Genomic DNA, 72,089 nt, shown 5'->3' with positions numbered 1-72,089 from the left:
AAAGAGGGAAGGAGAAAGAGTGCTTTAAATAGAATTTCCCCACTCTAATTAATACCGAGGCCTTTTGTGATAAAACCCCACACCCGAGGATTGTGCAGTGGTTAAGTGGGGACAGATCGGTGTTGTTGGAGGCCCTCGGCCCGTCGACTGAAAATTTCCACAAAGGAAGCCCTAAGAATAGGAGTTCGTGGGTTTCTTTGTGGGATAGTGCCATGGTGGTTTTTAGGAGGAAAACTACCTATGTCATGGTGGCTGCGTGCATGGGAGACACATCACCTAGGCAGTTGGGGTTGTCAACTGTGATAGTCTATAAAAAGGCCTTAGAGTAGGCATTGTAGACGAGAGATGACGACGCGAGATAAAGTAAGACAGAAGAGTGCATGTGCTGATCTACTAAGTGTCTTAGGAAAAGTGTATCCTTGTCTTGTGCAGAGAAAGGTTGGGGTGTTACCCTGCAAAGTGAACTGTGTCTAATATTGTGTGTGAGAGTGTGAGTGGCTGTGATTATGCTTGGTAGCCAGCTGCTCAAGCTACCTAACTTTCAGTTACCCTTCAAGTGCACACTGATGCCTCGGATAAAGCCATCGAAGGGTGCTAGGTTCAGAGGGACACCCGCTGCTTTTGAAAGTCGTGAAGCTCAAGGAGTGTGAGCAACGGTATCGACCCATGAGAAGGAAATGACGGCAGTGGTACATTGCTTGAGATTTAGAGACATTACTTGTTAGGACGAGTTCACAGTGGTGACAGAGTAATGTGGCGAACACATATTTCAAGACCTGAAAAAGTTAACTCCAAACAAGCACGCTGGCAATATTTTTGTCGAGTTTGATTTTGCTTGGGTATAGACCAAGAAAGGTAATCAAGTGGCAGATGCGTTGAGTCGCAAAGAAGTCCAGAATTCGTGGCTGCACTTACATTAGTGCAATCGAATTTCTTAGACCAGATTAGAGATCAGTCTAAGAAGGACTTAGCCTACATCAAACTCCAACAGCAGGTCAATGAGGGACTTGTGCAAAGATATTGGTTGCATGATTTACTCTATGCTAAGGGAGGTAGAGTGTATGTTCCTAGTGGGGGTGGCCTACGAATGGAATTGTTGCGGGAAATGCATGATCCGCAATGGGCTGGACATCCTGGTATAGATAGGATGACGACGCTGGTTTCAAGGTCCTACTACTAGCCAAAGCTGGAGGACGACATAGAAGCCTACGTGAAGACTTGCTTGGTATGTCAACAAGACAAATTTGAGCAGAAGAAATAGGCAGGACTACTACAACCACTTCCTATACCGGTGGTTGATGGATTTCATCACCAACCTACCGAAGGCAGAAGGTATGTGGTCTATCCTTGTTGTGGTTGATAGGTTTTCCAAGTATGTGGTGTTTATAGCCATACCGCATGTTTCTCCTGTGGATGTGACAACAGGGTTGTTTTTCAAGCATGTGGTGAAGTACTTTGGATTGCTGGAGGATATCATTAGTGATCAAGATGCTAGGTTTACATGCAGGTTTTGGACAAGTTTGTTTAACATGATGGGGTCTGAGTTGAAGTTTTCCACAGCTAATCATCCTCAAACGGATGGCCAAACAAAGAGGATGAATCAATTGTTGGAAGAGTATCTTAGACATTATGTGACAGCAAGTTAAAAGAATTGGGTAGAGCTGTTGGATGCTGCTCAATTTTGCTACAACCTACATCGGTCCTTGGCAACAGGTTTGAGTTCTTTTGAGTTGGCAATGGGTCAACAGCCTCATACACCTCAGGAAGTTGTGGTGCAACGTACTCGAGGGAAATGCCCCTGGTGTATAGATTCGCTGCTCCAAACAAGAGTTGTTGGAAGAAGCTCGAGACAGTTTGTCAAAAGCTAGGAGAAGGATGAAGAAGTATGCTGACAAAGAGAGGAGGGCATTGGAATTCAAAGTTGGGGATAAGGTATTGCTTAAGATTACTCCTCAAATTTGGGAAAAGATAAATAGCAATTTTGTGTGGGCAGTTACATGGGCAGTTGTGGGGAGAAATTCCACAGATGTGCAAGTGAGGAATGTCTCAAGGTTACGCATGGTGGTGGCGAAGTGGAATGCATCATGTGAAGAAGGCAATGTCAATGGAAGGAGTGGGCAGTTACCCTTGCACCTTTGTAGGCTTTCAACATGGCATGATGGCATGATGGCATGACAAGCAAGAATGAAGCCTTAAGAATAGGAGTTCGTGGGTTTCTTTGTGGGATAGTGGCATGGTGGTTTTTAGGAGGAAAACTACCCATGTCATGGTGGCTGCGTGCATGGCAGACACCACCTAGGCAGTTGGAGTTGCCAACTGTGATAGTCTATAAATAGGCCTTAGAGTAGGCATTGTAGACGAGAGACGACAACACGAGATAAAGTAAGACAGAAGAATGCATGTGCTGATCTACTAAGTGTCTTAGGCAAAGTGTATCCTTGTCCTGTGCAAAAAAAGGTTGGGGGTGTTGCCCTGTAAAGTGCATTGTGTCTAATATTGTGTGTGAGAGTGTAAGTGATCGAGATCTGCTTGGTGTACGGTGCCATTACAATGGTTGAAATTTGTGCGAAAATTTGCCCCTGTAACATTTACCATAGTATGTACCTCCCCCATTACTATTACTCTGGATATTTACTTTTGGCACACGATAACTCTTCGAAGATGTGTCGGGAACGGGGCATCCTTGACGGGTATATCGAAGACCTTGACGAGCTGTAAGCACGCGTATTACTTATTTCAGCCACACATATGTTGAGGATTCTACCATGCGTGTCTGGGGAGCAACCGTCCCCAGGTTTGATCTGCTCATTCCCTAACCACATGAGCATTAAGGATTTTTCCATGTGGTCTAGTAAAACAATCCCCGCATTGGATTGTTTTGCCCTGGTACATAGCTATGGATGTTCGTGCATTTATTTGTATAAAAAGGATTTATGAGATCAAACAGGTTTTTAAATCAAGCATGTGTTAAAAGGTTTTACATGTATGGCTTTCGGGCTATTATTTTCAAAAAGGCGGGATTAGTTTGTTTGTTTTACTTATGTTTAAAACTTACTTTTCGTCCACTCTCATCTTTTATGGTTTTGCGGCCCTCCTCCCCCCAAGCCATGACTTGAGAAGATTATGTTCAAAACCTCCTTTTCGTCCACTCGCATCTTTCTGTGCTTTTATTGCAGGTGCAAATTTTGGGAATGTTCGTTTTATAAGGGAGACTTTGTCGAAATTTTAGTAGAAGTCTTGTGTGTGTGTGTATATATATATACATATACATAGCCCCACTTCCCACTCAACATGCAAGCCTTTACACATAATAAAGATAACAACAATAATAGTAATAGTAGTAATAATAATAATAATAATAATAACTATGTATATCAATAATTCTCAAGTCACATCGTAAAAGCCGAAACCAATCTGATAGCACATTTTCAAAACTCCATTAACCAAAAACTAAATCCAAACCATTCAGTTTTCCACCATCAAATTAGAATTCCAGGCTTGCACAGAAAATATCGTTAGTCAACATCAAATCATGCATCAATTCTAAACATTCCCATATCCTAAAGCAATGCACATTTAAAACAATTGTCCAATCACAATCATAACTCAATAATCGCCCTCAACCGCAAATTTAAATTCAAAACCCTAGTTCTCGGAAACTTAAAGTGTGTACAGCTTTAGAAAAGTCCTAAGGCCATTCTTTTACTTTCCCCAAAGGAATAAATGGTCTATAAAGACCCGTGGCCAACAGTTTGGTCAAACTTCCCATTTCTTGTCAACCAAACCCGCGAGGCCTATGACCTCTGATTTTTGATCCAAGGGTTCTAAAGGTCCAACAATGTCTACTAACCAAGTTCCGAGGGTTTAGTCTCGATCGAGTGGTCGAATTGCTCTCAATCACACGATCGACAGTAGCCGGCTTCCTAACCCCAAATTCATTTACTCAGAGTATTCGAGACTCCGATTCTCGATCCACAAGTTTCCACATGATCCTAGAGATACGAGGAACAACATATTTGAAAATGGGACCGATCGGACGATCCAAACCTATCTAACCCAGATATCGCCTAATAGGCGTAAATATCCATTCGATAGTTAAATGGTAACCAAATCCAAATCCGAGCAGACCGTCATACTCAGGACGACAAGGGGAACATTTTAGAATGTAGTGGGCCACCACATAGTGGCCCACACGTCGGCACCTGCTACCGGCATCGGGCAAGCGTCTTGAGGGATTTTCCAGAGACGGAAAATGTCCAAACCACTGGCTAATACGTATGCTTACATATTCAAACTAATTAGGGGATCCATTTTTGTTCTTGGACCACGGCGAAAAACTAGTTGAAACTAGCCGAATTGAAGCTAAAACCGTGGGCTAAAATGGGTATTTTCAACGATCTGTAAAACCTCAAAATTGATCCAAGATACCAGCATAGACTGCTATACCACGTAGAGGGGATGAAGATTCATACATGGATCGACGAATACAGCCGTTTGGTTTTTCATCATACATGGATAGATAGTAGTAGTAACTGAAGTAGGACCCCGACAAAGGCGCAAATCTTTTATTAGAACTAACATGATAAGTTGCACAGTGACGTTTGGCCAAAATGCAGGTGCCACACTTAAAATTCGAAGGTTTGCAACCCAAAAATAAAGAAGGAAACAAGTGCTCTAAATAGCCAAGTGAAGCATGACCCAAATGAAGATACCATAACCACATTGGATCCTCAAATGCACAGTTCGAACCCCCTGAAAGATAGAGATTTTCTTGTACGCACATCATCCATATAGTATAATCCCTTCTCTAAGTACCATGCCCAATAATCTCTCCACTGCTAAGATCTTGAAGAAGACAGAAAGTATGGTAGATCAATACTAAACAATTTAATTGTTTTGTTATTTGTAAAATATGTAACAAATTATGAGAGAACAAAGGAACCAATAAAGTATGTTCCAATGTCAGAGAGGGAGTTAAATCAACACTTCCAGCACTAATAACTGTTGAAGGCACACCATTAACATTAGCAACAGTAGAACTAGTAGGAGAACGATGATGGTGAAGAAGAGACGCATCAAACGTCATATGATCTGTAGCTCCATAATCAAGAATTCAACCATGATCCTTTTTCGAATCAATAACAAAGAGAGCCATAAAGGTGAATTAAGGTAAGATAGAGCATGGCAAGGGTTGAATAAAGTGTAGCAAATTGCAGCAAGGGTAGAAAAATAAGGATGCAGGTCACAACAGTAGGATGTGGTGGCAGCAAGTGACAGGACCCAAATTCCACTTTGGAATCCAAGCCAAACCCTGTTCGTGATCGACACTGGCAAGGGTGCCGAGCACAATTGACTTGGTTGCCCTTTTTGGTTAAAAACTTAATTTCTTAAATCTCGACTCCTACCAAAATTCGCAGAGTCTCCCTGTAAATCGAACGTTCCCAAAATTTACACCTGTCAACAAGCACTTAAATATATACACCAACTGCCAGATATAAAAAAAAGTATGTTCCAACAATTAAATACGTTCCAGGGCAATATCAAAGCAACTATACAGGTTTATTTACAAAGGAGGTAACCGCTTGTGAACCAAGGAACCCTACATTGAAATGGGGAAGAGCAGGAAGCGGGAAATGCCCTGTGGTAGCTTTTGGATGCACGTCTACAGCCTGGGGGCGTAAAACACTAAAAAGGTGAGTGGACCCCAAAAACAAAGTTTTGAAAAATAGATAAGAAACATACTAACCCCACAGTAAAAACAATTACTCAAAACTAAATCCTTCCCTTAATTATATCCGTACAGAAATCCATGCATTCATATATTTATGTGTATATATATATATATATATATACCAATCATGCTCGATGTCAACAATAATCTCTGTAAAACATTGAAATCAATTTAAGACTACCACCTAGGTGTACCCCTTCTATTTCTGTCAATTTCTGTTATCCGTCAATTCCCCTCGCAGGTCTTGGTGACATAAGATCGACTCGAGCCGCAACCTCGCAGGATTCAGGGGACCGTGGTCAGCCTAATCCGCAATCCTCGCTCCGCACAAGTCAGGTACCATAGAACTCGTGGGGCAACTGCAAGCATGTTGACTAAACGAAGGCAACCTGGATGTCCGTGGACATCATCATATCCAAGGCAACATCTGAAACTAAATTGCAGATCAAATACTGAAACTAAATTGCATAAATTCATTTATGAAAACAAAGAGTCCACTCACAGTTGGTCCGAGCTCGCTGGACCTTTGGAAGGTCCCTCCTGCGGGTCAACTAGTGCCCGACTGCCTGATTCAAATACCATAGTAAAATATACTAATAAAACTGCTCGGTATAAATATTTAAATAAAACCCTGACCCCCGGCTTCTAGGAGTTCGTGTATCAATTTAAAGTTATTCATATGCCCACATTATGTTCCTTAAATCCTAGGACATTCGTCCCGTGAATCTGGTTTCGATCGGACGGTTAGATTCGTCACTATCACACGATCGACGATTCTAAATCCTTAACCCTAGGGTTCGCGATTTCGGAGTATCCGGGACTCCGATTCATGATCCGTCGAATCCTACACAATCGTGGCATGGTCTAGATTAACATATTTGAAAGTGATCACGACCCAACGGGTTGAAACTATTGAACCCGAATAACGCACACTATGTAAAAGTCCGCTTAACACTCAAACGACGTCCGAAAAGATATCCGCGAATTTCTACACGCTCGTGAGAATACGAGGATCATTCTGAAGCTGAGAGTGGTCCCCACCAGACTTCCCACGGGCCGCCACAAGCGCTGGCGGTTTGGGTGGCTTGAGAAATTTCCGGTGGCCGGCAAAACTCTAAACCGCTGGCCCAAACTCCTAACTTAGGTAAAACACCCAATTTGGAACCACTTTTATTCTTGGACCTACCCCAAAAAGTGGCCAGAAGTGGCCGGAATCCTACCCTCAAAACCAGCTGAAACTTAAGTTGAGAATCGAATGATCTACGCTTGAAATTTCTAAAATCCTACCCAACCAGCAGCGAAGTCACGAAAAATAGGTAGGAATCCATATCTTGATCGTCCGATTTGGTAGCCGGACGACGGAGATCGAAGGTTTTGAAAATCGATTGAAACCGCGGGTTTTCTCCGTTTCGATGAGCTCCGAGGTCGGCGACGTCTGAGGTGGTCGGGACGTGATGGGGAAGGATGACAGTTCAAACAGATCCGGTCTCGTGGCCGGTGGTTCACAAGTGGCGGTGGTTATGGAGGAGAGAAGGTGGTCGGTTGAAACAGGGGGGGCTATGTCGCAAGGAAGAAGAGTGAGGCAGGAGAGAGAAAGTCGGTTGTTAAAAAAAATCCTGGTCTCCAAAATTACCATTTTGCCCCTTGAAGTAATTTGACCGTATTTTCTTCGTTATAACTCCAATTCGAGCCCACTACGTGTCTACGGACTCATTTTGTCGCACCCTACGCAACGGTGCAAACGAAATTGCCAAATTCGTCTCCGGTCAAAAAGTCAACTTCTCATTTACTAAAATAGTCTAACGGCAAAAGTGTCATTTTCCCTTAATAAACTAATAGTTAAATATTAATTAAGGTTTGGGTTATTACAACAAGGCAGTAGCTGCAGCACGGTACAACGGCGGTAAAGAGAAGGCCGCAGCTAACGACAAAGGGTAAGGGATATAGAGCAAGGACAGCAGCGGGAGGATCCTAGGATCAATACTCTGATACAAACTTGAATAGAATTAGGGTTCTGAATAATTCAATGTATTCTATTCTTCTCACAATGAGGTATTTATAGTGATACAAATACAAGCCTATCTAGGAAAGGAAAAAGGAAATAAATACAATCCTGGTCAATCCTGTATTCCTATAATTACACATGAATACAAAATCAATTACAATAAAGAATAGTTGAACTAATTCATGCCAACATGATTGACCAGCACATAGTTTGACGGAGGAAGGGAGGCAAGAAACTTATTTAGGATGATAAGGAAGTTTGTGGGCACTATCTAGTTTGTTTTTGTCCATTCAAACTCAATTTTTTGCCCACATATGTTTTTAATAGGTCGAATAGCCGAGCTTATTAGGAGATGCTACGTAGCCAAAGTCGGGGTACTAGCGTACCGGCCTGACCAGATTGACCGCCCCAGGTGCTGTTAATAGGTCTTAGAGCCGAGCCTACCAAAGGATGCCACATGATAAAGGTCGAGGTGCTCATGCACCTACCCAACCAAGCTCACCGCCCTAGGTCCACCAAGATTTCACGAGAATAGAAAGGCAAAAGTACCAGTATATCGACTCGACCTTGGCCCTTGTCAGACAGTCACGCACTTAATACTAGCATGATGGCAAAGAAAGGGCATTAATTTAATGCGCTTCACATCCAATTCAAGTGTCTTCTTGTCGCTGGATCCCTGATAATTAGCACAATGATGATGGCCATAACCACTCTCTGATCCCAACATGCGGAATGGCTGAAGATCTTCTTTCTTCCTTGATTTAAGGAGATCTGATCTTTCCTGGCTAGATTGAAGGAGATATGATCTCTCATTCTGCCTCTATACCTACTCTTCACCTACATTGAGACAAAGGTAATAACTATTCTCACCCAGAAACTCTACATTCATTCTCCATTTCAAACCAGCTATTAACTTAACCATCGGAGAGGGTTTGACTGGTATTGCACTAGCCACCCCTCTTCTAACGGTCTAGTTGCTCTAAGTGTGCAGGGAGAGCGATTCAACCAAATAACACGGGGTGCCTCCGGCCCAGGCCCGAATCAAGGCCCCTGACCAACGAAGTAGTTCCCCCTATCAACATTTTCATCAACATATGTAATGTGCAAAAGTTCTCTTCTTATGGGTTTGAAAGTAGGTTCGCTACTATAGATTTTTTGATAGTTCATCACTCTAGTCAATTACTGGACCTAGTTTCAGTGGTGATCTGATAAGGTGATTTTCTGTGTGCTAGGCTATGATTTCGCAATGGTATTGCTTGTTGGATGTGGCAATATTGCTTATTTGGATGTGGCGACATGGGTTAAACAAACCAAATTGGGCAATAGAGGTCATTGAGATGGTGGAGATTCAAAGGGTCATAGCCATATATGAAAGACCCGACCCTAACTTTACTTTGGAATCTGAGCCGAACCTTGTGCGTATCCGACACCTGGCAGGTGTCAGGCACTCTTGACCAAAATGCCCTTCTAAGTTTCCGAAATTCTTTTTCTTCAAGTTTGACTTCTGCCAAAAATTAGGCTGAGCCTCCCCTGTAATTCACTCGTTTCCCAAAAAATTTACATGTATAAAACATGATTTTATAATCCCAAACGTTCATCATGCACAATAATAGAATTCATGCAACCAAACATCACATCATTTTGGCCTCAGGCCTCTTTAACCCAAATAAATTATTTTGCCATCTGAAACTGATCTCGACTTTTAGAACATCAAGAGTACATTAAAAAATTTCAAAATAGCTTAGTAGAACGACCTTTCAAACACTTGAACTTGCGGCTGTACCTAGTAACTCTAGGTTGCCTACGTACCCTTACTAAGGGATCAAGCCATACGTAGTTCCTTCACTTATTATATTTGCACATAAGTAGGCTACTCAAAGAATTTCCTCAAATCCATGAATCAATTTATATTTTACTTGCGTAAATCATATGTAAAAACAAACAAACTCATAAAGCATTTTTAATTCTTCCTTCAAAACTCACATAAAGCTCATGTACGCAAATGAAGAACAAAACGATTCATTCCTTGCCTCATAAAATCCTCAATTTTAGTTCAAACCTCTTAAAACCCAAATATTCTCCACCTAGGCATACCCCCATTTATATTCCGTCAATTCATTTAACATACCGTCAATTGCAAGAATATTCCGTCAATTCTATGATTTTCTATTTAATTCCCACAGTATACTGTCAATTCCTTGTGTCACATAATGTGACACATCCTTACAGGCCTCGATAACGCAAAATCAACCCGAGCCACATACCTCGCAAGCCTAGGAAAAACAAAGTCAATCCAAGCCGCATTCCTCGCAAGACTCAGGGGACCCTTAGTCAACCTGAGCCGCATTCCTTGCAGAACTCGGGGACATGAGTCAGCCTGAGAATACATATCCTCGCACCACACGATTCAGACGTCCTCGAAACTCATGGGGCATTATCATAAATGACAAAACTATTTCAAGGCATCTAGGAGTACTCACGTGGTGGGTTTGAAAACAATAGTCTCAAACTCATCATATATATATATATATATATATATTAAATTTAAACATATAATAAACAGTTTATTAATTTCTCGTCCACACCAAAATCCAATTAATAAGCCTTTCCTAACTTTACACAACCCAACATAGTACAATACCCTTAGAAAATAAAAGCGATTACCTAATAACTTATAAACATTTGAATAATCCAATATCACCCAATCATTCACTCTAATAATACTCATAATAATAATAATAAATAAATAACGAGATAAACTTCGAATATCAAAATAACACTATAACATAAACTCATCGTCCAAACATAATCAAAATAGTTCACAAACAGTCAAGCCTCGTTTACACGGTCATTCTAGCACTTCTCGAAGGGTGAACTACCCTGGAAGATTCACAGTCAATCAAGAGTCAAACTTTCTATATTGGGTCAACCAGGCCCATGGGACCTACAGCCTCTGTTTACGATCTGAAAGTTCCTATGGGTTCCACAAGGTTTAAGAAACACGTCCTGCAAGTTTGGTCTGGATTGAACAGTCGAATCACTCACGATCACATGAACGGTTAACATTTATCTAAACTTTGAATTATTGAATCAGAGTATACGAGACTCCAATTCTCAATCCATGAGTTTATACACGATCCTAGAGGTGTCTAAATTAACATATTTGAAAATGAAGTCGATCCAACAGTCTGAACACATCGAACCCGGATAACACCTAATATGCGATATTTGTTCGACGATCAAATAGTAACCAAATTGAAATCCGAGCATACCGTCGTGCTCGGGACGACATAAGGAACATTCTAGGAGAAAAACCCAATCTTGACACTGTTTGTGCAAATAATCTTGCAGAAGAATATTTGCTTCTAGATCCTTCAACCTTTGATTTTCCTTCTCTCTCTTCCTCGTTTCCTGTAAAAAAAGATTTGAGTAAATAGACCACACCCGGGTGGTGTTGGCCAAAGGCCCTCCGATGCCTAAGTTAGTTCGAGTGTTTGTAGAAAAACAATAGCTAAGCAAAGAGTACGGAGTTGTATGTAGGGTGTGAACTCGGCCGGAGCCGTGTGGAGAAAATATGGAGAGTGGAGAGGGAGAAAGAGCTTCGGATATTTTTTTCGGGTATTAGGAGTAGGTTTAGATGTACCTTGAATGATGAATGAGGTTGTCTATTTATAGGAACCTCGGGGCTAGGGTTTTGTAGAGAATATGACGAGTTTATTCTCTATCCAAATTCATAGGGATCTAGTCGGACTTTATTATATCTCTTTATTGAAGATAAATAATATCTGATTTAATGATATTATCTTCTCTTTATTATGATAATATCTAAATTAACGATATTATCTTCTCATTATTAGGATAATATCTGAATTAATGATATTATCTTATTAAAAAAAGATAATATCCTATTAATTAAGATATTTATCCCTATTAATTAATTGGCCAGATAAACTGGTTCAATTAATTAATTTAAGAGATAATCTTCTTTTCCACGTGGCGTGCCGTGATTGGAGACAGAAATATTTGCTTCCACAAATGCCCCCCAGCTTCTGCATGGCGCTTGTGTGGCATGTAGGAGATGAAATTATTTTTTTCAGGCTCTCCAACTGTGTCTAGGCTTTAATCTGTGAGTTGGACTCCTTTTGCAAATTGGATTCCCAATTTGTGTAGGCTTTTGACTGTTGTTGGAGTTGGATTCCAAGTAGGAATGAGCTTGCGATTGCTCTTCGACCCAGGTTATCCAACTTGTATAAATATAAGGTTTCTCTTCACTCTTTCTTACATCGCAAACTTAACTTATCTACTTTCTAACTTGAGAAAGATCTTGGAGAATTTTGTATTGTTGGTCGAAGAGAGGAGTTGTCGTGCATCCCAAAGTAAGTCGAGCACAAAAAAATTTTCTTCGTATTCCCTTTTTCGAGGCGAGGACCAGCTGGTGGGACCAGCTCGTGGACTGGCGGCCAAAGACGATTGAGCGGCGATGGCTGGTGGTGATGAGCGACGATCGGGAGGAAGTTGGTGGATTGCCCTCTGCGAGGATGTCGAGAGATGGAAGCGGGATGGTTCAACCTCGATGATCGCCTCCTGCACAAGAGTTGTGCTCACTGAACCCCCCTCAAAGAGAAAGGTTGATGTCAAGTCTTCGAGAACTCAAGCTACTTCTTTACGGGCCAGAGCCGTGTGGAGAAAATATGGAGAGGAAGGAGAGAGAGCTTCGGATATTTTTCTCGAGTATTAGGAGTTTGTTTAGATGTACCTTGAATGATGAATGAGGTCGTCTATTTATAGGTGCCTCGGGACTAGAGTTTCGTAGAGAATATGACGAGTTTATTCTCTATCCAAATTCGTAGGGATTGAGTCGGACTTGATTATATCTCTTTATTAAAGATAATAGCTGATTTAATGATATTATCTTCTCTTTATTATGATAATATCTAAATTAACGATATTATCTTTTATTTATTAGGATAATATCTGAATTAATGATATTATCTTATTAAAAAAAGATAATATCTTATTCATTAAGATATTTATCCCTATTAATTAATTGGCCAGATAAACTTGTTCAATTAACTAATTTAATAGATAATCTTCTTTTCCACGTGGTGTGCCGTAATTGGAGACAGAAATATTTGTTCCCACAAACACCCCGCCGACGCGCCGCCACCACCGGCGGGTGTGTTGAGTAATTTTCCGGCGATCGGAAAACTCCAAACCACCAGTCAATATTCATCCCTACAGATTAAGCACATCAAGCGGAGTAACTTTATACCTTGGCTCGACGATCAATACCATCTTTAAAGCCCTCAGACGAAGGTTTTTGTCTCTTGAAAAACCTAGAAATTCTAGGTTTGGATTCGACGGTTTTGGGATGAAATCAAGTAGGGTCTTTGAGGGAAAACACAAAGGGAAGGTAGGAGAGTATTTTGGGTGTAATTACCTGAGTTGTGGCGGCTGGAATTGGCTGGAAAAGACCATGAACAGCCGCTGTTTTTGCAGAGTCGGTTTGGGCTCCTTTTTGGCTCTGTTTTCGATTGATTTTCTAGTTTAATCGCTTGGAATCATGGTTAGATATGAGTATTTATGATAAGAGGAGAGAGATACAAAGAGTTTGCAAGTTGTGGCACCAGATTTGGTTTGCAAGTTGTGGTACCAGATTTGGTGACTGGACGGAGTAGAAATCCGAGTTTGCAAACGATTGTTCGTGAAATTCGCGAGAGGAAGAAGAAATCTGGGTTTAATACATCTGAACTTCGAAACATTTACAATTATGCTATTGGACTTCTTTTGATCGTAACTTCTTCGTTACAACTTCGATTTGAGTCCACTACATGTCTATGGACTCATCTCGACGTGCTCTACGCAACGGTACAACTGAAATTCCCAGATTCCTTCCCAAACAAAAAGTCAACTTTTAAACCATTAAAATATTCCCAAAGTAAAATTATCTTTTACTTGAATAAATTAATAATTAAATATTAATTTAGGATTGGGTTATTACAATATATGTTTATTGAATATTTGTAAAATGTAATAAAGATGAAATCAAAGCCAATATGTTTATTGAAATGTTTACTGTAGAGGAAATTGCAATCAAGGTCAATATCTTTATTGAATTGTTTTTGGAATTCTAATGAAATTGCAATCAAGTCCGGACATCAATATCTTTATGGCTGCATATTTTATTAATTATTCATTGGAAAATGAAAAGCAAGAAACATACCAATAGAAAATGTAATTATTTTTAATAAATTTAATACACAAATATAAATTACATACTTAATAAAATATATGAAAAGTAAGAAATATACCAACAAATCAAATACTTAATAATATATATATTGAAGTTAATTGGCTATATGATGTGCCCCATTGTACTTTAGATGCTTGGTTTAGGGTTATCGTCAGGGCTTGACCAAATTTGTAACTGCACCGTGACTAAAGCTTTTCCTCACCAAAAAAGTGACTAAACATGCCAATAGTCACCAATAAAAAAAGTAACAACTGTTGATATTATAGTGTTGAAAAGATAAATAAATAAAAATAGAATTCATATTGCAATATTCATTAATTTTCTAAAATATGATTATTGAAATGTTAAGGATTTATATGCGTGGCATGCGGAAATTGGCAAAGAAAAAGAGTTCATATCCTTAATTTTCTAAAAAAAATGATATGGGATCAATTGAAAGTTAAGTACAAGTTACGGGAGCAAATCACCAGTTTAGCCTCAAAACAAACAATTCTAAACGCATGAGTACAAACAATTAAAGCAACAACAGCGCTTAAATTTTGCGCAAACCATCCCCTTTTAACTTTTCCTTCATAAATTCTACTAATTCCTTGCACTCTTCAATAGCTCTTGCGTCCACGCCGTTCCTCACTAACAGCGGAAAGATTCATCCAAGTCACGGTCACCACCACAAACCCGATGGTCAACGACATTGACACAATCCAATGCAGCTGCCACCTTCCACCACTTAACGCTCTCTTCACACCAAACTCCACCACCAAACACACCCCATGAAGAACAAAATACCACGTCACTTCCTACGTGGGAGGCACACATGTCATGTAGAAAAATATGAGCTCGTGCATCAAACCGGATACTAAAAAAGCTGCCAAGACGGCTGGCAGCAAGGCCCACTTGGGCCTCAAGAAGGTCTACATAGCTGACTGCATGGGCTTATGTACCATGTGACGCAATGTATTTGTTACCATGAGGTTCCACCTCCGGCCCCAAAACCTATTTCAAATCATCATAATAACCATTCTAAACATGTTGGTGGCTTCAAATTTACCTGAAAAAAATATCAAAAAGAAAAATAGGCAAAAAAAATTTATTTTGACCAAAATAAGAACATAATAACCTCTTTTGCTATTTTCTGGGTTTTAAAGTCATCTAATGACCAAAACAACATTTGTAACACATCTGCAACACATTTGCAATCATCATGGGGCTAGAAAAAATCAAGAAATATTCTTTGAAACACAAAATCCTTTCTTTAGAACACAAAATTTATTTTTTCTTTTCTTTTCTTTTTTTTTCTTTATGACTCAAAACTCAAACAAAAACAACAAAACTCCACACCCCCAAACCTAAACTAAGCATTGTCCTCAATGTTTAAAGTAAATGCATGTAACAATTAGTAAAGGCATAGAAGGATGGAAAATAAAGAGAAAAATAAAATTAAAATAAATAAAAAGGAACGAAGGTACCTAGTTGGGTTGCCTCCCAACAAGCACTTGGTTTATAGTCCTCGGCCCAACTTCCGACCTCATCACCTTGGATCATGCAAAGGAATGGAAGTCCGTTGTTGATCAGAATTTACTTCCAAGTATGGCTTACATTTCTTGGCCAAGTCGTCCCATGTAGTAATCGAATTAGGTGGTTGATAATTTAACAATCACTTTGCCTTTTCCTTTAATGAGAAAGGAAAAAGCCTTAAGCGAACAGCATCATTAGTAGCTCCATTACACTTAAATGTGTCACATATCTCCAAGAAATTAGAGATATGGCTATCAGGGTCGTCTTGAGGTAAACCACAAAAGATGGAGGATTGCTGAATCATTGAAATTATGGCTGGTCTGATTTCAAAATTATTGGCATCAATGGTTGGACGACGAATGCTCGATGGTGATGCCACCACAAATGGGACATCATAGTCCCTTACGTGGTTCTTCGTCCTACACGGCATTTGCGTCGCTGTTGAGGTAGAGGTGAAGAAGGCGACGACTAATAGGTGGCGGTTGCACCCGTGGTTTCGAGGCCATTGACAATAGTGTTTTTGGCTGTGACAGGCAATTGGTTGTTCTTTCCTCATTTCTTTGAGAAATGGTGTGTGATAGGATTTTTAGTACCTGCGCAAACAGGGTTAAAATCACTGAAAATACTTGCAAGAATACAAGGTAATTGTAGTATAAATGCTCATGCAAGGTCGTTGTCCCCAAAGATTGTTTGACTAATCTGTAATTAAACTAACTCTTAATTAATAACTAAAATAGATTTTATCAAAGATTTGAAGTTTATGAATTTGAAAAGATTAAACTAACAGTAAAAGAAATCTGAAAGTTGGGAAATAATAACAGCAAAGAAGAAAAACGATTTCTTTTTAAAGACTAACAATTTAGAGAAAACTAGGGTTTAGCCAACACCATCGCAATTCTATGCAATTCTATTAATTACTTATGAATTTCCACATATATGCTTTGAAGGTTAGGTTTTCCTAATGCATATTTTCCTTGTGATGTTCAAGCGAAAACGTATATCTAACATGCAATCCTTCTGTGATGTTCAGATCAAATATAAACATGCAAGACTCATTAAGCTTTGTGAAAACCCTTTGAAAAACCATGCAACCCTTAAGAGCGTGATGTTCGCCTTAAGTGAACTTACAATTACTAATCACAAGAAGCCCTCCTCAATTTCAGGGTGATGTTCCAACAGAAATTGCATCAAATTACTTGTCTACATATCCTAATGGTGATCAGTCATTAAAATAGATAGATAGTTTTAAACACAGTGATTAATAATTCAAAGCAAACATGCATCCATTCATAAGCAAATTAATAAAACTACATATTCATGCTAAGGCTTACGGCCTCGCCCTAGCAAAATGGAATTAGTTACACATAATCATAATTGAAATCCAAGAAAACATCATTCGAATGATTAAGAATGAAAACACCTGAAAGTCGCGAAAATCCAAAACCCTAGCAATTGCTCCAAAAGCCAAAAAGAAGTCAAAAGGAAGTCCTCTAAATTGCTGTGAAAAGGAGCTTAAATACTTCCTAAAACCTAGCTACCCAATCCCCACAAGGAAACTAAGTTAAAATAAAATAAGACTAGGAAATAAAGTCCAAATTGGATTAGGAGAATCTGCCCAAATCTGCCCAGCCACGTTTTGGTCTCAAATCTCCTCCAAATCTGGCCCAAGATAGCTCGTTTTAAAGATAAAAATATTCCGAACACTTCTCCAGAAGGCCACGAACCCATCCGAGGTCATCTTGGGCTCCAAAACGCAATATAAGCCCAAAACGTCACTATTCCAGACTGCACATCGCTCCTTCATTCATTCACCAGGAAATCATCGCTTAGTGTAAAAGTCTGATATTTTGATACGATCAAGCTAAGTGACTCACGTACGTCCTCCAACTGGAATTACTCCAAAATTCGTCCATTTGATTATGTTTTGCTCCAGAGAGAGTCAAAAGTCCTATATTGGAAATATAATTCAAAGTATCAAAATTCTTCCAAAATATTAACCAAAATATACTAAGAATAGGGTTAAATATATAATATAAAATCGACTCATCAGTGTGGATTTGAAGGCTATAGATGAGTATGGGATTATGATACATTTTGTCAAGGCTCATCTGCCCTTGCACATTATTGGTGCAAAAGATAGTTGATTGATACACACTTCACGTGTAGGTGCTCATTTTTATGCCAAAAGGATCCATTGCTCAATTTTATTTTTGTTTCCTTTTATTTGTGACATAACTATACAATAACTAAAAAATTAGTTAACAATAAAAAAAAAATATATATATATATATAGATCAAATTACATCATATAAAAATTTAAAATTCTTAATACAAAGCCTTGTGTGTGTAGAGCTCTCCATGGCAGGAAAGATACTTTTAGAATCCCCAATATTCTTGCTGAGTACTAAATTTTGTGAAGACCATCCCATTTTAACTTTTCCTTCATAAATACTACCAATTCCTTGCACTCTTCAATAGCTCTTGCGTCCACGCCGTTCCTCACTAACAGAGGAAAGAACAGCCAAGTCGCAGTAACCACCACAAACCCGATGGTCAACGGCATTGACACAATCCAATGCAGCTGCCACCTTCCACCACTTAACGCTCTCTTCACACCAAACTCCACCACCAAACACATCCCATGTAGAACAAAATACCATGTCACATGTCATGTAAAAAAATATGAGCTCGTGCATCAAACTGGACACTGAAAAAGCAACAAAAACAGCCAGCAGCGGGCCCACTTGGGTCCCAAGAGTTCACCATGGCCAACTGCACGGGCTTATGTACCGTGTGGCATAGTGTATTTGTTACCATGAGGTTCCACCTCCGGCCCCAGAAATCTTGTAGTGAAGTGGAAAGGTAAGGCTCATTAGATGGTGATTCGAGTTGCACCCCAAGAAGGGCTCGCAAGGTAGCATTGCTCAAGCCTACTATTATGTCCACAAAAAGATACAACATCCAGCAATACTGGCCTAGTAAAATGTTGGGGTGCACATATTTTGTGAAGTCAGTTAGAGCAACCAATATGCCAAAAAGCAAGACTTTGGTTGGCAAATTGAGAGGAAATTTAGGGTTTTGAGGTGTCTTGTGGTTTGGAGCAATTTGGTGGTGTGTTGTCCATCTTGCTTTGCCTTGATTGGGAGACAAGTGGTGAAGATGAAGAGGAGGAGAGACTTTAGTGGTGGGCCAGATGAAAGCGGGCCCAGACCAAAGGAGAACAGAAGGAGCTTGAAGCTACCAACCCAGGTGATGAACAAGGCAATAACTCCAGCAGGGAGGGCAGTGGAGAGAGAGAGAGGGAGGATGGTAAAGAGGCAGAAGATGGGGAGGAGAGAGAAAAACCTGAGTTTGCCTTTGGGAATCTTAGAAGCTATGAAATAGGTGTAGCAAAGAGAGGCCAAGATGGAGAGGCATACCTTGATTAATCTCTTGATTTCATCCTCCATCCCCATGATCGTTTGATGCTCTTTAACTTGTGTGATTTGCTCTCAGCCTCAACCTATCTATTGGCTTATCTTATCATGAGCCTACACATTCTGTGTCCCCAAATTGTTAATAAGCTCATGGTTTATCTTATTTTTCTTGTTCCTGTCTGGCGCTTTTCGGCAAAGTAGGTGAAATACCAACCAAGCCAAACCCTCACTATAGTGTAACACGACTTAAGGAGTGGGGCAAGTCTTGGTCTCAGTCAAGATTTAGTTTGGACCCTACAAGGCATGAGTAGTGTTTAGATCATTTGAATAATTTATTCAAAGCCATCTTTGTTGAACCATTTGTCATTGCATAGTACAATTTTTTTTAATATATATATACAAATTGCGTAGTATAAAATTGTGAGTGGACAATTTTATAACTCTTATTTCAAAACATTATTCCTTTCATTTGTGCGAGGAATATTATTTCAAAACCTTGGGATGTGTATTTTGAATAAGAAATTTGTTGATGCACATGCGAATGTATGGTCATCATCACTCCTCGAGGATGTAGGATTTATTTATAATGAAATTCATATGCATCACGTGTGCAGCATGAGGCTCCAAAATTGATGGATGCAAACTCTATTTAGTGCCCAGCAAGAATATTGGGGATTCTAAAAGTATCTTTCCCGCAATGGAGAGCTCTACATACGAGGCTTTGTATTAAGAATTTTAAATTTTTATATGACGTAATTTGATCTGTATAATTTTTTTTTATTGTTAACTAATTTTGCGTTAATGTAATCACAAATGAAAGGAAACAAATCAAATTGAGCAATGGATCCTTTTGGCATTAAAATGAGCACCTACACATGAAGTGTGTATCAATCAACTATCTTTTGCACCAACAATGCGCAAGGGCAGATGAGCCTTGACAAAATCTACCATAATCCCATACTCATGTATAGCCTTCAAATCCACACCATTTCTCAGCAGCTGAGGGAAGAACAGCCAATTGCCCGTCACGGCCAAAAACACTATCGTCAATGGCCCCGAAACCACCGGGTGCAACCGCCACCTATCACCTGCAGCCTTCTTCACCTCCACCTCAACTGCCACGCAAACGCCATGTAGAACGAAGAACCACGTCACTTCCCACGTGGGAGACACACGTGTGAGATAATAGTATATCGCCTCGTGCATTAAACCTGAGACCGCAAAAGTGGACATCACAGCCAAGAACCGGGCCCACCGAGGCCCAAGTATACGCATAGATATACGGCGTACGGGGTCGTAGGCGACGGGGCGTAGGATGTTGGTGACCATGAGGTTCCACCTGCGGCCCCAAAAGTCTTGAAGCGAAGTGGAAAGGTAGGGCTCGGTGAACTGCGGCTCGAGCTCAAATCCAAGTATGGCTCGAGCTGGGACGGCGCTCAAGGCCAGCACAAGTTCTATGCCAAGGTACATGTGGCAGCAGTACAGAGCCAAGATTATGTATGGGTGTAAATGTGGTCTATATTCATATGTCCTAATGACCAAAGCCAAAAGCAAGGCTTTTATGGCCAGCAAAATTGACTTATTGGGCACATTTGTGAGGGTTTGATCAATTGGGTTCACAGATTTCTTGGGTTTTGGGGTGGTTTGGTGAGATGGGTTTTTGTTATTTTGAGGGGTTAGAGGGTTTTGATCTGTGTTTTGGGGTGATTTTTGAGGTGGGTTTTGTTTGATTTTGATGGGAAGGCAAGCTATGGAGATGAATTGAACAAGTGTTGGTGGGGTTGGGGATAAAGGGCCAAGGTTAAAGGAGAAGAGGAGGAGCTTGAAGATGCCAAGCCAAACCAGAAAGAAAGTTGTGGGCCCACAGAGATGGAATGAGTGGAGATTCAAGGGGAGGATGATGAAGATGTAGAAGATGGGGAGGAGAGAGATGAGCCTGATGATGCCCTTTGGGATTTTGGCTGCTATGTAGTAACAATAACATAGAGAGGTGTTGGTTAGGATCCATACCTTGATGAAGTTGTTGATTTCGCCATCCATTTCTTGATTCCTTCCTCTTTTTTCGTATTCTCTCTCCCTTAGCTTCTCTCAAAATACACCTGACTTTTGGCAATGTTTTGCCTTCGTTTAAATGTTAAACCTTGATTTTTTTTATTTTTTTAATCGGAAAATGTTGAACATTGTTAGTTGGGCCTTAATTGCACTAGCATTGGCTCTTTGGGTGAAGAAAAGAATAGCACTCATTGTTTTATTATTTCCGATCAATTACATTATATTACGTGTAATAACTTTTGTATTATTTTGCTATTTCCAATCAATTACATTATGTCGTAATAACTTTTTCAGATCAATTACATTATATTACGTGTAATAACTTTTGTATTATTTTGCTATTTCCAATCAATTACATTATGTCATAATAACTTTTTCATTGGGTGGGTTGTTTTTCTTTTGTTGGTGGTAAGTTTAATAATTACAATTGACAGTTGAAACTCAGAGAAGTAAAAAGGATTGCAAAGAATGTGTACCTCACAAGGGATTAACTTTCTAGCAAAATTTATCGCATAGTGAAATTGAAAGATTTGATTTAACCAAACGATGTAATCCGCTGTATACTTACCATTTTTATTTATCATCTTAATTGTTTAAATCATTATTTATTATGAACAACTTATACAAAACCAAAGGATTTAAGATATCGTCTTGATTTATGAGCAATAAGCAAAAAACCACCTTCCTCTTCCACTTCAAAATGCCTCATCCAAACACAACCTTAGGGATTGTGATCATCTAGGCATTTTCAAATTACAGTAACACGTCATGACCACAGAAGCCCAAATATAAGATCTCAAATTAGAAAGGGATGGCAAATATGGGAGGGCAAAGCAATAGAAAGTTATAAAAAGTTTCACTTCAAGATGCAACTAAAATAGTACAGTGAAATGAAGTAAAAGGTTAAAATACATCTTCATAAGCATAAGCTAATCTATGTACAGAAGCCAAAACCTACAGATACATGGAACACACTTACTCGTTCAGCCAACCAGCTGAATTTTGGCTTGAATAGCTTTGGTGAGGACCAGGAGCAAACCCCATGGGGCCACCATGCTGACCGGGTCGGGGTGCCCTAGGATCAAAAGGGACGTTGCTACTGAACACGTGCGGGTCATATCCTAAACTAGGCTCAGGTCCTAAGGCACCCATCCTCAAGTGGTTCAATTCATCCAACCGAGGCGCATACCGCTGCATTGCTGATGTATTACTTCTGTAAGATGACCCAGCTGCTGAACCAAAATGAGTATGGCCATAAGTAGAGGGATACGATCCAATCTGGCCACTCACAGGATTCTGACCCACTAAAAAACTACTATAAGGATCCGAATCTGGCTGACCATAAAGGCGAACCTGCGAGCGTATGTCAGACTCCCTCCTAAATGGGTATTCTACCTGATTCAAATATGGTCCATAACCAAGGCGATCTGACCTTTCCCTCATGTGCCCCACAAACAGTTGCTCCACATTTGTAGCCCTATAACCAGAACCAGAATTGGCAGCAGTGCTCCATCTACGAGGCAGACTGGAGTACGCCTCATCACTGCTCCTGGCAAAGCTTCTGCCTGTATCATCAGCAACGTTGGCGTGGGTCCCACTATCAGTAGTTTCTATCTCCATATTAGAACCAGAATTGCTGGGCTCAGAATGCTGATTTCCTTTTTCAGCAGGCTCAGTGTGTGTCAGCATTTCCTTTCGTATCTCACTACCAGAAACCTTTACACCATCTAGTTTTTTTTCTGAAGAGTTCTCAAGCATACCACTTCGATGCTCTTCTCTGCCACCACACTGCAGTTTCCCTGATATCTCTTCAATGTGGTTCTTTCCATGACGAGGACTCACATGGCCATCTCTGTCAACACTGATCTTACAAGAGCCCTCTAATACCTGCATTGCAACTGACCCTCCTGCAACATCCTTGGGACTATCAGTCTTTATGGGATCATCATCCATCTGCACAAGTGTTTGACCATAATGCTCATCATTAACTACTGAATTATCAGGGATTAGGCAGTCGGAATGATCATCTTCCTTAAACCCTTGTGATGCAGAGTTGTGTCCATGCGCTTCAGCTATAGCCTTGTTCTCAGCAGACCAATCAGGACGACTCCAAAGATACAGGGGTGGTGGCCTCACATTCCATTGCTCCAATTGTTTGTCATTCCCATCAACAGATCCAGGGAGATAGAATGACTGAAAGGAGGACAAGCAACCATTAAACTCACATTCAAAAATTTGATTCACAAAATTAAGATTCAGCCACAAGGACAAACACAACTCACTTTACCTTTCCTGACAGAAACTGCTCATCTTTCCAAATCAGGTCATAAGGTGAATTCTTTTCATTTAACCTAATAACAGACCCAAATGTAAGAGAAACTATATACAGGTTTAAGTCCAACTCAAAGGCAAGCCCATGCTGATGCTTTTCTCTGTATGTGTGTGTGTGTGTGTGTGTGTGTGAGAGAGAGAGAGAGAGAGAGTGTGGAAAGCAGCTACCTTTGAGTTTCTGGTGGAACAATAAGAATAAGAATCTTTGGATTGAACTCAAGAGCCTTGTCAATAAACTTGTTTGCCAAAGACGCTTTAACTCCGAAAGGAGGGTTCAACCCCATGATCTGCTCAAGAAGCAAAGTTAGGGAGAGTGAAACAATTAACATAAGGCTTTACGAACTCAAACATCTTGAACAAATAACAGGCCCCAATTCCTACCAAGTGTGACCCTGACGGTAACTCCTTTGGTTGAACAGTCATCCAATCTCTCTTCTCAAAATTGAAATCGTTCTGCCAAATGAAAATCCACATAAAACGATCAGTTTCCCAGTTTTTCTGTTTCATAAGCCTGTAAATTACCAAAATGCAAACACACAACAGCCTACTTCCCAACATAGGGTGTGACATATGAAAACAATCATAAGAAACAAAATTAATCACAGTAACTTTTTGAAGCAAAAAATGAGGATGAAGAGAATCAAGAACTAGGAATAAACTCCAAGTGCTGATTGTACAATTTGCATTTCACTATAATTACAAACCTCATAAACCCAAAGTCTGAAATACGGTAGGCATTCACAGTGCAAGTACAAGATTTTTTGTACTTGCCTATCTACCATAGGCTATAACTGGCCAATTTAATTTGGAAATCTGTACAGCATTACCTATTTCAGTAGGTCCCCTTACACATTATTTGAAAAGTATGACAAAAAGTTATCCCAATATCAGAGCCCAAAAACACTTCCTTTGATAATAAATTGTCTTAAAATATATAACCACATCCCAGTACGTGATTCTTCTGAACAATTTTGCAATCTGGGCCTCTAAATGGCAAAACTTCTAGAAATTATAATAACTCTAAGGAAAGAACAAACAAATTTAGGGTTTCATAATTGTAGAAAATTTGAGAACTGGAAAAATTAACAGGAGAAGAAATAGGATAAAACATAGACAGAGATACTAAGACAGCAACCCATTTACAACTCTTCATATTTTACTCATCAAAATCTTAAGTAATGGAATTACTTATAAGCTTCAAATTGAACCCCAAAGACTCATAAAGAATTTCACATAGTAGAAGACTTAGAATTAACGAACATTGAGTCTCTCTAAGACAAAAATATATAAGGACCCTTAAAAACCATTGAAATTAGAGTCCCGACAATTTGCAATAAGTAAAGGCACATATTTTGTCACATATCCCTAGCCCTCAGAAGTTTTATCATTTAATGGATGAAAACAGATCTGATAAAGAACAGTATTTCCTGTAATTTTTTATTGCATAATAATGAAGCATGTCCTGTCATCACACAGCGGCACTAAATGTAGGCTATCCTTCTCCCTCACTACCTCATTACTTTCTGACTCTGAAAGCCCACAACTGCAACTTCCGGGATAAACTATAAAGCTAACCAGCGTACATATTTCTAGCAAGTGGTTCGGACCCTTATAAACAGTTAGTAACTTCTGATACTGCAAACACCATTCTAGTTTCTACCATACATCATATCCCATGTTCAACTGTGTTGACCACTGGTGACCAATGCAACCATGTACACGTATATCATTGATAACATGATGTATGTTTTTTTTTAAGGATAACATTGATGTATGTGAATTGACCAATATTTAGGACTGATATTGATGACAATTACCTTCGGTTGAATGAAGTCATAGTTTTTGTAAAAGCACTTCTTCCCCGTCTCTTCAAGCTTTTTATTCATTATGATGCTGAAATCATTAGCACCGCAACAGAAGTCTACTATCTGTTCATTGAGACCATAAGCAATCAGGTGAGCAATAATCTGATGAGGTAATGAACACTGAAAAAGTACGTAAAATACTAAAATAATCAAGCCACTAGCAATCATATCTAACAACCTAAGGCTCATGATCCCATATTGGTATCCCATTTATTATGGAATCACAACAACAGAATTTATCTTTTCTATTCTTTTAATGTGTACTGAAGAACAAAAAAATGATTTTTAAAGAAGCTATTAACTTATGACTTCTGTGGTGAATATATTTATAGCCCAATCAACTGTGTCATGTCAAACCAAAGTTCAATATCATGACAGGTTTTTCTGTTGCAGAATAAAAGTATAATATAATCAGATTCTTTTTTTAAGAATTTATTGATTCCAAAACCAGGTACCAAAAAAAAAACCATGGACAAGTAATCCACTAAATAAAATACATCTAAAGACAGCCTAAATAGAAACTTGACAAGCAGAAACAAAAATATATGAAAAGAAATATCTCCGAATCCAATGTTATTGACTAAAATCTGAACTTCCCCCAAAGCACAAAGCTCCTCCATACAAACCCTGGAATAGTACTCGGAAATACAATAATTTACCCAAACCCTTCTTTCCCACGAATAGTGTTCCCTCACAAAGAATTGCAGCACTGCTTTCATGGAGTGTAAAATATTCATCTCCTTAAGTTTTTCCTTTTCAAGAATAAATACCAACACTTCTGCTATCACTAAGATGATAAGGTCCTAGTCGTAGTTTCTAAACAAAAAACTGATATGCTTTATATTTGATAAATATAAAGCTGCAAGACTGCAACAGTTTGTATTGCAGTTTTAATCCATGCAGTCAGAAACACAAAATGTCAAATATACTATAATGATCTATTGAGTTGGCGTATATGTGAACAGTGACTACAGCTTCAGGTACTAAGAAGCTTCTGAAAAAGGAATACACACAGGCAAATAACCGACCATTCAAATTAAAAATCATGCATGACTATAATTTGGATTAGCATAATTCAATTCAGATCATTAAGCATCAGGAACATATACGAGAGTATTATCAACTGCATAACTCCAAGTAGCATCCAGAAGATATTTCTTGTTACAACACATAGTGCACTCACATACACCAATGTACTAAAACCACAACGAAAAACATATACAAACTTACTGTGTCTCCATTCTTTACGTACCAATGGAGCCTATCAGCAATCTGCACATACCAAATTATTACTTTAGAATTCTTCAAGAATTCATGGAGTTCATAATCCACGCTCAACGGCTCAAATTTAATAAAGGGAAGGTGTGCAGACCAGATTAAAAAAATGGAAAAACTGTGTCAAAGGGAGGCATTTTTTTTTTTTTTTTTTTGGCGAAGAAACGAAATTTATTAAAGCAAAGGCAAAAACACAGAAGCAGATAAGACAAACATTTATATGAAAACAGGAGTAAACAAACATCCACACCACTGTGTGAATAGAGAGCTTTTTGGGTGATTCGGTGAGATGTCATAATAGAATTTTTGAAGATGGGATTATTGTACTTTTCATCTAAAAGTTGAACCTCTTGTCCTAGACTGGGCATTACTTTGCAACTTCTTGACTTTGTCCACTAGTAAAGTTTTCATTAAAAAACAATTAAGAAAGAAATCCATCAGTCGATGCAGTGATCTCATTGTCCTTGACTGGAGAAACAAAAAAAACAACCATGCAATTTTTTCAATGTCAAGATTATCTTGAGCATAAGTGATTGTATCAACATGACTGGGATGGACATGTCCATAACTGCAAGTTTCCTCTAAGAATATTACCTTACAAAATAAGCTGACTAGTGCAAGCCAAAATAATAAGATAACAAAAAAGTGCTGTGTAACTTTGAAATAGCTAAAACATGAACACAACCAGATTACCTCTTCTAGTTTTTCCACCTTTGTGAAATGGCGACCGAAGGAAGTGTAGCGCATTCCGTGCAAAAAAGGTGCAAGATAGACTTTCAGCTTGTTCTGCATCAAAGTAAGTCAATAATATTAATGGGACAGCAAGAGAGCATGACCGTTTTCTAATGAACCATTAGTACAAATATTACATTTTTTTTTTTTAATAGAATGGCATAACAAATATTACATATGAATAAAATGGCATAACAAATTCAAACAGAAAAGAGAAAAAACAGGTTCAGCTTATCTCACATCCCCCATTGACCGAACTTAAGTTGAACTCAAGTTCAGCATATCTCACATACAAGCCAACCTCATGCTGGAAATAACATTCAAAGCACAACTTACAGCATAGTTAATCAAGCTTTCCTAACGCTCAACCAATTTCAATCAAGGCAAGTTTGAGCACTGTGATACTTGGTTTCACTTGGCTAGTTTACACCCATTACCCGAGACACAAACCAAGCATAACCTGAATACGCATATAGCTGAGAAGCGCAAGTCTAGCATATAAGGAACACATACCTACAAGCCTTAATGCAGGAAACCTATAAATTAATATAAATAATCTTCACCTAAACACCCAAGTTAAGATAAGTTGTAGGGAAGTGAGACATAAAGAGGAAACCACCTTCCACTTAAAAATCTGGTTAAGAATTTCAGGCGCACAAACAGCCTCTGAATCTTCAATACTGCATCCTTCCTCTAGTTTCCGTAACGCCGTTCGAATAGCCTAAATATTATGGGCGACATTACAAAATACATGATAAAAGAAATCATAAAAACTCATAGTCCAGAATAACAGTTGAAATTCTCTCAGTTTAGACTACCTCAACTGAACCTTCCACCTTTCCCAGTGTAATGTTCCTCTCCACAGCATTTTTCGACGAAAATGCATGAGTAGATGGAACTTTGTGCTTTCTTATAACGTCTTCCAAAGTTATTGAGGATGCAGCATCTTTCATTAAAGCCAATAATCTGAATTGCAAGAAATAAATCAGACAACTACACAACATGAATGAAACCTCAAATCAAAATTGTCTGCAGCCATGGTAAGTCCTTGTAAAGTAACCAAACACGTGTGTGTGTGCTCACGTATAGAGAGAGAGTGAGAGAGAGATGTTAAATTACAGGTGTACAATATACACATACATTAGATGAAAGAGGTAATGTTAATTGTTATTTTGTAAGTGTGAAAATTAGATAAACAGATAGATAGAATTCGTAACAATGAGTGAAATAGTTACCTCCTCTCTGAAGCTGCATCTAAAGATGGTTCTTCACTGCTCAACTTCTTTGAAGCAGGATTAACTGTTGCCGAATTACACTCACCATCAGGTTTACCCTGCTTCCCTGACTTCACTTGCTCAGACCCCTTCATGTAGTCAAATAGTTGATCACCCAATGAGGACTTCTTTCCCTCGGCTACGGAAGTCTTAATTTCCTTTTTCAATGAACTATTTACTTTCACCTTTCTTGATATATCTAACCGAGATGGTACTTTTTCACTAGTTTTGCTACCACCCACTTTTGCAGGAAAAGGTAACTTCAGCTTCTGTCTAGACAATGTAGGAGCAGTTTGCCCCCTACAGAATTCTTCAGAGGAAAGGTTTCTCTTCTTTGTCACAGATTTCTCTCTATCTAGAAAAGATTCTGTTGTCCATTTTCTCTTTTTCTCGTCAAAACCAGTCTTCCTTTTAACAATGGTAGTCTTCTTTTCTTTAACATCAGGAAATTTTACGTGATCCCTTATTGGAGTTCCAATGCTTTCAACTATCTCATGTTTCCTAATCCAAAGAAAAAGAAAAAGCATTCAGAAAAATAAAAGCGAACAAAGGATTGAACAAAATTAGTTCAGAAAAATTAATACTTACGTGCAATATATTAGTACACGGTTAGGTAATAGATCTTCCCAAGCTCTTATTATTACATTCTCCTCTTCTACATCTCCCGCTTTTTTCTCAAATACAATCTCCCTGGTACAAGCAATTCAATCATTGGCCATCTAGAAACAAGTAAAGGACCAATCCATGATCTCCAAACAGCATATTAAAAGGAAAACAAACAAAAAAATACAATTAAGAGTACCGTGGCAGGCATTTCCTATGGTAGGATTTTGGACAACGCCTACAGACAGCAAAACGCATCTCAGGATCTTTCTTATTCTCTCCTTGTTTACAAACGCAGCATTTATGTATTGGGCACGTAAAAGATTCCCCCTTAGAAATGTTTTTCTCAAGCTCTTCAGCAGTAACTCCATTGTCTTGATAAACGAGTTGTGCAATACAATGTGGATGGTAAAATTGACCACAGGTTGCAGAAACACAGGGGAACACCTGACAGCAATTAACAAAAATGCTTTAAGGTAAACCAAACATAAGAATAATAGTAATACCCTGTAGATGACAATATGAAAAGGCAGAAAAGAACATATTGAAAACTTCTCGCTGATATATATAATAAATAAAAGAATTTCACAATAATCCAGATAACGCTACCAACAAAATCGCAAAACTCTTTACAAAAGAAAATGAATTTCTTTAGTAAAAACATATTTATTCAGTTACTTCTAACATGGGGACTTCATATTTGTAATTGATTCAATAGGCTTTGGTTAAAATCAAAGAACTAAAAAATATTATGGAGGTGCATTGTGATGACCATTGTTGAAGGGGTACCACTTTCTTTATTTATGGTAATTGGTCTCTACATGTTCCCAATAGGCTGGTCTTATGTTAATATCCTGTATGGCCATTCTTTCAGTTGATTTACTGACAATGAATGCTCACCTTTCCTATGGCTTCAAATCCCTTTCGTTTTCAAAGAAAAAAAATAATTAACCAGAGAAATTATATGTGTAGCCTAAAACAGATATAATAAAATTCATATCAGTGCCAGGGAAATTCACTAAATCAGCTATGGGATATATGGAAAATATTGGGCAAAGAAAAAGTTATTCTAGCTAGACTGAGCAAAATGAGTCAAAAAAGAATAATACATTAATATAAGAAACGGAAAAGAATGCCAACCAGAAATAATGCACAAAGGATGAATTGGGCACTACAAACACACTTAAGAAAAGATCCACATCCCAGAAATAGGGAAGACAACATCAAGACAAGCACAACATAGGAGAGAAAAAATATAAGTATAATCACAGAGCAATAGAGCATAGCAGAAGACAAGGAGCAAGTAGCCCAAACACTAGAAAATGATCCCAAACAGCTCATTTCTGAATAACTCATCACGTTGCCACACATCCAAAGAAAACAAAATTGCAGCACACTTCATATTAGAGTGCCATTTGCTAAATAATAACGAAATTGCAGCACACTTCACATCAAAAGAACAAAAATATTAACAAAACTGTACTGAGTATTGCTTCATTAAGGCACGAACAAATAGAATAACTCTAACAATCTTTCATATTAGAGTGCCACTTGCTAAAACTAATCAAGTGAACATGCTAACAGTTAGGTAGAAAAGAATTCATACCTCAGCAACTGCAGATCTATCAGAGGATCCTAGCTTCCCACAAGCAAAGCACTGATGCTGCTTATATTCACAGTTCTTGCAGAAGAAATTTTGCATCGCCTACCAAGTTCAAAACATAAAATAAAAATAATCATAATAGCAATAACGAAAAGACAACCAAAAAGAAAGAAACAGGATTTACAACAAAAGTGGTTAATAAGAGCATACATCTACTTCATCCTGTGTAAAGCCAAGAGATTCACACATAGATTCCTCACCACTCTCTTCAGTTGCATGAAAGGACCTTAGGCATCTCCCTTCACAGCTGTATTAGAAGAAAAAATAAACACATACATTTAAACCATTAATTCTAGGAAATTAAGTTCTTTAAATAATGCCAAGATTATCACTATTATCATAGAAATTAGACAACACGAGAACATACCACAAAAGATCTCCACCATTATCACAAAAAGCACAAACAGAATCAAACAGGTTGTCATCGTCATTGGACTCGTCTTCAACATCAATCACATAATCTTCCAGGTCATCAACTATAAACCCGGGCTTTTCTGTAGCTTGAATGTCCTGAAAATCCATGAATTCAGTGGCTCAAACACTGTAACATGAAACTAAAAGCCAAACTAGAGAAATAAATGAAAGAACTCAGGGATAAAGTGTGCTGATGAAAGAGTAAACAAATAAGCAAGAGAATATGACCTCATCATATAGTTTCCTCTTCATGGGCTTCTCTTTAAGAAAGTTGACTAAAAACTGTTCAAAACACAATCTGTCATTTAATTAACTATGCATAAACATAAAGATAGTTTATAATTCATGCAGAAGGATCAGAACAGGAAACAGGAAATAACAATAGAGTGAAAATAACACAGAGATCAAACCAAGTTAAAGAAAAACAAGTATAGAAAGCTTGAATCCTACTAAAATCCCCATAATGGCTAATTACTCAGTACAGTTACAATGCTAAGAAAAGAACTAGACAAAACCTTGGACTTTGCTAAGGCATCATCCCATTTAATAGCTTCACTAACTAGAGGCATGTGATTCACCAGGTCATTCTGCGAAGGCCTGACCTCATACGAGCTGCAAATAAAGTGAAACTGTTAGACTTTGGGCTAAGAAAACTAGCAACAGAAGAGATGTTTACACGTTTGAACGATACCTGAAAACTTTAGATAGATGATCCCATAAAGATTTGCTGGATGTCTCAGGATTTCTCTTCACATAATGAAGGCACTGCACTGTTATCAAGATTGACCTTATTATGTCCTCAAAGCTCTTCCTTGGCTTCTGAAGCCTGACCCAGTGCTTTTCCTTTGAGAGCACCGAGATCACAGGATCCACATTGGAAAGGTCAAACTTCCATGCGATAACCTGCATATATATTCTCTGAAGCCCATTATCAGCAGTGCCACGCATAGATATCTGCCGAGTCTTGCCATCCTGCCTCTTACCCTCACTCCATTCAATTGGCAAAACATGAAAAGAGACAGGTACATCCTCGTCGTCTATAAAATGGTAATTCGTAACAAAATCTGGCAAATGCTTGCTCTCATCATCTGAGTCATCTGACGGTGTCATAACCTTCTTCAACTCACACCCTTAATTTACTACACCTAGAAATAAAATCGAAAAAAATAACACAAGCAGTCCATGAATATCACTAATTGAGGCTAGGGTTTCGAAAACTTAAATTTTCCTCCGTTTCCTAAGCTCCTTAAGAGTAACCAAACAATTGCAAAGGGTTTCGAAAACTTAAACTGTTCAACAGAAAAGAAAACAGGAAGATTACTGTTTCGAAAAGAATTGCATACTAAAAAGACAAGTACATGAAGAAATTGAGAATTCAACAATGTTCACCTACCCGATCAGACTGACACAAAACCCTAACTTCGCCGCTCTGAAAAGCTTGGTCTCTTGATCGATGGGACTCACAGAAGCCAATGCAGAAACTGGGTTTTGGGTTAGCTTGTTTCCTCTGTTTGCTGCGAAATTTGAACTTATTATATATTTCGGTGGGGGGTTAGGAATGAACCGGGTTTCTATACCTCCTATCCCAACGACATGTCGCATAAGTTAGGTTAAATAATGGGACTGAGACGCACTTGTTTCACACCTGAACTATGACACGTGGTCGATTTGGAAATTTTAAATGAAACTATAAGACACGTTTATTTAACAAATTATGTTCTCTTTTTTTTTTTTGGTCATAAATTATGTTCAAGAATTGCTAAATTTGATTGTATTCACACCAATTTCATTTATAATTAAGTTCAGTTTTTTTTTTTTTGGAGTGAAATGGAGAAATTTTGAGATTTATGTGAGAAATAAATATCTAAAAACTTAAATAAAAATAAGAGACTTCTCATACTTAGCATGTCTCCCCTAGCCATAGTCAGATCACCATGTTGAGCTCAATGACATTCATGAATCATGTCCATGTATTGCCATAGCATGTCTAATCAACTGTGGTCATTATAGATTGACCAATTCATGTCCATGTATTGCTTTGCAAATTTTTTATATATATTATTTTTTTATACAAACGATATTAGGGGACGGAAAATTAAACCTAAGACCTCAAATGCAAGGATAAATGCTCTTAACCACTTGAACTACATGCCACACTCCAAAAACCGAGGTGTGATATAAAGGGATTAAGATGAGAATAAATGACAACCAAAGGCAGTAGAATAGAAGGATTATTGAAAAAATATTGAAATTGTACTGCTGGTTCGGAAACAATAGATGAAATTAAACTAGTTAGTTAGACTTTGTTTTCAGGCTTTAAAACAAGAAGGAATATTTAAAATTTACAAGAAGTTTCGAATTAAAAAAATTACATATATTTGGTAAAAGATTAGGGTAATTCTATATGAACCCCATTAATTGCTCTTTACACCCCATAATGCATCTCTACCATTGAATATTTACACATAAAACTCATATTATTTAAATATAAATTTTGAAACATTAATGCCACGTTAATGATATTAAAAAGGATTTCAGAAAATAATTATCGAATAAGTTGTGAATTGATCACTATATTCTATTACATATTCTGTTCCCACATTGTTGCCTTCAGTAAGGGCATCACCTTGATTTTGTTCCTTCAATGAGAGTAAGATCAAAATAGCTTGGATTAAATTTGTAGTCGGCAATAAGTTATTGGAAAAATAAATAAATTTCAGTTGGATGCCACTAAAACGCAGTTAAAATTTTGGTAGTAAACCACTGAACTACGTTTCATCTTACGGTGGATCTCTACCGAATATTAAGTTGCTGACCGGTCAAACCCAACCGAAAATGGTGCAACGTTTCGGTGGCATCCCACCGAATTTACCTGTCGCGTTCAGATATTGATGTCTTTGAACGCAACCATGACGTTATGAAATACTAAACTTGCAAAACGCCAAAAAATAAACTCGTACCTCATTCGAAGCCTCTCTAACTTCAATCTCACCCTTCATGAATAAATACAAAATATTTTTTCATCAGTATAAACTTATAAATCTAGGGTTTAGGGTTTAGGAACATGATAGTTTGATATAAAAAAGTCAAACTAGGGTTGCAGGAACATATGTGGGGTGTAGTGAGCAATTTTAATTTTAATTTTAAATTTTTTTGTCCTTAACGGTAATTGTGTACAAGGGTAAAGTAGATTATTTATATTTAAAATTAGTATGGGGTGTAAAGAGCAAATAATGGGGTGCTAATAAAATCACCCAAAAGATTAACGGAAGAAACAACAAATCTAAACAACTTAAAATGGATAGAAAACTTCCCATTGATTTCACTAGGCACAAAGAAAAATTTGCAGCGACGTCCTGTAGGTTAAGATGCACCCAAAATTGAGCTTTGAACCAAATGGCACGAAAATTTCCAAAATTGAAGAAGACGTGAAACTAGATTGTGTCAAAATATAAAACGATTCGGAGTCCAAAAGGTAATTCAAACACTTAATGCAAACAGCTAAACTGCAGAAATATGAAAATTATTTACTCAGATTTTTCTTGCAACTACGTTTGGAACAAACCTTGTCAATTCAAATGAAACTACGAGAAAACAACTACTTCTACAGATACAACTAAAAGTCTTTCCAAGTGCCTTTGTCAGATATTCAAACAAAAACAAAAGTACAATTAAGAGCGCCACGGCAGGCATTTCCTTGTCCTCCTTGTTTACAAACGCAGCATTTATGAATTGGACATGTAAAGGGTTCACCTTTAGAAATTTTAGTTGGGCACTACACGCACTTAACAAAAGATCTAGGTCCTCACCCTCTAGCTTCCTTGATTGCTAGCTGTTGTGCAATGGTGAGACAGATTGGTGTTTGTGCTGTGAGCCACATCTACAGGGAAAGGAATGCTGTGGCTGATTGTTTGGCTAAATGGAGCCATAATATTGATCTTGGGCTGTGTGTGCTTGATGCTGCCCCAAGCTGGATTGGTGCTTTATTAGTAGATGATTTGTTAGGAGTTCATAGAACTCGTTGGGTTGGTTTAGCCTCTGGCTAAGTTTTCTGTTGGTTTGGGGTTTGACCCCCCTGTTTTACCAAAAAAAAGATCTAGGTCCCAAAACTAGGGAAGACAACATCACAACAAGCGAAATAAAGGAAAGAAAAATGTAAGTATAATCAAAGACTAAGAGCAATAGAGCATAGTGGAAGACTATGAACACGTTTGGTAAACTATGAGAAAATTACTTATTGTTAAAAATTGTTGTGAGAGAAAGCTATAAGAAAGCTAATGAGGTGCTTTCATTTTCTGATTATGCAGAATCAGTTTCAAAGAGACATTGGGTTTAATGATTATGCGGCAATCATTTTCTGATTATGAGAATTAGTACCAATAACACTTTTAACAAAAAGTTTACCAAACGCCAAATTACTTTCTCTAACTGATTTTTCACACAACAAATCTAACGATTATTTTCACAAGACAACAATGCCAAAGCCCTTAGGAAGGAATCAATCGTAACTTTTATACCTCCTATCACAACGACATGTCGTGTAGGTTAAATAATGAGAGGACGAGACACACATAGTTTCAAAATTGACAAAAAATAAGGAAAATACATCTATTGAGGATCCTCAAATAATTTTATTTGAGGACGCCCTTTAGGTACCCTACAGTTTTTTCAATGATCCAAACCATCTATTTTAGGTCTTCATTCATAGATCATCCTTACAAAAATTAGACAAATCGGAAACCGTTTGACATCTAATTGGGTCCTACAAAATCAATGAACACGGTGCTTCAAGAAAGTACTAAAATTTTCAATAACTCAATTGAATGGTCAAATGATATCGGATTCAAATGATTTTTGTAGAGATGATCTTTGAATGTGTATCTACAAAATAGACGGTTTGGATTAGTGAAATACAATCCGAGTGGGCCTACAGGGTGTCCTCAAATAAGCTTATTTGAGGATCCTCAATGGAAGCTCTCTGAGGGAAAATAACTCAGAATTTAACTAAAAGTTAGAAATTTAAGAGGAGAAATTGACAAATTACTTTGTTTGGCAACTTAAGCGCGAAATTTATTAAAAGATGAGCGAAAAAATCGTGGAAATTGCTGCATCAAATTCCTGAGTTTAATTTCCACAAAAATATGCCTCATTTCACAATTTTCATAATGTCATTTACAAAATTCGACATACATAAAATCCAAACACTAAAATCTTCAATTGCCAGAAATTGAATTGATCCAAATCTAAATTCTGTCATTTTAAAATCCTATGTAATTTTTAATTCCTTCATCCAAACGAAAATTTTTAACGAAACTTTTGAGACATATGTTTATTCAACCAATAATCTACTTATTTAACAACAACAAAATTGATAAATTTAATTGCATGATGGCCTTGTGTGACTTAAATTACATATAATACTCGATGACAAACTCTACATATTCAGTACTTGTTAAATTATTATTGTATTACTCACACCAATTTCATTTATAATTACGTTTAATATTTCTTTTTAATGAAATGGAGAAAAATTGAGATTTGTGGGAGAAAATAATAAGAAATTAGATATCTAAAAAATAAAATAAAAAAATACGAGACTCTCATAATTAGCATGTCTCCCCCAGCCAGAGCCATATCATTATGTTGAGCTAAATGACATTGATCAGCTATCATCCTAATAGATTGACCAATTCATGTCCATGTACTGTTTTGCAGGTTTGTTTTTAATAATTTTTTTTTTATACAAGCAATATTGAAGGAAAAGGAAATCAATCTAAGATTTCGAATGTATGAATAAATACTCTTAACCACTTGAGCTACAAGCTCCTTACAAGTTTTTTACAGTACTATAATTGTGTCGCAGCTAAAAAGAAACTATGTGAGTCATTGACCTCGAAGCTTACTTCTTCATTTTTTGATTTGTTTAATAAAAAATTTCATTGAGGGTGGTTTACAAAAAATATTTATTGGATGAAACATTGAAGGTGAATTTTTTATGCTTTAATTTCGTATGACCATGAATACACTGCAGTTGAAATTGATTTTCTTTCTAGTGTTTGGAACATAGAGTTTATAGACAAAAAAAGATGTTTTTTTTTCTCATGTTGCCAACTTGCCACATTATAAATAGAAAAAGAAAGGGAAAAGTTATTCAAATGCTTGTATTGGTTCATAATTTTAAATACTTCTAAACGAACTCTAAAATTAATTAAGCTCACCCTAATATTTAAATCAAAATGTAAAATTAACTAAGTACATCCTATTTAACTACCAGAAATATATTTTGTACACCTTAATACACTCTATCACATAACACCAAACCCATTCTTTTAGGCGTTCGGCTAGCTCATCGCCCATCATCTGGTAACGGCTGGACCAGGGGTATTGTTGAGAAGCCTTTTGGTCGAGATTCAGAACCTCTACTGCCTTGACCAAGGCCCTCCAGCGGTACCTAGAAGAGGATCAAATATTCAGGTTGATTTTGTTAAACCCGGTTAGTTTTGGTCATGCAATGAATATGGACCATAATCTAATAATAAGGTTCTTTTTTCTGTTAATAGGACAGACCACTATTTGGGCAAGGAGCTTGTGGAAAACCTATCGGTTCTCTGCTTCTCCAACCTTATTTTCGAACCCTTGGTCAATGCAGTATATAAGAAATGTACAGTTAATATTCTCTAAATAATTTGGCACAGACGTGGAAGGTACTTTTCTTTCCTTAGTAGGCATAAACCTTTTATGGGGTTGGAAGTTAGGCATGAATCTTTCCTAAATCTTGAATATGGTGAATAGGGTGAACTTATTAAAATTATATTTGTTTGATAATTCAATATATTCTTTTTGGTAATTTTATATTAGAGTAAATTAGTAATTCAATAAATAATTTAGAAGTAGAGTGTACTCAGTTAATTTTAGGGTTCATTTAGCAACACTCATAATTTTCTGTTGGATATGTTGCTTAGATTTAAATTTGACTTGTATGGTTATAAGATCCTTCGAGGATCTTCTCTATAATTTTTATTTATTTTCCAAAACAAAAATGCAAATGCAAATTCAATTTCTTAATTTTGTAATTGGAATGAGGCTACTTGATCCTTACATGACTCAACAGTTGACCAATGAAAAAGATTTGCACAACCTTCATGAGCCATTGGTTGGGAAACAGAACCTAGCTGAAACGCTTAGAAATTGTTTGTGAATTTGGGAATGTTGTGATGAAAACGCCTGGAGCTGGGGAAGTGGTGCAGAGTTGTTGATTTGGCAATGTTTTCATGTAACCCTGGTGGTGATGCAGAGATGTGCCCATGCTCTCGAGCTAAAGCCTTGTTCTCAGCAGACCAATCAGGACGGCTCCAAAGATAGAGTGGAGGTGGCCTCACATTCCACTGCTCCATTTGTTTGTCATTCTGATCAACAGATCCAGGGAGATAGAATGACTGCAAGGAAGACAAGCCACCATTAAACTCACATTCTAAAGTTTCAAGTTAGACGATTAAGATTCAGATGCTAGGACAAACACATATCACTTTACCTTTCCTGACAGAAACTGCTCATCCTCCCAAATTAGATTATAATGCGAATTCTTTTCGTTTAACCTGATGAAAGGCCCAAATGTAAGAAACTATATACAAATTTAAGTCCAGTTCACAGGCATGCCCGTATGATGCATGTCTGAGAGAGAGAGATGAAACGGAAAGCAGCTACCTTTGAGTATCTGGTGGAACAATTAGAATAAGAATCCTTGGATTGAACTTGAGAGCCTTGTCGATAAACTTGTTCGCCAAAGCTGCTTTAACTCCGAAAGGAGGGTTCAACCCCATGATCTGCTCAAGAAGCAAAGTTAGGCAGAGTGAAACAATTAACATAAGGCTGATTGCAAACATCTTGATAAATAACAACAGGCTCCAATTTCCTACCAATCGTGACCCTGTCCGTAACTCCTCTGGTTGAACAGTCATCCAATCTCTCTTCTCAAAATTGAAATCGTTCTGCCAAATGAAAATCCACATAAAATGATCAGTTTCCCAGTTCTCCTGTTTCATAAGCCTGTAAATTACCAAAATGCACATACACAAAAGCCTACAACCCAACATAGAGTGTGAGATACAAAAACAATCATAAGAGACAAAATTAATCACAATTAACTTTTTGAAGCAAAAAATGAGGATGAAGAGAATCAAGAATTGTACAAATTGTACAAATTGCATTACACTGCAACCATATACCTCATAAACCTGAAGTCTGAAATGTGGTAGGCATTCACAGTGGAAGGACAAGATTTTTTGTACTTGCATATGTACTGGCTATAATAGGCCAATTTAGTTTGGAAATCTTTATATCATTACCTGTTTCAGTAGGCCCCTTTACACATTATTTGAGAGGTATAACAAAAAGTAATCCAATATTAGATCCCAAAAACACTTTTTTCCATAATAAACTGTCTTAAATATATAACCACGTCCCAGTACATGATTCTTCTGTACTGTTCCACAATCTGGGGCTTTCCAAAGTAAGAAGCACAAACACTGTTTGCTAATGCAGAATTAAGAGTGAATGGAAGGGGCGGGAAAATGGATGGATGGATGGATGGATTGGTTGTCTCTTGTTTAGTAGGAATGCAAGTGGGAGAGAAGGAGGAGACCCTTTTGGCCCAATCCAAAGTTGGAAAAGCCGGTAAGTAATGTAAGACAACACAAGATGGGTGCTGTCTATGAAACTGGTGGACTATAAATGGTAACATTTTTAGAAATTATAATAACTTTAAAGAAATGGAAAAATTCAGAGGAGAAGAAATAGGAGAAAACCCACACTACACTATCTCTTTACTATCTGACTCTGAAAGCCAACCAACTGAAATTTCTGGAATAAACTATAAAGCTATCAGGTGTACATATTTCTAGCAGGCGGTTCAGACCCTCAAAAACAATAACTTCTGAGACTACAAACACTGTTCTAGTTTCTACACTGTCATTGATAATATGATGTATGGATTGACTAATATTAAGGACTAATACTGATGAGGATTACCTTTGGTTGAATGATGTCATAGTTTTTGTAAAAGCACTTCTTCCCTGTCTCTTCAAGCTTTTTCTTCATTATGATGCTGAAATCATTAGCACCACAACAGAAGTCCACAATCTGTTCATTGGGACCGTAAGCAATCAGGTACTCAACATTATTTTGATCGGGTAATCAACACTGAATATGTAATCTTAAAAAAAAAAAAAGCAAGCCACTAGCAATCATAAATTCATAACTAACAACATAAGCTCATGATCCAAAATTGATATCCCATTTAATATGGAATCACAACAACATTAGTTATCTTTTCTATTCTTTTGATATGTACTTAAGAACACAAAATTGATTTTTATTTTTATTTTTACCTATCTTATGACTTCTGTGGTGAATACATATATTGCACAATCAGTCAACTGTGTAAATTCAAACAAAAGTTCATATATATCATGATAGCTTTTTCCAACACCAGATGTTTCTGTTGCAGAAAAAAAAATTAATGTAATTCTTGGATTTTTTTTTTTTAATAAGAAATGAATTTTATTAATTCCAAAACCAGTACAAAAACTGTGGTCAGAAACTCAGAAGCCAAATATACTTTAACAGTCTGTTGAGTTGACCTATAGGTGAACAGTGGAATACAGCTTCAGGTACTTCGAAGATTCTAAAAAAGGAATACAAACTCAGGCAAATAACCAACCATGCGAATAAAATAATTTTTTATATAGTACTGAATGACTACAATTTGGAACAGCATACTCAATTCAGATCATCAAGTATCAGGAATTGCATAACTCAAAGCAACATCCAAAAGATATTTCATGTTACAAGACATATAGTGCACTCACATACACCAAACAATGCACTAAAATTATACCACAAAAATAAGAATGTACATCCTTACCGTATCTCCGTTCTTTACGTACCAATGGAGCCTATCAGCAATCTGCACATTCAAAATTATGTTTTTAGACTTCTTCAAGGGTTCATGGAGTTCATATATCCACACTCCGTGGCTCAAATTTAATAAAGGGAACATGTACAGACAAGAAAAAAAAAGGTAAAACTATCTCAAAGAGGAAGGTATAATTGAATAACTGTATAGTATTTCTACCACTGAGTTTAATCAGCCAAACATTTATGAGAAAGCAGGTGTAAATAAAAATCCACACCGCTGTGTGAATGGAGAGTTTTTTGGGTCCTTCGGATGGGAAGTCATAAGAGAACTTTCAAAGATAAGATATTTTTGTACTTTTGTCAATGGTGAGTAGTGAAAGCCAAAATAATAAGATAAAGAAAAAGTGCTTCATAACTTTGAAATAGCTGAAACTTGAACACAATCAGATTACCTCTTCTAATTTTTCCACCTTTGTAAAATGGCGACCAAAGGAGGTGTAGCGCATTCCATGCAAAAATGGTGCAAGATAGACTCTCAGCTTGTTCTGCATCAAGGTAAGTCAATAAATTAATGGGAAGTAAGAGAGCACAACCGTTTCCTAATGAACCATTAGTACAAATATTACATAAGAGTAAAATGGCCTAGCAAACTCAACCCAAAGAAAGAAAAAAATAGAGGAGATCTACAGCTAACAGTTAGAGCATCCACAATGGGCTCCCTAAACCACCTCCTTAGACAAATTTTAGGGAGGAATCGTACAAATGCAACTCCAACCACGCTCCCTATCCACCTCCTAAAATAGGGAGTCCTCTAGGAGCTCCTAAATTTGAGGAGAGAGAAAGGACTCCTAGTGACTCCCTATAATTTAATGTTGCTTTATTTAATGAGTATTTCAAACCTTTATTTAATGTTAATTATTATTTATTTTTTTTTTAATGGAGATGGACCAATCAAAAAAGAGTTATAGCATTTATGACTCTCCAAATTAGGGAGTATGGTTGGAGTTGAAATTTTTTAGAGAGCTCCTAAAATAGCTTTCTTATATTTTTAGCCAAATTTTAGCTAAGAAATAGAGAGCATCATTGTGGATGCTCTTATTCTCGCTATGCTGGATGCATTAAGCCATTTGGAAATAGCTGTTATTCTAGAGTGAGGCTACACAGGATGCTACAAAAAGCTCATCATCACACATTTTATATCTCAAGCAAACATGCAACTGCACATACTTAATATTTCTCGAACTCTTAAAAATGAACTATGTCAGTCTATCTTAAATGTTTGGAAATTATTTGTGAATGAGTACCTATCAGCATGTACCAAACAACCAAATAGGCTTCCTCTTAAAATTGTGGACTGAAATTAAATCAACGTAGCCTACCCCTAGCAATGTGCATCAAGAATAACAGCATACCCTATACCTGCACCCAAGTAAGACTGTCAATCAGCTTAATACAGCTCGAATGCTTAAAAAAATTTGGCTCGTTTGGACTTGGCTTGTAAAGGAAACAAGCCAAGCTAAAAGAAAATAACAAGCTTGCTAAAAAATTAAAACTAGAAGCCAGGCTTGTCCTGGCTCCTATTTTATCACAAGAAAACTCTACTTTAAATCGACATCACCTCGTTCATTTGCTCTTCAGCTGCTTCCCAATAAAATTTTTAAAACCAAAAATTCAATAATTTACCAAAATTCCTTCTTCTCTCTATTTAAAATTTTCTATTTGTTACGTGATTTTCTTTATTTCTTTATTCACTTATGTATCTGCATTTTCCTACAGTCATTAAGTGACTCGAACCATGCTTTAAGCTCACATCCCACATTGACCGAACCTAAGACGAATTCAAGTTAAGCTTATCTCACATACAAGTGAACCTCATGCCAGAAACCAACATTCAAAGCACAACTTAGAGCATAGTTAATCAAGCTTGGCTAAAGCTCAACCAATTTCAATCAACCCAAGTTTGACCACTGTGATACTAGGTTTAACCTGGCTAGTTTACACCACATTACCCGGGCCACAAACCAAGCATAACCTGACTAGGCATATTATATAGCTGAGATGCATAAGTCTAGTACACAGACCAACAAGCATTAATGTAGGAGACCTATAAATTAATACAAACAAGATGTATAATCTTCGCCTAACCACCAAACTTAAGACAAGTTGTAGGACAGTGAGACAGGAATAGGAAACCACCTTCCACTTATAAATCTGGTTAATCATCGCAGGTGCACACACAGCCTCTAAATCTTCAGTACTGCATCCTTCCTCTAGTTTCCATAATGCCATTCGAACAGCCTAAATATACATGGACAGTGTTACGAAATGCTTGATAAAAGAAATCATAAAAAACTCATAGTCCAGAACAGTTGAAATCCTCCCAGTTTTTTTTTTTTTTTTTAATGGGTCCGAAATCCTCCCAGTTTAGACGTACCTCAATTGAGCCTTCCACCTTTCCAAGTGTAATGTTCCTCTCCACAGCATTTCTGGACGACAATGCATGAGTCGAAGGAACTTTATGCTTTCTTTTAACCTCTTCCAAAGTTATTGAAGACACAGCATCTTTCATTAGAGCCAATAATCTGAATTCCAAGAAATAAATCAGATAACTGCACACAACTTATAATAACACTGAAACCTCAAATCAAGATTGTCTGCAGCCCTGGTAAGTCCTTGTAAAGTATGCAAACACGTGTGTGTTTGCACGCACGTGTATAGAAAGAGAGAGAGAGAGAGGTGCTAAAATAAGGGTGTATTATACATATATATTGATGACCGATGTAATGCTATCAAAAAATGGTGTATAAATATATAAACAGATATAGAATTGGTAAAAGAGTTACCTTCTCTTTGTAGCTTCATCTAAAGAAGGTGGTGCGCTGCTCAACTTTTTAGGGGCAAGATTAACTACTGCTGAGTTACGCTCACCATCAGGTTTACCCTGCTTCCCTGACTTCACTTGCTCAGACCCCTTCACATGGGCAAATAGAATATCACCGAATGAGGACTTCCTTTCCTCAGCCACGGAAGTCTTAATTTCCTTTTTCAAAGAACTATTTACTTTCACCCTTCTTGATATATCCAACCCAGAAGGTACTTTTTCAGTAGTTCTGCTGCCGCCCACTTTTCCAGCACAAGGTGACTTCAGCTTCTGTTTAGATATTGTATGAGCAGTTTTACCCCTATAGAATTCTTCAGATGCAAGGTTTCTCTTCTTTGTAACAGATTTCTCTCTATCTAAAAAGGACTCTGCTGCCCACTTTCTCTTTTTCTCTACAAGACCAGTCTTCTTTTCTTTAACATCAGGGAATTTTAAGTGGTCCCTTATTGGAGTTTTAATTCTTTTAACTATCTCATGTTTCCTAATACGAAGGAAGCAAAAAAGCGTTCAGAAAATTAAAGCAGACAAAGTAATGAACAAAAGTAGTTCACAAAAATTAATACTTACAGGCAATATATTAGTACACGGTTAGGCAATAGACCATCCCAACCCCTTGTTATTACATCTTCACCCTCTATGTCTTCATCTTCTTCATCTTCCACTTCTTCGTCTTCCACTTCTTCGTCTTCCTCTTCTTCCTCGTCCTCTTCTTCGTCTTCCTCTGTTTTCTCAATTTTTTCAATTACAATCTCACTGGTACAAGAAATTCAAGCATTGCTCATCTGGACACAAATAAAGGACTAACCCATGGTCTCATAACAGCATATTAAAAGGAAAACAGAAAAAAAAAATTACAATTAAGAGTACCTTGGTAGGCATTTCCTGTGGTAGGATTTTGGACAACGCCTACATACAGCAAACCGCAACTCGGGATCTTTCTTATTCTCTCCTTGTTTACAAACGCAGCATTTATGAATTGGACATGTAAAAGATTCCCCCATAGAAATTTTTTTCTCAAGCTCTTCAGCAGTAACTCTGTTGTCTTGATAAATGAGTTGTGCAATGCAGTGTGGATGGTAAAATTGACCACAGGTTGCAGAAACACAGCGGAAGACCTAACAGCAATTAATAGAAGTGCTAAGGTAACCCAAACTTAAGAATATGAGTACTACTCTGTTGATGACAATATATGAAAAGGCAGAAAAGAACATGCTGAAGATTTCGGACTGATGGATACACATATAATAAATAAAAAAGCTGACTATTATCCAGATAAAAAAGACAACATGAACGCAAAACCATTTACCCAAAAAAAAAAATATATATATATATATATTCTTTAGTAAAACCAAATTTAATCAGTGGCTTCTAGGAAGGGGAGTGGCAATTTGCAGGTTTGAACTCCCAATTTCCTTGACTCAACAGGCTTTCAAACCTGCAAGAACTACATGTGCATGTAGACCAAAAAGTAACCAGAGAAATACATGTGCGTGTAGACCAAAAAGTTATTCTAGCTAGACTGAGGAAAACGAAAGTAAAAAAAGAATAAAATACATAATATAAGAAATGGAAAAGAATGCCAACCAGAAATAATGCTCAAAGGATGAATTGGGCACTACAAGCACACTTAAGAAAAGATGTAGACCGTACACTAGAAAATGATCCCGAGCAGCTCATTTCTGAATAACCCATCATGTTACCACACACACAAGGAAAACAAAAGGGCAGCATACTTCCCCAAAATAAAAAGAACAAACAAAAGAACAAAATTGTAATGCAGTGTTGCTTCATTAAGATAGGAACAAAATAGAATAACTATACAGTCCTAGTTTTAAAATTATAACAATCCTTCATATTAGAGTACAACTTGCTAAACCTAATCAAGTGAACATGTCAACAGCTAGGTATAAAACAATTCATACCTGAGCAACTGAAGATTTATCAGAGGATCCTAGCTTCCCACAAGCAAAGCACTGATGCTGTTTATATTCACAGTTCTTGCAGAAGAAAATTGGCATCGCCTACAAAGTTCAAAACATAAAATAAAAACTATCATAACACCAACAACAAAAAGACAACCAAAAAGAAAGAAACAGGATTTACAACAAAAGAGGATAAGAAGAGCATACATCTACTTCATCCTGGGTAAAGCCAAGAGATTCACACCTAGTATCCTTACCATGCCTTTTAGTTGCATGAAAGGACCTTAGGCATCTCCCTTCGCAGCTGTATTAGAGAAAAAATTACATACATTTAAGCCATAACTTCTAGGAAATGAAGTTCTTCAAAGAATGCCGAGACAACACAAAAGCATACCACAAAAGCTTGCCACCATTATCACAAAAAGCACAAACAGAATCAAACAGGTCATCATCATCAATGGACTCGTCTTCAACTTCAATCCCATAATCTTCCATGTGATCAACTATAAATCCGGGCTTTTCGATAGCTTGAATGTCCTGAAAATCCAATGAGTTCACTGGCTCAAACACTATAACAATCCCATATTTAAATAATACCAACCATATTTCAATTACAGAATAAGCAGCTTGCACATAGAGCTCAATGTGTTCACACAAAAGTTCACAAATCTATAATATCCATGCCCAACGCCAACAAAGTTTAGGAAAAAATAAAAAAATTGCAGTGGACTATGCAGTGAGCAATCACATGAATGCATAGGAGCATTTGAACATCAAAAATCAGGTACATAAGCCAACAAAGTTGAAAAAAAAAAAACAAAAACAAAAAAGAAAAGAAATTCTCTGAATTATCTGGAAAGTAGATAGTGATGATAAGAAGTACTAAAAATGGCTAATTATGCCAACGGGGTCTAGTCCAGTGAAAAAGGCCGTGACTTGCAGACTAGAAGCATCTTGATGTTGTGTGTGTGAGAAAGCTCCAACCTTGTAATTTAGACTATACATTGTAGTCCAAAATAATAATGAAAGGCTAATTGCATGTTAAAGAAAGTTACAATGACAAGAAAAGAAGCTAGACAAAACCTTGGACTTCGCTTCGTCTCTTGATCGATGAAACTCACACAAACTATTCATTCCTAATTCGCCTCGTCGCTTCGTCTTCTTCTCCATTCTTTTCTTTTTCAATTTGCTGCGAAACTTGAACTTCTTTGTATGTTCCCCCAGTGAGGAATTAGGAATGAAAACCTCCAAGCCCAACGCCATGTCGTTTACGTTTAATAATGGGACCGACGCACGTAGTTTGCATGCTCGAACTACATGACACATGGTTCAATTTTAAGTATTTTCATTGAGAGCGCTTGATCCGGCACAATTAAGCTCGCTTAGGTCCGCCCTATGTGGGCAGGCTTGAGCCGAGACATGAAAAACCGAGCTACTCGTACCGAATTAAGCCGACACTAAAATTTAATATACCGACTCAAACCAAGTTTGTCCGAAACATCGTTTAACGATAAATTTTAGTCTACGGAAAGTTTAGTTTAGTTAGCGGGTTAGTCTATCTCGCGACCAAAAGGATCCGTGTCCATGCCTACAACTGGAGAAAGACTTCCATGCAATGGGCATATCACTATTTTACTATTCCCGACCAATAAAACTATGACACGCATGATAACACTTTCACGTGGAATAGTATTATTAGTCGAAAATGGCAAAACAATGTTATCCCCGTTGTAAATAAGTTTTTCTTCTACAACTGATTATGGATGTTGATAATTGGTATAAAGCTACTCGGATTTATGTGGATTTTGATAATTGGTATAAAGCTACTCGGATCCTTTACATAAATCGACAGTTGACCGAGATGAGGGAAATTTCTAAATATACGTATATAGTGAGAGATGTTCAAATGGCAATGGATAAGACAAAGGCTTTGTACAACCTTCATGAGATTCTTGACCCGGCCGTCGGTTTGCTTTGTCATTTTCATCATCAGTCCAATAAGAAAGACCATATACTCATTTCTCTTTACACCAACGGGTCCCTCAAAATCATTACATCTTCCAAAAAAAAGGGATGGCGCCTCCCTAACGTGATCCTTGTAATTACTCATCCAGCCAACCTGCTGAATTATGGACCGAGTAGTTCTGGTGAGGGCCAGGAGCAAAACCCAAGGGATTGCCAAGGTAGCCAGGTTTACGCTCTACGGGACCATAACTGTTAACTAAAGCAGTTGGCATTGAGCAGTTAGTCTTATTCCATTGAGATGCATATGGCACCATAGATGATGGCTTCATTCCAGAAAACGAGTCAGCTGCCAGACCTTGATGGCCGCAACAAGAAGAAGACCGCAAACCAATCCGGTCATAAACAGAATCCTGACTCACTAAATTACATCGTGCGAGATCAGGAACTCGCTGCCTGCACGTGCAAATCTGTGAGCAAGATCCTGTGTCAACAGGAATGTTGAGCTGGGTTCCACCATTAGACATTCCAAACTGCATATTACCAGTCTTATTCAACTCAGAATGATGATTAGCAATGCCACAACGCTTGTTCACTGATGAAATCTCAACCATTCCTCTTCTGTGCTTTTCTTTGCCACCATGCTGCAGCTTTCCTAATGGCACATTGCCTCGCTTATTCCCATGGCCGAGACTCTTCTGACATTCTCCTTCACCATTGCTCTTAGAGGAGCTTCTTTTATGTTCACCCACTGAAGTCTTCTTTTCCTCAGAGGTGAAAGTCTTCAGTTCTTTTTTAGATGCAGTATTTATTGTCACCTTTCTCAAACTGTCAAACCCAGAAAATACTTTATCCCCATTTCTACCACCCACTTCCTCAGCAGATGGCTTCTGCTTCTGCTCAGATCTTTCAGTAGGAATTGTTACCCTATATAATTCATCCAAGGAAACCATTTTCTTAGACACAATTTTCTCTCCCCTACGAGGGACTCTGATGTCAAAATTTTCTTATTTTCTTCTGTAACAGTCTTCTTCACTTCAACATCAGGGAATTTTAAGTGGTCCCTTATAATAGTTTTGCCTTCTTCATTCATTTCATGTTTTCTGGTCAGAAGAAAAAGCAAAAACTACTCAGAAAAACTGCAGCCAACAAGTAAAAGCTGTTCATCAAAGAAAATAATACTTACGTGCAATATATAAGAATGCGTTTAGGTAATAGACCTTCCCATGCTCTTGGTATTAATAGCCGTTCTCCATCACTTCCTCCTCCCTTTGCAAAAGCAATCTTTCTGATACAAGCAATACAAGCATCAGCCATCTAGACACTACAGATAAAGGACCATGGAACCATGAGCCATAACCACATATCAAAAACCAATAAACAAAGAACAAACCATTAAGAGTACCTTGGCAAGCATTTCCTGTGGTACGATTTAGGACAACGCATGCACACAGCAAACTGCAAATCCCTCTCCTTCTTATTCTCTCCTTGTTTACAAACGCAGCACTTGTGAATCGGACATGTAAAAGACCCCCCCATAGCAATCTTTTTCTCAAGTTCTTCAGCAGAAACTCCATTATCTCGATGAAGCAATTTTGCAACACATCGTGGATGGTAAAATCGACCACAGATCGCAGAAAAACATGGAACAACCTAAAAGAAATTGAGTAGAATGCTTTAATGCAAACTAACCATAAAATAGTGCTACCAATAATATTGATTGCAATGATATGGAAATGCAGAAAAGAATACACCTAAACCCTATGATGTCTGACTTGAATAGAGGAAAGTTGACTACTTTTGCCAAATAAAAGTTAAAACAAAATTCATCTATTGCCAATCAGGGACATTCAAGTTTACTGAAACTTAGTTCTACTGAGTCATCTATTGAAATCAGAATGAGTTACATCATAACTACATGCGTTGGAAATGGAAAGGTCTTCATTTCTTCTAAAAATTTCTGTCATATTTTATGACTTTTCTTAACTTTTTGAGTCATCCTTCACAGCAAGCATTAGAAAATGTGCAGAGGAAATATTCTTTTGTTTTACTTTAAAACCAGGTCCCAAAATCTGTTGCTCAGGGGTTTGCACCAAGGAAGACCTAATACTTTAAAGGGCAAAACCCCACATCACACCTAAGTCTATTTGTCAATGCCTCCAGTTTACTCCTGAGAATTGATCCCTGCAAACGTAACTTGTTTATTATCCTGAGATTGATCCTTGAAACTTAAATTTTGGCCATGTGAACTTTCAGTTCTGACAGTGATAGACTATCTGCAGCTAACTTAAACAAAAGAACTTCTCATCCCATCCAAAAAAAATAGTGTCATCCATGGACACTGAGTGTATCACCTTCATTCCTTCACAGCCCACCACCACACCATTTACCCTTTAGGCCTCTCCACCAACCTAACTAATGCGTCAACCACCAGAGTAAGCTGGAAGGCTGATAATGGGTCTCCTTGTCCCAGAGCCCTAGGCCTTAGATGACCCAAATTTTCCCCAGGGCCTCCCATTAAATATCAATGAGAAATCAACAGATCTTAAACAACCTCATATACACTTCCTCCACCTCACACCAAAACCTTTCGCCTCTAGCACAAAATCTATAAATAAAAAATAATAAATAAATTACCCTTTTATTGAAAGAAAAAGATATGATAAAACAAACTTAAACCAATTTCAACTGGGAATAATTCCCAGACGATGACATGGGAACAGAGCCACAATCCCAACTGGAAACAATTCCCAGAAGATTAAATGGTGACACAAGCACAACGAAGTAAGGATGTAGGTAATATCAAAGCCAACACAAGAAGTATATTCAAAGAAAGTATAAGGGAAGCGTAATAAAAAAGGGAACAGCATGAGGAGAAGACTATGAGGTACTAGACCTAACAAAACACAATGATTCCTATTAACAAAATCTCCAGTTCTACTTGGCACTTGCTCATTTCTTAATAACTCATCATATTAAATAACCAATTTTGCCACCTCAAATAAAAAACCAAACAAGAAAAAACAAATTGCACTTCAACATACTACTTTCAAACAGAGAAACAGAAGATTAACTAGTTCCGATTTACAAAAATCTTTCACTAGTGTACTACTTGCTAAAACTAATCAAGTGGCAGTTCATACAGCTATATATAAAAATAAACCCAGAACCAACATTTAACAATTGTTCAGTTTCTTAGAGCAAAGTCATACCTCTGCACCTGAAGATTTATCAGAGGGACCTAGCTTCCCACAAGCAAAGCACTGGTGCTGTTTATATTTACAGTTCTTGCAAAAGTAATTTTGCGTCGCCTACCAAGTTCAAAACAATATATACTATTCATGATCATGATATCAACGAAAAGAAATATATAGAATTTACAAAGTAAATATTTGACAGGAGCATACATCTACTTCATCCTTGGTAAAGCCAAGAGATTTGCAATCAGAACCCACAGCAGACTCTACAGTTGGATGAAAGGACCTTAGGCACCTCCCTTCACAACTGCATTAGAGCAAAATTGTAATTCACACCATAAATTATACGAAATTAATTTCTTTAGAGAATACATCCATCATAATCATAAGAATCAGTTAACACCATAGCATACCACAAGAGATCACCACCATCATCGCAGAAAGCACAGACAGAGCTAAACAGGCTATCAATGTCACTGGACTCATTTTCTGCACCATCAATCATATCATGTTCTATATGATCATCCACAAATCTGAGATCTTTTGTACCTTGAATGCCCTGCAAATCAAAAGAATACACTTGTTCAAAACATTATAATTTGAACACAAAAGAAAAAAAAAAGCAATGATAAAACTCGGAGACAAAAGTCTACCAAAGGAAGGGAAAGAGATAAGCTGGAGAATATGACCTCATCAGATAGTTGCCTCTTTGCGGGCTTCTCTCCAAGAAAATTCACCAAAAACTGTTAAATCACAATTTGTCATTGCAGTTAACTGTGCATACAGAGAAATATAGCATATATATTTCATGCACAAGGCATAAGTTATGAAATTGGCTTTAAAAGATCATGTACAATTTAATATAATAGCCAATGAATCAGAGACAGGAAATAATAACCAACTGAAAATAAAACAAAGATAAGAACCAAGTGAAAGAAAAAACAAAGTAAAGAAAAGCTTTTAAGTTTCAACAAAGTTCACATAATGGAAAACTCAATTCATGCTGGTAAGGTTCAGATGTTCAATCAAAGAATAAGCAGGTACTGAGCTACTTAGAGCTCGATATGTTAACATCAAGGGTCAGAAATGAATGTTTTTCAAACAAAAAGTAAAACATGTGGGAATATAATGAAATAGTTATTTGTCTAATCCTCCAATTATAAATATTTAACTAGAAGCCTTAATCTGGTAAGTACCAACCATGAGGACGACAAGAACACACAACCTTCTCAACAGAAAAAACAATGATAGCTACCAATCACTGGGATATAACTGTTCTGCTCGAACAATTTGATATGATTGAGCCTCAATGAGAAGTTTCCGGCAGCTTATCTCAGGCCACAATCCCTGTGCATTCAAGAGGTATGGGAAAACTTGCAGTGGAACTATGAACTTAAATATCAAAATGAATGCATAAGATCATTTTAAGAAAGAAAAAACAGGCACAGCCTCATTTTGGTGGTCCACTCTGTTTCCATCTACATGGAAGGTGGTGTCTAAATAAACTAGGAATTTATTATTTCATTCCAGACATGCAGTTTTAGGAGTAAAGAATTATGACCAAATTCATTTTCAATCAATACATGTAAATTAGATACTCTGGATAATAAAGTTAATGATGTATCCTGAATTATATGGAAAATAAAAAATGGTATGAAAAGCTTAAACATGACTGAAATACATGTTACAATTCCAATGACAATAAAAGAAGCTACACAAACCTTGGACCTTGCTAAGGCATCATCCCGTTCAACCGAATCACGTATCAACAGAATGTGATCCAGCAGATCATTATGAGAATGCCTGACGTCATACAAGCTGAACATTGTGTGAAAATTGTCAAACTCTGTTCTAAGAAAACTATCAAATAGAAGTATCAGATGTTTAAAGTTTTGCAAGTTACCTGAAAACTTTAGACAAGTGAGTACACAACGATTTGTAGGATGTTTCAGGATTTCTCTTCACATAATGAAGGAACTGAACCATTATCAAGATTGACCGGACCGTGTCCTCAAAGCTCTTCCTCGGCTTCAGAAGCCTAAGCCAATTATTTTCCTTCGAGAGTACAAAAATCTCGGGCTTTCCCTTGGAAAGGTCAAACTTCCAAGCTATAACATGCTTATATATCTTCTGAATCCCATCATCAACAGTTCCATGCAGAAAAATCTTAACTTTCTTGCCACCCTGCCTCTCACCTTCACTCCATTGAATGGGCAGAACATGAAATGATATGGGTTCGTCTCCGTCATCCATGAAATGGTAATTTGACACAGTAGATGGCAGAGCTTCGGCTTCGCCATCTGAGGATGCCATGCCCTTCTTCAACTCACACTGCTAATACACCCAATCATAAAGTTCAAGGAAACATTTGGGTAAAATTAGTATAAGCAGTCCATGAAAAATCACTAACAAAAATTTGAAAACAAAACAAAAAAAGCTGGTTTATAAAATATTTTCCCAAAAAGAAAATTACTAATGAGAGCACAATGACAACATGAAAATGTGTAATCCCTCGTTTGGCTTTCGAGAAAGAAAAAAAAAAAGAAGAAGAAAAGGGAACTAGCAGATTTGTACCTTCCACTCTCAATCGTGCCTCAATGGTGAAAAAAGCTATATTCCTCCGTTTTCTCAGAACCCAACAACAACAAAACACATGTTTTTGCAAACTCCAGACTAAAATGGGAAGGATTTCCGAAGAAAAATAAATCAAAATGTAAAAGACGAGAGAAAAGGCAAATAAAGGTATGAAGCAATGTTTTGTGAGATGACGAATCGTTTTGTGAGCAGGCAAAGGAATGGAAGAGACGCTGGTCCCAGTCAGACTCTTGAGTCTCCAGTTTCGGGTTATGTCCTTTTTGCCTCCTTCATATTTGCTCTGAAATTTTTGTTCATAAGTTGCGGGCGCGTTCAGGAATAAAAAGAGTACGCATTTATTCTCCATTGCGCATTCTGTGACGTGCTGTAGGTACAGAATGCTTTCTAGAAGAGTGAATAGTGGGGACTACGCAATATTGTACGGGACATTTTGGAAAAAGGATAAAAGAAAGAAATATTTTTAAAAGAAGTCAAAATGGACAAAAATACACCTTCTTATTTTTGAATTTCCTAATAAATTATTTACATTTACATGTTTTTAGTTTGAAAGTTGAGGAATTTTTCTGTCTTTTTCGAAAAAAATTTGACTTTTTTCAAAAATAAAAGTTTTTTTGTGATTAAAACCTAAATTTACTATATTTCTTTTACACCACCTCCTAAATTCGGTGTTCGGGTCACATACAAGCTATTTGTTGAGAATATACGGGCTGGATTTTTAGGTCTAATAGTCCTTGAATTTTGGTCCAATTCGCATTTGGTTTTTTAATTTTCAAAATCGTTAGAGTGATTCTTCAACTTTACTTTCGTTGGCAAGAATCGTCCTGCTATCTCTTCTGTCAATTTTTTTGTTAAATTTAAGGATAAATGTGTCTTTTTATGTTGGTTTATTTTCCCCCTTCTGAAACCAGCCCTAAATTGCAAATCACTTCTTCTTCATAAGGTGTTTTCTCATTTGGAATGAGTAAAAGCGGCATCAGACCACCTCCTATGCTGGCCTTCAAAGCTTCTTCCATTATGGGCACTCAGGTCAAACTTTGGGCGAGGTGGGTTGTGGGTTGTGGTATGGGGGTTAGGGAGAAAGAGAGAAAGAGAGAGAGGGGTTGGGGGTTGGGTAATTGCTGGGGATGGGGTGGGTTGTGGTTGGTCGGGTCGGGGAAGAGAGTGCTAGAGTGGCTCAGGTTGGGTGTTGGCTGGCGAGTTTGGTGGGTGTTTTGAGTAATTGCAGGGGTTGGTGTAGGTTGTGGTTGGTTGGAGAAGGAGGAATTACTCCACATATATGATATATCATGAGCCAAGTAATTTATGTTTTTGCCCACCACATGTTATGCACATGCTCAAAATTGACATAAATAGCTAACAAAACAAATGGAAGAACTATTCTTGCTATCGAAAAAGAACTTTTAATGACCATCAAAACGATTTTGAAAATTGAATGATTAAAATGCGAATCGGGTCAAAGTTAGGGATTATTTGACCCAAAAATCCTATATATGCTCATTAATCATGCATTGTATCATCTTGTAATTACTCGTTTATTCCTTCAAGATTGAAGTTTTCCATAAATTAGCTGTGAATTGTAAGATGTTTTACTTTGGTGATTTATTCATTTGTTTTTTCAATTATTTTTATTTATATTTTTTAAACATGTGAAAATGGATGAGTAACAGTTGAAACAAGGTAATTAACGAATGAACCATGTTGTACAACATGTTATTTTTGCTGGTCATGTTTGTGTGTTCATTTTCTCGTGTTATTTTAACTGAGAAAGAAGAGGCCTCCAGAAGCAAGTGTTGGTGGTTTTTTTTTTCCATGAGGTGTCGAAAAGGAACACGGTTCATTTCGAGCCACACCCGGAGGTGTGCCATGTTCAAGTTAAGCTAATTTTCACATGACGAACCCCTACAAAAACACAACCCGTTGCTAAGTATAGCTACTAACATACGTTCTTTTCTCTTTTTTAGGTAATTCCTCTTGCCACCGACAAAGCATTCATCATACAGTCATACTCAATATGGTTTATTGTGGAAAATATAGGCTATTGTTTGTGCAAATATTCTCACGGGAGAATATTCGCTTGAAGATCATTTACCCTATAGACTTCTTTCTCTCTCTTACTCAGTTCCTATAAAATCAAACATGAGTAAAAGAACACAGCCGGAGGTGTTGCCCAAAGGCCCTCCTCCGATGTCTAAGTTAGTTCGATTGTATCTATGAAAAACAATAGCTAACAAAGGGTACGGAGTTTTCTCTATGGGAGAACTGGATAGTCGGAGTGTGTGTGGTGGTCGGAGCGGAGCCGTGATAGGAAAATATGGAGATAAGGGGCAGTGAGAGAGAGAGAGAGAGTAGGGTTTTTCCGGTCGAAATTGGATTTAGAATTATCTAGTGTGTTGAATGAAGTCATGTATTTATAGAGCTTTAGTCATCTTGGGTTTTTCAAAGAATATCTTTTTATTTGGAAGGAATATATTCTTTCCCCAAATTGTAGAGATTGAATCAATTAGGGTTTTGATTGGGATCAATTCACTAATTGATGATGATATCTCCAAATTAGGATAATATCTTAATGATATTATCTTTTTAAATAAAGATAATATCTCTATTTTCAATATCAATTAATTTGCCAAATAAATGGGCTCAATTAATTGACCTAGGAGATATTCTTCTTGTCCACGTGGGACCTTGTGATTGGAAGCCGGATTATTTGTTTCCACATCTATAATATCGGGGAAATTTTGGGGTCATGTCACTTACACCATCTTGGATTCGATAAATTCAAAGTCTAAAAATGGTGATCAATGATCACTTGGTCTAGTGGTACGTAGTCTCTATTTTGTTGGAGGAAGTTTTGAGACCGGACCTCATGGATGACAATTGCTACATCAAAAAAAAGAAGGGAAAAAAAACCCTCAAAGTGGTGCTTGTAAAATTAACCCTTAAATTTTGTACCTAGTCGTTTAGGTAATTTAAAAGGTTAAATGGTAATTATATAACTTTAAATACTGGAAATAAAGTTACTCGTTTGATTAGGAAAATGTTATATTTCGTTCTTTGGAGTGTTTGATTGAAAATACAAGTTGAGTATTTAATCAGTTAGTAGCCTGGCCATAATTTATCCCTCGGCATAAGCTCTTAAGACTGGACATAATTTATCCTCCAATATAAGCTTTTTATTGATACGTAAGAGCTGAACCCCAAAACCAAAGTTGGCTATCATCCATCCAAATTAGGACAAGAACAGGGCCCTTCTGGTGTAAAGTTACTTCCTTTGGTTCCCTTTCTTAATTAATGCAATTTCCTTTTCTTTTCAGCTCTTGGAAAAAAGAGAGAGTTCTTTTCTTTTCTTTCGCACTACTACTACCACACCCATTACCAAACATTTGTCAATTATTTCATCTTTGACTGATATAATTACTGTCAAAAAGGAACGTCTCTCAATATCTACAAAGTAGAAATACTTACAAAGTTGTCTCTTTTCTTCTCAACCTGTGATTCTAAATCTGTTTACGACCAACCATATTTTTATGGAGCTTCGAGTATATTTACGCTTTTGCTTGAACTTACTGAACAGCTATGCACCCTTTCTCTTCCGCCCTGATCCCGTCTCCCAAAGGAGTGCTGGGAGTGCTGGCAGTGCTGCCTTCATTCTCAAACTGGGAAGTGACTGTAGTGTCAGAGGCAGCGTCATCAATGCTTAAGTTTGAAATTTCACCACCAAGGGAAGAGGAGCTTTCATCCTCTCCATTGATAGATGTTGCCGGCGACGCATCAACAGGGGACAGTGATCTTTCTGTGTCATCAACTGCTTGTTGCAGGCTCCAAAACATAATGCTGGCTGTTAGGGTCAGAAGCATCTTCTGGTTCACCTGCCATAACATCACAAATCGACTTATTGAAATTGTTTCGACAAAAATAAAAAGACTAATTGAAATTGTGAAGGTCATGAAGTTAATAGAACCCAATACTGCTTACTGCTCCTTTGGCAACAACAAAAATTTACTGCGTACTGCTCCAAAATTGTGCACAACTTTCAGTGTGTTTGTAAATTTCAAGTGTGGATGTGTGTTCTGTATTTTAGTAAATAAATAAATTTCGAATATAGGCAATCCCCGGATAAAAAGATCTTCACAATCTTCAAGAAAGCCAAAATGCAAGTAATTTCATTATATATTTCCCGCCCAACAGCGTGACAATATCATTCTCATAAATCATGTAGGCCACCAAAGTCATGATATCAAAATGTCACTACTTAAGTCTCTAAGCATTAAATGAGATGGACGAACATGAATTTAAAATGTCACTACTTTGTCTCTATGCATGAAATGAGATCGATGACCCTATACAAAATAAATAAATAAATTGCAGTTGGAATTACTCTTTACCTCCATGATGTCCTCAGGCAACAAGAAAATGGAGCAACCAAGCTTTCGTGCAACACTGACTATGTACGTAGCATTCAACTTCTTTTCTTCAGCTATCATTGCAACAAGAAAAGAAACCCACTTCTCTCATCAGTACTCTACTCAAAATTAATTCGGTCAAAGTCCTTTTCCTGCTCAATTGTAAATGAAAACATTGCAAAAAGAATCTTACCACTTTCACCCTTAGTAACAAGGTTCCAGTTGACAACCCTAGGCTCTACAGCACTGAGAAGCTCAAGCAAGAAAATCCCATTTGATAGGCTCTTATCCTGGAGAGAAATCCCAGCTTTCAGAATACCACATATAATCATGTTTAGGATTATGATTCCACCTATAATGTGAGATGAAAACAGGTTTAGTCTGTTTGAACCTTAAAACTCTCCATTCGAGAAGTCCTGCCAGTGCTTTTGACTTTGTTGTTAGCCCAATTTAAAATATCAGCATCTGTCATCTCCTTTCCTTGAGAGTGAGATCTTAGATTCCTCAAAAGTTGAAGAATATTAAACCTCATCAACTGCCATAGGAAAGCTGAAAAAAAAAAATCAAACAAACTTTAGCATTTAACAACAAATTCTCAGGAATCACAGATGAAAAGTAATCCATTTTAGGAACAGAGAGAAAAACATTTTTAATTTAACTGGGAGTAGCAAAAAACCAGACAGCATCTTATTCTTGAGAAGAGAGAAAAGAAGTTTAAGGTTACGTCAGACTAAAAAATAAGTTACCCTCTGAAAGCAAATTTATGTACTCAATCAAGCATATATACCTTGCAGAACTCAAAATGAAACTGATTTAGTGAGTGAAATCAATAGAAGATAATTAAAGCCAGTAATGATAAAAAGAGCGAACATGCAAACAATTAGATTTAGTACATAATAAGTTGCTGCAGTAGATCAATTAAGCTCAAAACCTAAGGGATTAGGAAGGTGTGCACACAAATATTCATAAACACTGAAAATTAATTACCAAGTATAAGCTTCTTATTTCCCTGCACAATATCATTTCCAGCTACATTCACCAGCGAAAATTTTAATTGCTTCCCAATCTTTACAACTTGATTGCAATTCTCTACTTTTCTAAACGGCATCTTAATTGGAGGTTTTGATGCTTGCTTCCAGTTAACTGATCCTGGAGAAACCTTATCAAGCACTTCTAAGAGTATCCATCTGCATACAAGAATTATGAAAATCAAGAAAATCAAACCCATAAATAAGAAGCTTGTGAATGCCAAAATCATAGAATTAAAAGTACTATGTATGTTAGGAAAAAGTGATATATTTATTTCTGTCAAATAAACTTAATGCAATTTAGCAAATGACTTGTTACGCGGGGTTTGACTTATAATTTCATTGACAACTTTTTAAAATATGGATGATTTTTTGGTACATTAATGACTCTTGCTTAAATTACGAACACTCACCCATTTCTCACATCCTCAAATACATTATTAACATAAGTAGCAATGCCTAGACTGTTGATCCACAGACGGAAGCATCTCTCTTCTCTTGATGTTTGCACATCATCTGTCATCATCTCGGCAAAAGAAATCTTCTTGCTATCTGTAGTGAGGCCATTCCTGTACAAGGTATACTCTTAATTACCAAATAGTTAAACAAACTTATATAATTTGGTTACAAATCAAGACATCAACCACATCCACACATAGAGACAGAGAGAGACAGAGAGAGAATCATGCTCGCTTGTGAGAGAGTTTGGCCTGACCAACCGTATTCACTGACAATCTAACTGCATAATAGACTGTCTAGGATGTAGTATATATAATACTTTTATAAAGAAAATAAAGACAAAAAACATTAGGCTACTATGAGGAAATGATTTCATCACATTCTTTTGACAACATATCATATGCAGGATCAGATGGTAAGCTTATTCTCGAATTTTCTACCTAGTTAAATTCATCCCACATAATCGTGCTTTGTCAAACAAAAAACAAATAAAACACAAAATTATCTTCTGACTAAAAAAAAAGTAGTCATAGTTCACGTCCCACCTTTCATGGAATATTTGTGCCACAAATGCCAGATTTAAGTTTGAAGAACCCTCAAGAATGTCTTTTGGGGATAAGTATCTTTTGCAGTTCATTCTCTCAGCATGGTCAAGAACCAATTTTGCCCTTTCATTGGGTTTGGCATCCAAAGTGGCAGGATTGCAGTGTTCCGGAGCAAGAACATTAAGTAGGTAAGCATAAGCTTCTCCGTCCTGTGCATCCATTACCAATTATGACATAAAAAAAATCCTAATTACAATTCATTTATAGATACCGCTACTCCCTGGCAAGTCATAATGACACTGCTATTGTGCTACATGCCCCTAGATATACAGTACTATAGGTATGGCAAAATACCTTCACATCAGAGGAAAAGTTTGAAACAGGTTTCTTGTAGCCTGCTTTCTGGAGATGGAAATTCATCCATTTCAATAAGACCTTCTCAGGGGGTAAACTCAAAAGCTCTTCAACATCCTGTGAGAAAAGAAGTCTTTAACAAGCAATTTTTTACTAAAAGTTCTTGGAATATGAGAACACAGAAAAAAATTCTAAATTACAATACATTGCTATCCTCCACCAATTCCACAAGTTGAGGCGTCTTCTTAAGGTTGAGATCTGCCAACAGTTGGATCTGAACTTGGCATATTAATTTCATGCAAGGAAAAAGGGGAAAGAGAGATTTACATCAATCGCTATTGCAAGTAAACTTTATCTGAGGTTACAATAGAGTGAATAATTAAACTTTAGCTGCCTACCTTTATAATTTGGGAAATCAACCCCAATACCAGATGAGGCTGCAAATAAATAACCAAAACATGAATTTCCCAGTATCAAAATGTATACTAAACTCACTTATTTCTCAATCGAAAAAACGTACTCTTCCTTCAATAAGGTCCTGTGTGCCTATGTTAACCACTGTGCAGCCAATGGCCTTGGCAGAGTTAAGGCAAAGAGTATGGTTTTCATTCCTCTCCCATGGGTTGAGGACCCGTTTGGTGTTAATTGCTCGTTCATCTATTGTCCCAGGCACAGCAACATTTATAAGCTTACTGCATTTGATCCATTAGACGAATCAACAAAACAATAAAATAACAGCTTTAACTGACAAAACTGGACAGAAAATAATCAACCAAACCCTGCTTCAATACCATAGGAGAACTCCATCTTTTGCAAGGTTGAATAGATCATTTGTAGCTGGGTCTAATGGGAGATACTGATTTAGGAACGGATCATCCCCAAGATAGCTGTTTATGTGAGCCACATAAGATGCTCTCTCTGATTCACTGATTGTGTGAAGGAGGGTGGTCGTGGTCGCCTTCAGGAACGATGAAGAGTTTTTTGAACCACCCAATTTTGCTGTAGTTTGACCTTGCAAATTCAAGTATGCCTGTGTATTTTATTCATCAAACTAAAATGTTACCTCCTATAAATGCCCACTTAAATGCAACATCCCATACTCCTAACTCCAGAACAATGAAAACAAAATTCTTAAAAATAGTGCTTCTGATGTGAGACTTCTTTCAATTAAGAAGGGTGGGCTGGGACACACCCTTTGTAGCAATTAAATTGTCTCTTTATAAATAAAAAATAAATAAAAAGAAGACAGCCCTTCCCCTGAACCCAGAAAGGCTGTTTCTGCAATTTGGACCCACAATGACCAGCTTGCTTGGGGCAAGCCATTTCATTATGCCAGTGCCCTTCGTCGTGGTACTTTGTAATACACTATGATTAATTCATCAATTAACTTAGAGAGTGAGAGTGAGAATGAGAGTGAGAGTGTGCGTGTGCGTGTGTCACAGAGAGAGAGAGAGAGAGAGAGAGAGAGAGAGAGAAGAAGAAGAAGAAGAAGAAGAAAACGTTATACAATATGGCTTACCTTAAGGAAGGATTCAAAATCAATCTCATTACTGAAGTTAGAACCCAACCCACTTAAGGTACCCCTAATGTCCTCCTCGGAATACATATCTCTAAAAGCCTTTAATTTCACCATTAAAGGTGGTAGATCTCCAGCCATAACTTTACCATTCTCATTCTTCACTGAATTAAACTGAAAACCACAAGAGTTAACAATTAACTCAAAACCACAGATTAGAGCAAACCCATCACATAACATTGTTAAATACTATATGATAAAAAGTTCAGATAAACCTTCCAAACTTCAAAGAAAAACTGGCTAAGGAACAAATATACATACTTTGGAGATCAGACTGCGTAGCTCAACCTGCGTGAACTGGCTTTGAAGCCATTGATCGGAAATGATAACACCCCCGTAACTTGACATCTCCACAAATTGCCGAGTGGAGATGAAAACGAATTACCCAATTGTTCAAGTCCCCTTAGATTCCACAGCTGGACAAAAACCCACCATGAATTTATTAAGCAACCATTCAGGGGTCAACAACCAATTCCAAAATCAGAAACACATCAAATCATATACATAGACATAGAGCAACAAACATAAACCAACCAAGCAGCCTAGTGGTTGTTAGTGCTCCTATAAATCACCAACCCCTCCTACTCTGTCCCCTATATATCATGAAGGACGACGATGCTAAATTAAAACATAAATTTATTTGAAAAATCAAGGGGAATAACAAGATCATCACAGATATCTTAACAACAATATGGGATATAATTGGACCAAATTATAGCAAAAGAAACTTCAATGGTTCCTGGATATGCAAACTTATGGAAATTCACCAAAAAGAGCAAAAGAAAGCAAGATTCAAGTTGTAATGGATGAGTTTCTTCCTTCAAAGATTGGCACTTTGAGATATAATTCAATAGAAAACTGGACAAATCAGAGATAGATGATATGCATATGAAGCACCAAATATAAATGCAACAGTATAAAACACAACATGTGAAATATCAAGGAGTAGTTGTGTGTGTTTATACTCAGTTATGGTAATCGTGAAGAAGAAGAAAATACAGAAAAATAAGGATTTATGAATCAAACCCAACTAAGAAAACGCAGAAGTGAACAAAACCCAGAAGTTTACGGCAGTAAATATCAAAGAACAGTACATCTTGCGTGTGCTTTCATACTTCAAACAACTTTATCATGAATAAAGTTCACGAATGAATCAAAACCCAATAAAGAAAGCGTGAAATCTAAGGCAACCCAGAAGTGCATACCTCTAGAAAATCAAGAACATGCACTGAAATTAATGCCAAAATGAATCAGTTCCCTCTTCAAAGTTCCAGTGTCCAAGAACCATAACACATAATGCAGAAAGAAAAAGAGAGCGAGATGGGTTTTAGAGAGAGAAACGGGATCGATTTTTCTTCGTGGGAGAGCAAAGTGAGAAAGAAACGGTGTCTGGTGGACTACCCGCTAAGACCATACGAAGACAGCCGAGAGCTTACTGTCTCTGAAAGACCCAAATCACAGCGGTTTGTGTACGCGCGCGAATATATTGTGGTTTGGTGGACTCGCTCTTTCTGTTGTACAACGCATTGTCTATGTGTGCACCTGTTTGGTTTCTTCTAAAACCAATTTTGTTTCGTCTTGGACAATTGGTCTCTCTCTCTCTCTCTCTCTCTCTCTCTCTCTCTCTCTCTCTCTCTTCTATGTTTATCTTCTGATTTTTTTTCCTTTTTTGTGGTTTCAATATTTTGATTTTTTTTTCCTCTTAATAATTTTTGATGACATAGTTGATACATGTGTCCTTGTGATACAAAAACATGTCATTTTTGAAGATCAAGTTGTGTTGTAAGAAGACAAATTTTACAACCACTTTAGGAACGAGATCCTAGGCACGTTGTTGGGTTGATAAGGATTCTTAAAAAGATTATTTTGGTATTGATATTTTGTTTTATTCAACATGATATGATATGTCATGTGTTGTTGAGAATTAAGTCTTTTAAATAATTGAAGGCTAAATTATATAGTTTGAGACATAAATGCAATAGCACTAACCATCCTTTCATCCATTATTTCCACTTAGTTGGAGGACGTCTCATATTCGACTCACATGAATGACGAAGACGATATATATTAGTGATGAATTCAATACCTATTTCTATGTTTTGTTTGAGATGATGAAAATGAAAGATTTAATTCTTATGTTTGATAATGCTAGGAAAGTCATCGAGAAGTATCATTTTATTTCATTTTCCATATTTGATTTGTGATCAAATGAATTTGAAAAATGTAATTAATATTCGGATATAATTGGTATTTTCAAATGTTAATGGGGCATATTGGTCATAAAAATAAAAAGTAATTTAGGATGATGAAATGGGGCAGCAGGAAGAGTTAATTAAGAAGGTAGTAAATGCAGCTGGCTTGGTTACTATTGCCTAACCTGTCATGATCTTTGCTTTATTTTTATCCTTAGTCGGCATTTCTTAAGGTCGGGGACAAAGAATAAATCGGTATCGGTAGAGGGTGGTCCAAAGTTTACATCAAAAGTAGGTCTACATGGTATTTTAGTATAATCGAATATATGATTTCATTAATAAAATCAGGGCCCACCATTTTTGCATGTCAACTTTCTACCAAAGATTTGGTCTGGCCCTCCTTGAGTAAGTTGTAATCCAATGAGAAAATAAATAAATATATTATATATTAATATATAAAATTTGGACCAGAAAAAAGTGATCCAAAGTTTTCTTTCTTGCTATAGGAACTCCATTGTAGACTGTTCGATTTGGAAAACCATCCAATCCATTCGATGAGGCTGAGTTGGCTAATTTTGTAATATCTTTTGTGAGATGATGGTGTTTTGATTTGGTTAGAGGAGAGAGCTCGGATTGGCCGGTCAATTTCTTGATTTAGAAGAAAAGAAAATCAATGAGTCTATTTTTTTTTTTTTTAAGGAAAAATTATTAAACAAAAGATCCGCCGTACATAATTTTGCTTACCACTTTAACCAAAATTGTATTATACGTATCAATAAGCATAATCTTGATTCTATAAATACAAAACAAAGAGTTAATTATAGTTATACCCATTGACACGTATCAAATGTTGAAAATAATAATAAATGTATGTATTGGATTAAAATGATGAGCAAAATATTACCCGAATCAAAATTAACTCTGATATTAATATCAATTGGAATATTATAAAATATCTGCCAGGTCAGTAATCAAATAATGATTTTTTATTTATTTTTGTTACCAGCTTTGAAAGTAAAATTGCTATGAGTGTGGCTTAAATTTAGAACCTCCTAACAAGAATATTATAAATTATTCGTTTTGTTTTTTATTTTGGCTGAATGCTACATTTAATATCTTCACCAGAAACAAAAATACATTAAATATTAGAAAGAAAGAAAAACTTTGGAATTGGAGCAAGATTGATTACACGTTCATCCCCTCAATTCAGTAATCAGCTACCACCCAAGCGACCACTGCATCATTCCCATATTCTACCATGTGCAACCACGACATCCCACTGCGTTGTGCATTTCTTTTTCCTAATTGAAATGACAATAACATAAATGTATATGAATATATTTTTGCATTGATTGTATTCCAACTCCAAGTTCGTCAAATTTGGCAATTTAATATCTCAACTTTATAATGTCGCAATGCCAAGCCTGATATTGTGAAATTGGAACAATGTTAGACTTCTATTTCACAATCCGCCAATTTGGCTGTTAAATGATGATGCGGCAAAAGGTGCGAATGCCGAATATATGTAATGTGGACAAAAACAAATAAAAAATAAATTTTAATTTTTGTAGTGCCCCTTAAGACTAGGGTCATATTCTCCATGTCAATTCGCTAATAGACATCAAAATTTTAGTGGTCAGTAATTCAAAGTTTGACCATTTAACTAATCAACGATGACTCATGACTCACCATAACAAAACGAGCCATTGAAAATGACACATGTTAGCCTATAAAGAATTGCATTAAACAAATAAAAGTCAAAAAATTAAAATGTGGAAATTATACGTGATTGGCTAAATCCTATGAATTAAGGGTTCAATCCCTAGATCAAGAAGTTTGATTTATTTTAAGAGCTAACTTAAATCAAATCAAACTAATATGCCCTAATTTAAATAAAATTAGAGCTCAACCCCACAAATTTAGGGATTTAAATTGGGAATTCCAAACAAATACCTAACTCGTTGCTTATAAGAGCAACTCCACCCATTTGCCCTTAGCCATGACAAGGGGAGCTAGGGCAGTCACTATTCACGTGAATAGTAGTTGCCCTTGCAAATAGTATTTTCCGTTTCCACCCGTTGCCATGGCAAAGGGCAATTACTATTCATTTTTTTATTTTTTCACAACTTTTTTTACCACAATAATTAATTTGGATAATATTTTCGGATAAGATTTTCGGGTTCCTACGTGTCAATACTATTCATATCTCATAATCAGATAAAATTTTCAATTTCAAATTTCAGATAAATTTAAAAAAATGGCTGGTATTTATAGAAAAAAATTCATTAATTTTTGGGTATTTTTTAAAAAAATTTGAATTTTTTCAGTATTTTATTGCAAAAAAATTGGCTGCCGTTGAATTGGAGGAAAAACTCGGATCGGAGAGCCCAGACGATGCCACGTGGCAACAGGAAAAAAACCAAATTAGTGGGAGTCTTGTAGCGTTGGCGTCAGACCATCATTTTGGACCTCGGTGAAGGCGCCTTGGGCGGCCAGCCCGAGTTAGTGGGTCCCACACCTCCCGGGCCTGGGCTGTCCGCTAGAACAACTTCCCCACCTTGGGCTAGGTGTCCACTGGAATCACTCTAAATATTAGGCTCTCATTATAGACAAATGGGCTTAAGAAAAAGAGCAAAATTCAAGCATTTTGCAAACCAGAAAAACTTTCTAACCAAAGCAAACACCAAACATTGAAATACTGTTCTTCATTAATTTCATGAAGAATCACCAAACACAAATGTGTGTCAATTCCTTCAATTCAAAAAGCCGAATATTACTCACCATATTGTCCCAATTTTTACTAAATTAAGCATGGACGACCCTTGACCAAAAAAGCTCAAAAAACTACTCGCACTATTCTATCCACATCCAACACCATCAATCCCCTCTTCACACCCACCAAAACAAGGCACTCATCTCTCCCTCCATTAAACACAAAAAGAGTGTCTACTCTCCCTCACCACAAGTAGTAGTACAAGCTCATTAGTTAAACAAATGTCTCTGATCTCCCAACCACCCCCACCCTAACCACGATACCAATCACCATTTCCTACCCATCTCAATCTCTCCTACTCAATCCCCTTCCCCTAGTCTTCGATCCCCAATATTATTTTCAATGATTTTGTAAATTACTAAATGTGTGAGGTGAGGTCGAGTTGAAAAGAATTAAAAAAATAAATTGAGAGATTATATATTGAAGTCTTATGTCATATGGATGGCAGTGAGGCAAATAAATAGGGATGAGTATGCCGTTCCCATCCCCATCCCTACCTTCATATCTGTAATATTTATATTGGGATTCTCTGTTCCCACCTTTGTTGGGGAATGGATTCCCCACATTATAAAATACAAAAAAAAATATATATATAAATAATAATAATTTATGAATGAGAAAAAAAAAGTTAGAAACTATTATACTAGGGCAACATAAATTAAAAACGTTTCTTTTTACTTTTACATTTTATATGTATTATTAAATTCAATATATAATATACTATGATGAATATAAAATTTGGCGATAGTCGTGGAACAGAGCTAGGAGGGACATAACAATATATTCATATGAAAAATAAATAATATATATTTTAAAGAGGGCATGTGTTAGTCGTGTTTTGAACACGGTGATGCCCCTGGGCACTAGCAGGTTGTACTTTGGCAACTAGCGGTTACTTGTTAGTGAAGAAAGTGAAATGAGAGATATCCAACCCCTAAAGTAGGCTAAAAAATTGCTCTCTGGTGGATTGTGATAGGCGTGCCATTACTAGTGATATTCTTCTAGTAGAAAGAGGGGATAAAATGGTGATAATGTTGTGAATGTATTGCACTCCTGTGATCTTAACCTCTAACCAATGCTAGATCTGTAATATTGGTCATAAAAGCTGGATTTCATCTGATCCCAAGTTCTGATAGAGTTAGGGGCCAAATTGGAATACCAAGTGAATGCTTGACTAGATAAGGAGCTACCAAATAACCTTAGTTTAAGTCAAGGATCTGATTCAATAAACACACATTGGGCAGAAAAGCACCCTACATGTTCAAAAGCAGAAGCATACAAGTCAACCCCATTAAACAAAGTGAAAGATGGTACCTTGAATCCTCTTGGAAACTTGACATCATCAATGTGAGGAGCATATGGCTTCTGATAAGTAGGCCTAGCTGGTCTTCGGACACCATTCTACCCATTTAAAACCATCTGCCTTAGTTCAGCCACTTCATTCTGCATAACCATATGTCGGTCATCGTTATTTGGTATGATGAGATTAGCATGTCCCATACGAGAAATTCTTTCTTCTATCTCCTCTTTAGAATCCTCAAGTAGATTCATAGGAGCAGGTGAGCTTTGTTCTTCAATTATATCATCCCTGTCATAGTTACCATTGTTGGCATAATTGGCGTTATTATTGGTCTGAACTGTCTGTTTTTATTTCCCTTTCCCTTTGCCCCTTATCCATTTATCATGGTTTCTAGAGGAGGAAAAGCAGCTACCTATTTTGGAGGCTGGTATTTCGTCTGAACCACCTTTTGTGATACTCATTTGGACATTTTTTTGTTTGTCCTTGTCATTGTTTGGCTGAACAACAACTTATGTGTTTTCCAGCACATTTAGATCTAGGATTGGTCCAGTATTTGGAATAGATAAAAGATGAGGACTTGGATAGAGAGCTCTTAGGCCACTAGTATGGCCTTGACACCAAGTTAACATTTCCACAGGCATTCCAAATGGTTGTGAGGTCAGGTTGGTCCTCTTTGAGTTGCTTTTTTCTTGGATTGAGGAAGCTATTGCACGAACACAATCTTTCTGCAGACTCTAGATAGCCTTGGTGTTATTGTCCACTTTCTTTAACATTTGACCATTAGTTGTTCCATTAGAGTTAGTTCAAGTTGCATCGTTTGAGTATTCTCATCTTCAATTTCCACAGCGTCAACATTGCTTTCATGAGGACGATCCATTGGAGTAGGAGAAGTTTCTCCAAATAGATTTTCTTGTGAGTTTTATTAACCATACAAATGGTCTCACTGGGCCAAACATATGTTTGTCGTATTTTGAACACTATGATGCATCTGGCCACTAGTAGGCTATTTGCAACTAGCGGTTACTTGTTGGTGAAGAAAGTGAAATAAGAGAGATCCAAGCCCTGAAGTAGGCTCAAAAGCTGCTCTCTGGTGGATTGCGATAAGTGTACCACTACTAGTGACACTCTTCTAGTATGAAGAAGGGATAAAGTGGTGATAATGTTGTGAATGTATCGCGCCTCTGTGATCTTAACCTCTAACCAAAGCCATTGTGCTCTAAAGAGGAGAATTTTGCTTTAGATAGGTTCTTTTATATGCCTGAATGAAGAGGAATTCAATATTTCACTTGATGTGGAATAAAAGCAGGATGAATGCTGAAAAGTAAATACAAGTCCAAAGAGACTACAATGAACTTAAATAAAAGTAAAGTAAGGTCCGATAAAGCTAGGAAAAGCCTTATCAGACAAAAAACAAATCTTACCGAACAGAATTGCAATCTACTTGAGACAGTGCAGGAAGTGTCCGATGAAGATCTATCAAAGAATCTACAGTGAGAACTTGTTCGAACCATATATAGGAGTTTGATTTAAATAAGCTGGAAATCAAGACCAACTATCAAATCATCCCAAGCGATATTGGCAGAGCATATAGGTTACAAAAAATAATAAGGAGTTGTCAACTGGGAATTCAGAGACTGAGAAGGATTTGATTCAAGTCTTGGTTGTGGTCTATTGTGAGACGCTTCGCAAGTGTTTGAATTTTGGTTACTTTGAGGTTGTTGAGAGTAAGTGTATTTTGAAGGCTGTTCAAAATATGTTTGATTGATTTGTTGTTGGATCCTTAATACTGAGCTATCTTCCTCTATTTATAGGCTTCAAAGTCTTCAATAAAATGGATGGTTGATTGATGGGCGCTGCTACTACAAACCATAAAGAATTCACAAGATAATGCACACATGTCTTCCAAGTTGATCAGTGGGGGTGCTTTCCAGTTTCAAATATTGTGATTAATCTACAGAATGCGCTGTAATTGGTCAGCTTGGGTATTTTACCATTCTTCATCTGCCAAAGACTGAATATTCCCTGCCCCATTAGATTTCTTTATTGTTACTTAGAGCAAATTAATGCGTGACACCTGTAGAAGCATAACGGTTTAAATTGTTTTGTACCCAAAGCTCAAACCGCGCCTTTTTAATTAGTTAACACTGATTGTTAAATAATTAAATCAGTTAAGAATAACATGGGCATTGGTGATTTTACCATGAGCTGTAATTAAAACTCATTTAGTTTGGTTATTAATACGTTAATTGGTTTTCACTGTAACTTTAGACACTTTCTATCCGAGATGGAACTATAACATTGGACACCATTCTGCTTGAAGTGACTTACTGTAGCTTCGAACACCAATCTATTCGGAGTGATGCACTACTATTGGGCACTGTATCATCGAACACTTTTGTTCGAAGCACTAATTGACCATGCGCTGGTCAATGTTTGCGACTAGCTTCTATCCAAAGGGCATGGACTGCGAAAGCATCAATTGGGCCTTTTTAGACGTTGAAATGGCTCTTGGCGGTTGGGCATCAGTTAATAAACCACAAAATTGGCCCATTAACTGTAAAAACTATAATGTGTTAATTTTGATATGAACAACATGTTTAGGTTGGAGATTAGAATACAATCTCATCCTAAGCCGAACATTACGTAAAATCTCCCCAAACTTGCTTCCATACCCAATTTTTATTGTTCATAGATATGGTACCTCTTTATCATGAGAGGAATGCTAGCAACCTTCTCTCTAACCTTCTCATTTGGACCTTCTCTATTTTTTGCTTGACATGTGTCATTCTCTTTACACTTAAAACAATTTTATTAATATATTATACAAGATAACTTTTGCTTTCCAAGTAAACCATTTGTGTTTAAAAAAAGAAGATATTTTCTTTAAAAAAAAATAATTGACGTTAGAAAAAATTTAATAAGATAGTGTTGAGACCCAAAAAATTCATGATTCAGCCCGAATAAATTATCAGCCCAAAACGACAGTCCATTAAGAAAAAGTGTAAAGAAGAGTACACAAAAATCCATCACATGCGAATCACAGTTCATGTGCCACGCTAAATAAATAAATTCGCTGAGGGTTGAGATAAAATATATCGGGTCTACAAGCCCATGCCAAAATTAAACATTGCAGGACGATAAAGTAAAACATGCCAAGCGACATGCCATGCCAAGCACGAAATCGTTATCTTACACCCAACCACGCTACAAGCCTAAGTGGGCCCAAGCCACTCAAACATCAGGGCTTGCTTGAGTGGGTTGTGGTATGGACAGTAATAAATCAACATGAGACCCATTAATGGGCCGGAAAATGGAAAGTCTCGGGTTGCTTGGGAGCCTCGAGACTCAAGCTCATTTCTTAGGCCCAAACATGTGGGTAAGCACAAGAGAGAAAATAGCCCAATAGCCCAAGCAAAGTAGCATATTAATACAAACAAAAAGCCCATTTGCTTAAGGAACCACCTTGGCCCATATAAAACTCCAAAAAATAACCCACAAAAGCCTCAGCCCTTTTGAAAAAAATAGAAGCCACATGAGGACGGTTGGCAGATTCATTGAGCAAAGCTACTGGGAGGTTCCATCACATGCAGGAGCAAGTTCCAAGCCAGAGACGCTCAAAGAACCAAGGAATACTAGCCTGCAGGCTGTCAGAAGCACCCTTTGGACTAAAGCATATATTTTCACTTCCTTTCCTTCATCAGATTTTGCCAAAGAAGGGGGAAGGAAAGAAGAAAAAATAGTAGCCAAGAATGGAAGTTCCTATTGAACAGCAATTTGTGGGAAAGGGGGCAATGAGTTCCCAAATTTCCTGAATTCGTGCAAATAGACAGAGGCAATGTTTGCCAAGATAGGGAAGTCAAA

At 37.2% G+C, this 72,089-nt stretch overlaps 3 protein-coding genes and 2 pseudogenes across 6 annotated transcripts; all 5 read right to left on the bottom strand.

The window, feature by feature from the left end:
* Window positions 1–14,521: 14,521 nt before the first annotated feature.
* Window positions 14,522–19,669, bottom strand: LOC148918986 (putative long-chain-alcohol O-fatty-acyltransferase 5 pseudogene; annotated as a pseudogene).
* An 84-nt stretch (window positions 19,670–19,753) lies between these two features.
* On the bottom strand, window positions 19,754–21,159 carry LOC148918985 (long-chain-alcohol O-fatty-acyltransferase pseudogene; annotated as a pseudogene). Its single transcript, XR_016125163.1, has one exon. The product of XR_016125163.1 is annotated as a long-chain-alcohol O-fatty-acyltransferase pseudogene (transcript).
* Window positions 21,160–21,811: 652 nt separating this feature from the next.
* On the bottom strand, window positions 21,812–32,681 carry LOC148918984 (protein ENHANCED DOWNY MILDEW 2-like). 2 transcript variants are annotated; one of them, XM_089048214.1, is made up of 19 exons: window positions 32,523–32,681; window positions 31,821–32,274; window positions 31,645–31,741; window positions 31,358–31,411; window positions 31,083–31,225; window positions 30,866–30,962; window positions 30,659–30,757; window positions 29,252–29,499; window positions 29,038–29,139; window positions 28,411–28,950; window positions 27,994–28,141; window positions 27,795–27,896; window positions 27,137–27,229; window positions 26,399–26,440; window positions 25,121–25,231; window positions 23,685–23,756; window positions 23,472–23,590; window positions 23,260–23,323; window positions 21,812–23,165 (listed from the first exon to the last, which is right to left on the bottom strand). In XM_089048214.1, exons 2-19 carry the CDS (start codon window positions 32,237–32,239, stop codon window positions 21,948–21,950), a joined length of 3,768 nt encoding a protein of 1,255 aa, XP_088904340.1. In that variant the 5' UTR covers window positions 32,240–32,274; window positions 32,523–32,681; the 3' UTR covers window positions 21,812–21,947. The 2 variants fall into 2 exon arrangements, with proteins under 2 accessions (XP_088904340.1, XP_088904341.1); XM_089048215.1 differs by having other exon boundaries at window positions 31,821–32,418; window positions 32,523–32,672.
* A 5,494-nt stretch (window positions 32,682–38,175) lies between these two features.
* Window positions 38,176–53,912, bottom strand: LOC103326611 (uncharacterized). The gene is given in 27 exon segments (XM_089048754.1): window positions 38,176–38,565; window positions 38,661–38,724; window positions 38,834–38,952; window positions 39,046–39,117; window positions 40,157–40,267; window positions 41,052–41,093; window positions 41,497–41,589; window positions 43,241–43,342; window positions 43,479–43,626; window positions 43,888–44,406; window positions 44,493–44,678; window positions 44,793–45,040; window positions 45,848–45,946; window positions 46,055–46,151; window positions 46,242–46,384; window positions 46,931–47,162; window positions 47,954–48,788; window positions 48,791–48,912; window positions 48,996–49,097; window positions 49,215–49,462; window positions 51,022–51,120; window positions 51,217–51,313; window positions 51,420–51,565; window positions 51,660–51,749; window positions 52,728–52,824; window positions 52,910–53,337; window positions 53,581–53,912. Coding segments are annotated over 26 exon segments (4,776 nt in total). The 5' UTR covers window positions 53,320–53,337; window positions 53,581–53,912; the 3' UTR covers window positions 38,176–38,310.
* Window positions 53,913–56,980: 3,068 nt separating this feature from the next.
* On the bottom strand, window positions 56,981–63,591 carry LOC103326594 (fimbrin-1). Of its 2 annotated transcripts, XM_089048256.1 has the most exons (16): window positions 63,169–63,289; window positions 62,498–62,556; window positions 62,225–62,379; window positions 61,907–62,077; window positions 61,179–61,417; window positions 60,908–61,079; window positions 60,786–60,824; window positions 60,593–60,661; window positions 60,388–60,504; window positions 60,034–60,242; window positions 59,443–59,598; window positions 58,989–59,188; window positions 58,393–58,550; window positions 58,195–58,291; window positions 57,984–58,075; window positions 56,981–57,467 (listed from the first exon to the last, which is right to left on the bottom strand). In XM_089048256.1, the coding sequence occupies exons 3-16, from the start codon at window positions 62,309–62,311 to the stop codon at window positions 57,162–57,164; spliced, it is 2,112 nt and encodes a 703-aa protein (XP_088904382.1). In that variant the 5' UTR covers window positions 62,312–62,379; window positions 62,498–62,556; window positions 63,169–63,289; the 3' UTR covers window positions 56,981–57,161. The 2 variants fall into 2 exon arrangements, with proteins under 2 accessions (XP_088904382.1, XP_008227054.2); XM_008228832.3 differs by lacking the exon at window positions 62,498–62,556 and having other exon boundaries at window positions 63,169–63,591.
* Between the last annotated feature and the right edge of the window lie 8,498 nt (window positions 63,592–72,089).

Source organism: Prunus mume, linkage group LG3 (genome assembly GCF_029339155.1).
Source record: "Prunus mume cultivar Tortuosa linkage group LG3, ASM2933915v1, whole genome shotgun sequence".
Classification (NCBI taxonomy): Eukaryota; Viridiplantae; Streptophyta; class Magnoliopsida; order Rosales; family Rosaceae; genus Prunus; species Prunus mume.
This window is presented reverse-complemented; position numbering and strand designations above follow the sequence as displayed.

Excerpts from the sequence above, each read along its gene's own strand:
- LOC103326594 (XM_008228832.3), bottom strand. The coding sequence starts at position 62,311 with ATGTCAAGTTACGGGGGTGTTATCATTTCCGATCAATGGCTTCAAAGC. Across the intron at positions 60,243-60,387 it reads ACTTTTCCTCTGATGTGAAG|GACGGAGAAGCTTATGCTTA; the intron begins GTATTTTGCCAT and ends ATGGATGCACAG. Across the intron at positions 58,551-58,988 it reads AAATAAGAAGCTTATACTTG|CTTTCCTATGGCAGTTGATG; the intron begins GTAATTAATTTT and ends TTTTTTTTTCAG.
- LOC148918984 (XM_089048214.1), bottom strand. The coding sequence starts at position 32,239 with ATGACACCGTCAGATGACTCAGATGATGAGAGCAAGCATTTGCCAGAT. Across the intron at positions 30,758-30,865 it reads TTACACAGGATGAAGTAGAT|GCGATGCAAAATTTCTTCTG; the intron begins GTATGCTCTTAT and ends TGAACTTGGTAG. Across the intron at positions 23,166-23,259 it reads AGCAGTTTCTGTCAGGAAAG|TCATTCTATCTCCCTGGATC; the intron begins GTAAAGTGAGTT and ends TCCTCCTTTCAG.